The following is a 68,531-nucleotide window of genomic DNA, read 5'->3' on the forward strand; positions in this document are numbered from 1 at the left end:
GAACCCCGGCCCCTCAACCTGTGTCTGGATCCTTCATCCCATCTACAGGGGCCTGCACAATGACCCCCCATGTTCCACAGCGTCCAGGCATAAACTGGGTCCCCGGGGAGGGCAACCGACCCAGAAAGCTTCATGCCGGGTCAGATCTTTAAAGCCCGTGCCTCCCTTTGGGAGGGATGCGGGGGGTCATAAACTGGCTCCAGCTAAAAGCCCCTTCCTCTGCGGAGTGGAGCTGCCAGGGAAGAGACTGCTGGACTTTGGCTGCTGTGGGTTTTTTTTTTTTTTAAACAGGAATGAAGCCTGGCGCCGGCTGATGGTGCAACAGAGATTGCCTCCCCCGCCACGTGATGTGGGGAAACCAGTCACCAAGTGGGAGAGGAGAAGGCCAGTGGAGAAAGGGGGAAAGAGAGCGAGCGAGCGAGCAGGGAAAGGCTGGCAGGGCAGCGCTTGGCCTCTGAGCCAGGCGGGGGAGGGGGAAAGCCCCGCTTCCCAGTGGATCTCAAGGAGCTAGAGGTGAAAAGCCAAGCCAGGGGGTGCCCTAGCCCTCCGACATCCCCAAAGGTGGGTAGTTCTTTTCTTGTTACCTTTCCAGGAGTCTCAGCGTCAGATCTGCTCGTTTCTCGCAGCTACAGGGACCCAGATGCGGCGTGATCGCCTCTCAAGACCCTAGAAATCCGGAGCCAGCCTTGATTCTGTTTTTCAGGCTGTTACAAACGTTGTGATGAAAATCGCTCGCCCTCTTAGGGGCCTTTTCCCTGCTGTGGATTCGTTTCGGCTCCTGCCTCTTTGGCCATGACATGGAAACTGTCAAAGCCCCGTCACATATGGATTCCCCCCACCCCTCTAGGTTTCATTTGTTTCTGACACTGGGGAGGGGGCAGCCATCAGTAGATTTGGAGGATCGGGATAAAGGCCGATTGGGGTTGGACATTTTGACAAGCTCCCATTCTCCAGATTTATTCTCCCCTCCTCACGATTTCCAAAATTTCCTTCGTGTTAAGCTTGGGCCACCCTCGTTCATCTCCCTTGTCTCTCTCTGTCTTGCTGCTTATCTGCTCTTATCTAGGACTTATCTCTTTTGATTCTAAATTCACTCCTTGTGAGGTACGGAGAGTTGTTTTGGGGGGGACAGTGACCTGGTTTGGCAAACTGAAATAATATCAGAGAACTGATCCCCTTTCACTAAATCCATTTTTTTTCCAGTGTGTGGTATATTCGCCAGAACCCTAGCGGAAGGAAGAAGGCAAGGAGACATCAGACACAGACATACCATTTGATTATTCTTTTGGATACACTTTGTAATCTCTTTAGGAATATTTCACTTTCTACTAAAGATTAGCAAACTCCCAGGCTCTTCTGCTATTATTTGTGCCTGTCTCCTACCGCTTTAATCACACACAGAAATAAATGACACCACCAGAGAGGAAAGGAAATTAAAAAAAAAAAAAGCGACCCACAGGACAGCTCTGAAGATTCATTTTTTATCTATTTAGATCCAAAACTAGATCACAAAAAGAAGAAACCGCACTGCTTAATTTTACCGCCAGACTTTATGTCTCCAAAACGAATTCTTGATCTTCTTTTCAGCTAATTAATAACATGTGAAAAACAATATCAAATTCGGGCTCTTTTTACTGCCCGTAATAAAAATATGGGGGAGAGAACTAATTAATTGCCATTCAGCTTCGAGTGTATTCATTTTTCAATATGCCTTAAACGTATTGGTCGTCTTCCCCTCCCCCCCAAAAAACCCAATAACTAATTTCGATTGTATATTTGTTTGTAAAGGCCGGACAGTCTAGTTCACCAGTTTTCCAAGTTCTCCTTTGTTCAGGAGCATAAAGAATATTAGGAACTTCACGAAAGAAGTCGCGGCAGGTTCTGTTCTTCGGAAATCATTTTCAGAAATATCCACCCATCGGATCTGATTTTCTCCATTTTATCCCCCCCCCCCCCCAAAATACGGTGTCACTTAAACACCCCAACAACCCTGTATCATTTCCCCAGACACTGTAAAGAGGAGACGGCAACGATCCAGGATCCGTACACCATTTCAAGCAACCCAACTCCCAGCAAACCTGCCCTTAGCATCCGAATCATTATTGTGCTGAATAAAAGTGACTTTCCTTGCTGGAAATGAGGCTGGTGTAAAAGGGCCAGTCCTGTGACTTTTTGGAGGCGCAGAAACTTATGTTTTAAACTAGTTTTATGGTAAAGTAGAGAGCACAATCTCTGTGTCTCAGACCCCTTTCGAAACCAAGGCAATGCTGCTATTCTTCCGCTTTCATATTGATTTTTTGTTTTGTTTTTGCGGCAAAATCCAAAGGGGTGCGTTGGGGGAAAATAGCGTTTATTTGCTCGAGGGCTGGCAGGTCTCTGGCAGCGTTGAAATTACTCGAGCTCTCCAGCGACAGAGCGATTAAATATATTTCTTTCCGAGCCGTCAGAACTCCTAGCCGATTTGCGTTTTAAAATCCCAGGGCCTGAGCCAAAGCCTAGAGAAGGCTATGGAAAATCTTCGTATTCTTTTTTCGCTAGAGATTTTTTGTTTCCTTTTACAGCCGATGAGTTCTTAAGCAAAAGTCTCCCCAAGGAGCTGACCGGCAGTTTTGCCTGAGGATTGGGCCCTTTACTAGTAGATGCCTTTAAAAAGTCGTTTTCTTTTAATCTCGATTATTTATTGCCAAGTTATTCCGCAGCGCTTCCTATTAGCAGAGCGGTTGCTACGTCAATACGGAGAACGGTTTCTTTTGTTTAACACGGATTCTCCTGGAAACCAAACCGGATCATTTGCACTTAGATATAACCACTTATTTCATATTCCTACCGTCTCTCCCGCCCGCTCATGTCTGCAAATTCTTGGATTTATGCGCTCGTTTGCACTGCTTCTGTGTATGGGTGTATGTAGGTGTCTATGTATGTATGCGTGTGTGTGTTTGTATACATGCATGTGAATATGTGTGTCTATATATGTAAGTGTGTGCACGTGTTGTGTATGTATGCCTGTCTATATATGTCAGTGTCTGCATGTGTCTGTGTATGTCTCTATCCTCTGTGTGTGTGTGTCTGTGTGTGTGTCCATGTGTCTCTATCTCTGTGTATGTGTGTGCAGTCTCTGTGTGTCCATGTCTCTCTATCCTCTGGGGTCACGAGCGACCCCCCTCAAGTGTACGCTTCATTTAATTTCTCCCTTGACAGCTTCAGACTCCTGGTCGCCTGCAATCAGCCCCGCTGTGATTTCAGATCAAACACCGGGCTTGGTCACATTAACACCACAATAGGCCCAGTCGTACCTGAGCACAAAGGTTTTTTGCTCCAGGGGCTCCTGGAGGAGCCTTGGGGAATGCTCCGTCTCTCACCTTCCCTCCGTGACCCTCCTCCCCAGCTCTCTCTAACCTCCTTATCTCCGCAGGCTGGGTTTGTGCCCCCCCCCTCCTAACCAGCTTCTCCCCGCTGTGCTTTCTCCCTGCTAGGTGTGGGTGTGAGCCGGCCCGCAGGAGAGGGGAGGAGACTCCCAATGTTTAAACTCCCCAGCCCCGGTGGCTCTGGCTTGATGGATGGAGCCAAGGGGGAGCAGCTAAGGCGCTAGACCCGGCTCCTGCAGAGGACAGACAGCTCCGCCTGCGTGGAGAAGCCCGGCGTGGGAAGCCGGACCCCAGGGAGGACTGGGGCTTGCTGGACCGGACTGAGCACTGCATGGTCCCTGGACAGGAGTGGGCAATAACACCCCCCCCCCCCGCCCCAGCAATTGAGCGTTGCGCTGGAGCCAACGTGGTAACCTGCCGCCCACTCTGGATTGTGTCGGGGCCCGGCCTTGCTTCGCGCCGCGATGTATCAGAGCCTGGCCATGGCCGCGAACCACGGCCCCCCAGCCTACGAGGGGGCCGGCGGGTTCATGCACGGCGGGGCGGCCGCCTCCCCGGTTTACGTGCCCACCACCCGGGTCACCTCCATGCTCCCCAGCCTGCCCTACCTCCAGAGCGGCGGCTCCTCCCAGCAGGCCAGCCCGGCCTCCAGCCACTCCATCTGGACGCAGCCCGGCGCCGAGCCCGCCGCCTACAACCCCGGAGCCTCCCACCCGCCCGTCTCGCCCCGCTTCTCCTTCTCGCCCGGCGCCTCCCGGGAGGCCGCCCCGTACAGCGGCCCGCTGAGCCGGGAGCAGTACGGCCGGGGCTTCGGCGGCTCCTACTCCGGCCCCTACCCCGCCTACGTGAGCCCGGAGATGGGCACCACGTGGAGCGCCTCGCCCTTCGACAGCCCCATGCTGCACAACCTGCCCAACCGGGGCGCCGCGGGGGCCGCCCGGCACGCCAACCTCGGTAAGTGCCGCGCCGCGCCCAGCTGCCCCCCGAGAGCCAGGCTGCTAGCGGGGGGAAGAGGACTCGGACCTGCGCCGCCCGGTTTTGCGGGCTGCGATCCAGGGGGGGCTGGCCGGGCCACACCTCCCCCTCTGGCTGGCCTGCACCTCTCTGGAGAGACAGGGGTCCTGGGCGGATGGGGGTCGCGGGACTGCTGGGGGAGGTAGAGAAATGAGGTCCGAATTAGGAGCTGGCTGCTTAAGAAAACAAGGAGCGGCCCAAGGCCAACGCTTTCCGGCTTGGGTGCCCCAAGTTGTTGTTGTTACCTATTATTAAGTCCTGGTTATTCTGGCAGGGCCTGGAGACTAATCAAGAACAAGGCTCCAATGTGCTAGGGGCTGTACATACACAGTGTCTGCCCTGGAAAGTGTCTAAATAGACCGGACAGACACGGGAGGGAGAATGGGTATAACACCCCAGCAGAGTGAACCATGTCCAGTGGCCCATGGCATGGTAGTGCCGCATTTTTGGGGTGTGTGGGTGAGTTAGGAGGGGATAAGCTGAAGGAAAGGGAAAGGGGAGGGCCCCTTGAAGAAAGCGGGGTGAGGAAGATGCGGCCGGGGAGAAGAGGAAGGGAAAAGAGTTGTTACATTCAGATTTACTTTTCTACATAAGTGGAAGGTGATGAGCACCCAGCCAGCTTCCACTGGCTTCTATGCAGCTGCTGGGTCCTGAGTGCTTTTGAAAACGAAACCACCAATTTAGGTGCCTAATGTAGATTTAGGAGACTAACTTTAGGCCCCCGGTTTTGAAAAGCTTGGTGACGCCTGCTCACTTTTATTTAGGAGCCTAAATGCTGATTTAACATAAAGTGCACAGGTCTTAAAAAATCCACCTAAGAGGCAAACACTGTTGCCTCTTTATTTTATTTTGGAGAGAGAAGGGAGGGGAAAAAAGTGAATCTTCTGTGTAATCACAAGTGTATCATCTCTAAATCCAGTTTCCTCTCCATGTTCTCTCTACTGCCCTATTTGGGTTAGCCTCAGCTGAGGGTGGTGTAGTTTAAAAATAAAACAGTACTAGGAAAACGATTTGAATTCATGCACAATGTGCCTGTAGGTAATAGTGTTTAGCACGAATTTTCTTCCTAGTCTAGTGTGAATTTGTACAATGCTCTATTAAGATTTTTAAAAGCTTTTCACAAATAAAGGGAGTTATTGTTTGGGGACTGGGCATCTCAAGCTCTTGGAGCTTTTTGTTGCCGATACAAAAAAAAGTTTAAAAAGTGCCACCTGGTATTTTAAAGACAAAGCTTGCACCAGCCTTGTGGTGTTATCAGACAGTATTGTTAAGATGTGCAATACACAATGTCTGACATATTTCGATAATCTTTTAGACTGTTCCTAAAAAAATCCCATATCTTCCCCGTTGCCCACAAGTAGTGAGTTAATAATAATTTTAAATACCACAACAAAACCAAATCCAGGAATACCTGAAGGCTCTCTAAATTATTCCCTTCTCTGCATTTTTCAGCCCATCTTTCTTCTATGCATCTAACTTTCTGGGCCCAATCCTTACTTCTTAGTACTAAGCACCGAGCCTGCTATCACAGTAGTTCCATTGACTTCAAAGCAGCTGTCCCTAGCAGGAAACACCAAACTTGTTCGGGTATGTAGGTTACAAGCTTTGATTCTAAGCTCTTAGAGCGTGGGGTTGAATTGGTCTCTGGGCCTTTGTACGGTACCAATTATATTGTCCAGCCCACCAACCAAACATTAATGATCTTTTACATTTAGTGCTACAGGAAAGAATTTTAAGTTCAAGACCAAGGCCCCAATTCAGCAAATGGATCTGTGCCTGTAGACCGCCTTGCCTATGTAGTGCTGTAATTTACAAGGGGGTCTTCCTGGGTGGATCCAATTGCAGGATCAGGGCCTAAGCGAGTAAAAGATATTTGGGTTTTAAAATAAAAAGTACTAAGTACAAGTGACTTTTTATGTTAAAAAAAACCCCACTTTAAAATATGCACGCGAGCTGGGTATGAAAAATTTAAAAGATGTTTTATAACAGCCTGAAGTTCAACAATGATTGCTTTAAATGTAACCCCCAATCCAGTCATTTAGGGCAGTGATTCTCAATCTTTCCAGACTACTGTACCCCTTTCAGGAGTCTGATTTGTCTTGCGTACACCCAAATTTCACCTCACTTAAAAACTACTTGCTTACAAAATCAGACATAAAAATGGAAAAGTGTCACAGCCCACTGTTACTGACAAATGGCCTACTTTCTCATTTTTACCATATAATTATAAAATAAATCAACAGGAATATAAATATTGTACTTACATTTCAGTGTATAGTATATAGAGCAGTATAAACAAGCCATTGTCTGTAGGAAATTTTAGTTTGCACTGACTTCGCTCGTGCTTTTCATGCAGCTTGTTGTAAAACTAGGCAGATATCTAGATGAAGACCTCTGCATACCCAAGGGGTATACATACCCCTGGTTGAGAACCACTGATTTAGGGCTCAAACCTCCATCTTTGCTCAAGTTGAATTCCCACTGGATTCCATGGGAGTTTTGCCTGCAGGCCTTAGCCCTTAGTATTTAAATGGAACAAGGATCATTTCCAGCTGGGTGGCTTTTCTAACCTAAGGGGATACTTTGCGGAGACTGTACTTTTCTAGGTGTTGGTATGAAATGTGGAAAAGTTGTAGGAAGGCAGTTAACAAGCAAAGGGAGAGATTCATTACAAGAGGGGAACAGCTGGTTAGAAAGTCCAGGTGAAAGAAATGAAATTATTGCAGGAAATCAGAGTGATAGGCACATATGGAGGGGAAAAAATTCACTTTATGTAGTAAGAAGAAAAGGAGGACTTGTGGCACCTTAGAGACTAACCAATTTATTTGAGCATAAGCTTTTGTGAGCTACAGCTCACTTCATCCAATGTGAGCTGTAGCTCACAAAAGCTTATGCTCAAATAAATTGGTTAGTCTCTAAGGTGCCACAAGTCCTCCTTTTCTTTTTGCGAATACAGACTAACACGGCTGCTACTCTGAAACCTGACTTTATGTAGTGTGAAAGGAGATCAAGTCATGTTCAGTTGTCAGTAATAACATGAGTGAAATGCACACAGTCCAGTTCAACCATAGACTTTAGTGGGATGACTGGGTTCTGCTCTGTGTTTTTACAGTGCCTAACACAACAGAGCCCCTAACCCAGCTGGGGTCATTAGGTGCTGGCAGAATACTTGTATTTATTTGTTTAGTTATTTGCAAGGAGCTACACAAGATTGCCAAAGTGTAAACGAAACCATGAGCTGAATCCTGAAGTTTACATGTGCACGTCATTTCCATTACAGTCAGATTTGTGGGGAGAACAACACAGGCTTTATGACATTATGATACAGCGTGAGACCGAAACCAAAGAGCCTATATTTGTAGCATTGATTTTGAAAGCTGAACAATGGCAAGTTGGGTGTAAAAATCAATGACGGATTGGGTAAAATGAGTGGTTTAGGATCCTAGTTGGATTTAGGCTCAGGCACTTTTGAAAATGTTACCCAACATGGTCCCAAAGTGCCTAATTCACGACCTTGAAGGGTACCAACCTCAGAGCCTAAAGAGGGAGGATCAGGCCCATCCGAGACGGCCATGAACTTGATCCAAGCCTTGGTTTGATGAGGCTTTAATGAATTCCAGATTTAATGGTGCGTGAAAAGAACCCACTTTTAAGTCTGTTTTCATAGCCCTGTCAAAGCCAAAAGCCATCTCCTCCTTTTGAGCATCTGCTGCTGCTCTCTCCTCCGCAGACTCTGAAATTAGCACAGCCTTGCAACCTGCAGACTAGGAGCTGGGGGAAAGGGTTGTGGATTGGAGGAATCCACATCATTTAAAGTGAGGGAGACATCTACTGGAGTCAGGCCCCAAGATCCATGCAGAGAAAAGGAGAAACAAGGCCTGGAAGGTCTCAGATCTATGTAGCATGCAGGTCTCAGATCTATGTAGCATGCAACAGTTGTTTAAAAGTATGGACAATGGGTCAAATCCTTACCCTCTCTGCAACCTTATGGAGCCAGTTTTCCCTCTCATTTACACTGGCGCAATTCCTTTGGAATCAGTGGAGTCACTCTGGTGTAACTGAAAGGGGAGTATGATTGCACTTGGGCGTTACAGGGATTTGTCCGCTGGAGGGAACATTTATGTTCTTTTCATTGCAAACCAAAGCAGAAGTCTGGGAAGGGGGTTGTCTGAACGGGCAGATATTCAGCACAGCAGCAGCATCTGGAAAGATCAAAGCCCTGAGCAGAAACACAGCTTTGTAGGCAAATGTCTTCTCTGCAGCTGCTGTTTGAGATTTTGAACCAGATCCTAAGCTTTTCAGCAGGGACACTAAGATATTTGCCCTGTAGCATCTCCTGGGTGGTTTCCATGTGACTCATCAGCATTTGTCACAATCTTTTGCCACTGAAAGCACTGTAGTACAGTAACGTTCCCCACACCCCTTCTACAGAGGTGTCTGCTGTGTGTGTTACTGAACTCTAAGTACCCCAGCTTTACATGCAGAAACTGACTTATTAACTTACAGTGCAGACAGTGGAAAAAGGAAATGTATTTGAAATATGTTATTGGCCCGATTCTACAAGGTACATCTTGAAAGGTGTGGTGCATCCTCAACTCTCATTGATTTCCATGGGCTTGGGCCTTATACCTATATATGCATTCATTTATATTGTGTCTGTAATATACAGAATCCAACCCTCATCTTCCAAAATTAGAGCTCCGTCCTGCAACCCTCACTCATGTCCACACTCCTTACAGACAAGCTCCCATCGGCACTGCTTATGTGAAGAAATGATTATGCGCTACAGGGGTACAAAGCAAATTGGAAAATCCCATTGGAGTGAGTGGGCCTGCTTCATTGCTGTGGTATACCAGTTTTATGGTGGCATGACGCCATTGCCCTTAATGGACTTGCACTGTTGTGAAATTGGTACGACAGAGCCATGAACTGAGCCTAATAAAGGACAGAATTGGGCAAAGGGAGAGAAAGATTTAGCCCAGATATATAAATATTCTTTCGTCCCTAAAATCCCAGAACAGTGGTTTTTTACAAACTTTAAATAAGTCAGTAATACACTTGTTGTTATTATTTATTAATATATAGACCAAAATGGTGCATAACATGATACCATAACGTAGCCTACATTACAAGTTGTAATCAGTTGTTTGTGTAAACCGATAAAGGGTGAAGGGCATTAAATCTAATACTTTAGTTTAAAGGATAAAATTAGCTCGCTCTAGACACAGGTCTTTGTACAGATTACTTTAGTTACAATAATATTGAGAGGCCTTTGAAGAAATGGATCACTGGGACATGAATCTGTTTGTATTTTTATCATTTGTTTCCATCTTTTTGGGAAAAGAAGACAAAATCCTGTGATTGAGCTACTGTTAATTGCAGGCCGTTTATCGAAGGAAATGTCCCAGGCCTGATCCTGTATTCCTAGCGCACTCCCCGGTGATGGGGAGGAATCCTGGCTCTTTTGAAATCAATGGAGCCAGGATTTCGCCCGAAGTAAACAGGGACTGTTTGTCCAAGCAGGATCAGATCTTGCACTTGTGAGCTCTTCAGTCATGAAAGATAGTTTCTCTAAAAATACCCTGCTGTTTGCAGGTGCCTCCTCACAAACCTTTGATGCAGCTAATTTGACATTGATCTCCCAACACTTAGGGTACATCTTCACTAGGATAACGGGTATGTTCTTAGCTAACTTGGGGGCCAAGTTGCTGAGCCCTAACCCATGTGGGTGAGCACTTATTATACAAATGCAACTCATGAGCGTAAAGCTACATCTACACTACAGATCCCATACCTGCATAGTTCCCTAGTGTAGACGCAGCGTGCACCTACAGAAGGAGTTTTTGTGCCAGAATAGGAACACCGCCTGCTCAAACACAATTAGCAATGCCACTTGAAGCATTCTTCTGTTTGTATCACTGCATCTACACTGGGGATTTTGCCATCATAGCTATGTCACTAGGGGATGTGAGGTTTTCAGTTTTAAGTGTAGACCAGGCCTAAGTGACAACGGGGAGTAAGGGCTCCATAGTTTGGCCACTGGAATGGATAACATTCTATTCCAGGGTTGGATAAAACATATTAAAGATTGATCGCTGTAAAATTAAGAACCTTTTTTAAGTGGACACCAGTTCACATGAAAATGACAGATTTTTTTAAAAAAATCATCCTCTGTAAGGATAAGAAGAATATAATTATGGTCGTATTCACTGGTCCTGGTCCCGATTAGGACCCCATTGTGCTAGATACTGTAAAAACAGAGATGTTTCACACTGAAGAAATTAAATACATTAAATTAATCGCTCTGAAACCTGTCATTAAATAAATCAATTACTAAAATTGAAGCAATTAAATAAAAATCTTAACAGGCTCCAATGTAAGCAATCAGATCTGCTAGCACAGAGCCCTGCACCCGTGCAGGGTGCAGCGTCTGATTGCAGAAATAGGATTTTAGGGAGAAATAATCCTGCAGACTTCATGCAAGCAGAATTCCCACTGACTCCAAGAAAAGCTTTGCCTGCATACGGCAGCGGAATAATAGCTCATTTCATGGGACGGCACTTAGTTTAATCCCGAAGTCCCCTGCAATCCACACAAATCTGGTGTCCCTTGTCGTTTCATGCTGAGAGTGTGACATGAGAAAAGTAGGATTATTGCTCTGAGGTTAGAGTGTGTTAGTTGCACTGAAGGAAAGAAGTTCACAGCACTGTGTGGGTTCTGCGGGGATAATTTTTTTTTTGCGTCCTTCATTTTGGATCTTTGGACATTTTACATCCTACATTTGGGCTATGGAAGGTTGAGAAGTGTGTGTGGGCCTGGGCTTGTTCTTTCCTCTCTCACCCTGCTGAAAAACAAAATTAGGGATCTGTATTCCTTGTGCGCACAGTGAAATAGGCTGGAGACTGGGGTGCACTGAGCATACAGCACTGGGCTGCTAGACTAGTCGGTGTCACTCGCTACGCGGGGGTCAGTTTCGCCCTGGTAATCTCTTGTAGGGCGGTGCGTGTGTGCCGCTTGCATGCCTAAAGAACAAAGAAAATGTTTTGATTGCCGTATATTTTTTTAAAAGGGTCACAACGTTCAACTTAAATTGTGGAATTTTAAGACAATACAGAAACATACATCTCAAATTGTGATATTTAAAAAAAAAATTACGAAAAATATTTAATCACAGGTTGTGTGTGGGTTTTTTTTTTATATAGAAAACCTACATTTTGGAACTAAACTCCCTGCCAACGAGCCATTAAGCATTCAGCATGTTATTTCAGGCATAATGAAACTGACACGGCACTTTCTGTGAGCGAATTTTTATGGAGTGCTAAGGCAGTGTGGCGGCTGGTAGCTGTAAATTTGTCCAGCCTCAAATGACAAATTTAAAAATAATTATTTGTGATCCCATTTAACTAGATGTGTGTTGAAAATGGTTAGATCATGCAAGGTGCAATTGCTCTTAAATACTCTCTGAAATTCCCGATGTTGCCCCTAGAAATAGCACTGCGACTTCCATTTGTGCAGCGACACGGTGGAAAATTTTGAAGGCCCAGTGCATTGTAACAAAAGTGAATCAGCATTTACACACAGAGGAACAGCATTTCACGGGCTCCTTGGGTCCACTTAAATCAATGGGAATTTCTTGTAACCCGGGTAAGGAGTATCCGGCCCTTAGAGAAGCCATTCCTGAAACAGGACTGATTTACTGAACCTCTGACAGTTCCTTTGTATCTTAGATTTTGAAACAAGCAGTTCTTTCTGTTGTTATTATTCCTTTAAATACAGTTTGGCAGTGTTGGAATTCCTTGTGCATAGAACTCAGACACCAGGGCTTTTAATGGAAGCACACTCCAATAAAGATTTAGGCTGATATTTTCAAAGCGGGGCATCCAGCACCCGTATCCAGCTTTGACAATTCCAGTCTTCAGAACGTAAGAATTCTTTGTTTTTAAAGTGCTGTTTTAGGCAGCGTCTGAGGGCAGTGAAGACGTATTTTGCAGAAATTTGCACTGAGGTTTTTAAAGATGGTTGACTCTGCAGTGTAGTTCTGTATCCATTCACATAGGCTTGAGCTACACACAAAAGTCTAGGCAGAGATCTGCGTTAAAAGAAAATGGAACCAGCTTTGTTTGAGATGAAATGGTTCCCATTGAAATCAAAGAAGGGTTTGTTATGGACTAGAAGAGAAGCAGGATCAGGGCCATATAAGATAGTGGGGGGAGAGGGAACTGGGATGCAGAAGAAAACAATCCATTGCAAAATGAATGGAGACCTAAACTTAGTTGAGTCTCAGCACACAAATCCCAAGACTAAAGATAATGGAACTTTTGGTAATTTCTAATCAAGTTGATTGGTTGCCACATAGAGGGGTTTGGGGTGTTGGTTTTTTGGTGGGATATAATCAATATGTGATCAGGATGGTCCCTCCCCTTATTGGGACGAAGTGGATCTGATGTTGCTCTTTGTGGGGGTGGGAAAGTAAGTCTGTTTGTTAGAAAATCTTTTACAGAAAGGAACAGTTAAGGTTTCCCCTTTACACATAATGGCCAGACACGATCAGAGGTGGGGTCCAATATTCTGTCTCCACCAGGGGTCAGTGCCAGATGGTGCAATAGAATAAACTGCCCCTGATGAATCTTTCCTCCTAACCCCTAGCAATTAGAGGTTGGCGTCACCCCTGAAGCTCTCTAGGGAAGATCACACAACTGCTCGTAAAAAGCAATCGGTTGCTCTTTTACCTCATTCATCTCCCCCTTGCATTTGACCGGCACAAACCTCTTCTCTGATGTGTCTTATTAATTATTATTATTATTAGTGGTAGTAGTATTTGTTTTGCGGCAGCCCCTAGGAGCCCTAGTCATGGACCAGAACCCCACGGTGCTAGGTGCTGTACAAACATATACCAAAAGATGGTCCCTGGCCCAAAGAGCTTCCAATCTAAGTATAAGACAAGAGACGACAAATAGATACAGCCAGACTGATGGGGGAGCACAAGGAAGCAATGGGACAATATCATTATCTTATCTCAATCTTAACTCCCAGTGCACAGCTCTTCCTGCAGCTCATGTGTATCTCATGTGCTCATCACCTCTCCATGTATTTTCAAATATCATTTGAAATGGATCTCCCCCTTGACTGCCTCGTCACTTCCCTCCCCTATGCTGCTGCCAACTCTTTGTGAGATTTGATGATGTTTCTGAAAGCCCCAGCTCCTGGAGTCATGTTATTGTGTGAGACTCTCCAAGCTTTCACTGGGAAAAAAAATCAGTAAGTTTCTAGCTCTCCCGGAGGTGGAGGAAAGCTTGAAAACGAGCCCTAAACCCTCAAAACTCAAAAGACAAATTAAAAAGAACCCAACATTTATTATTATTTTTAAATGTCATGATTTTTAGGAGGCTGAGGTTATGATTTTTTGAATGTTCAGGGCTGGCAATTCTGAAAAAAAAACACTCTGAAAGAAGCCCCAAACCTTGAGCCCAGGGGCATGTAAGGTGCTAAATGTGTTCCTACTATGCAAGGAGCCAGTTCTGCCCCCACCTGTTTGGGGGGAGGCTCCCTCTGCACAGGAGGGATCGTGGATGCTCAGTGACGACATTCATAAGGGGAGCAGGGCCGAATGTGGGTACCGCTCCTCCCTATGCCCTGCAGCAGCTGCTGCAGCCTGGCTGCCTTGATACCCAGGTTGGTTAGTGTGGGGATTTTGCTCCAGCAAACCCATGCACAGAGCAGAGCCCTTCACTGTCGGCCTTGCCCGGGCGCTCAGCATTCGGCTCTTGCGCTCTGTGTTTTAAAAGATATGGGGCAGATCTTCAGACGCTGTCGGTTAGCTCCGCGCCAACGCACGTCAGGTTACTCTCATGGACAGAGTTATTGCACCACGGGAGGCTCAAATGGACAGAGGCCGCTCAAGACAATGGGATGCCCAGTCTGGCAGCCCGGCCAAATGTACGTAGCACCCGGGGTTGCAGCATTGCTCAGGTTTGGCCCAGCTGCCCCTGGCAGAATCTGCCACCCGAGGCAACCGCCTGCTTTGCCTTTGCTCCAGCCAGTGGAGCTAGGAAGATTTACACCTGCTGTGGATCCAGGGAAGCTATAGAGATGAATAGCAATTGAGGATCTGGCCCTAAAGCTTGGTGTGATTCCCTGAATGGTTATGGCCCCACGTGAATGGAAAAGTCAGTCCATTTGCCTGGCATTGAGAGCAGTCCCAATCTCCCACTCCCTCCGCAGTCAGCCCTCCCTGCTGAACTCCAGTCAGTGGGTGTTCTACCTGAGCCGGGATCAGACTCCACTCTCTGCTCTTTCAGTCATCCCCAGCCATTTACATTTCTGAGCCATCCAGTCAAACTTTGTCACCTCCAGTCAGGCCTAATCAATAGCGAGTGGGGAGCAGGTTAATTATAATCGCAGAATAAACGCCGAAGTCTCAAAGTTCACCGACTTTAGCAGCATTTCAAAACCAGAGAGGACAATGCCAAGAAACTTTCATTGATCCATCCAAGGCAGGTGTGGGAGTGTGAACCTGTCCGCAGTCCGATCTGATTCAAGACTACTCGATTTTGTTCCTTATCTCAAGCTATTTCCTATCTTATAATGTCTGTTATTTTAGATAAAAGTCCAATCAATTGGGTTAGAAAACCTGCAAGTTATATTTTCCTCTGATAAGTTTTGGTACCTGCAGGTCTGTCGGCTGGGTGCTTGTCAAGGTCTGAATTGACCTGTTCAGATATTTAATCAGTTACTGTGAAAATCTCTCTCTCTCTCTCTCTCTCTTCCCCACCCCGCTCCCAATGCAAGGGAGTGACCCAATGTTCAGAACAACAAATACTGCCGGAAAAGAGAATTATTAGAGGTCATCCAGTAAACAGGGAACAGGGGGCAAAAAGCACAAACCGGGCATATTTGGGATGATGAAAAGAATTAGAAAAAACAAAGATATATATATAGGCTAGAGACTGACCTGAGTTGTCCTGGGCTGTTTTCTGAATTCCTTCCTTTAAAGATATTCACCATTGTAACAGAAACTAGAATCCGGCTCAATAAGTGCATAATGATCCTGCAGGCCTGACATGGGTGCCTCGCTGAGGTCAGTAAGATTTTTCACTTGAGCAAGGATTCGTCAGCTGAGTAAGTGTTGCAGGGTTGGACCCTTAGAGAGATACCGTCAAGGGGTTGAAGCCCCAAGAGTGAGTTTCATAAAACAAACAACAAAGAAAGGTAAGCTCCATCCCAATGGTTTTAAGATCTTTGCATAGAAACTTTCCCCTGCAGGGGTTGGAAGCCAAACAGCAAGAGGGTCACTTGAGTGAAACTCATGAAAAAATCCCTGGCTAGCTGCATTGTCCAAGCTGAGCAGGAGACAAGAAAGGAAAGAAACGGCACAAACGGTGAAAAGGGAATTCAGTTTCCAGCAATGTAAGGGGTCATTAGTGACAGAAGCCAATCACTTTCTGTGTTTGGACAATACGATCTGCCTCACAAGAGCGTCATTTTGGTAATGGAATAATATAGAAAGAATACAACCGTTGTAATTCTGATTATTTATCAGATCTTTCATCCAGAGATTTCAGAGTGCTATTTTACACACATGAACCCTGATTTTGCAAAGTTTTAAAACACATGCTTATCTTTACGCATTGTGAATAATCCCATTAAACTAAATGGGCGAAATCAAGTCAATGGCAAAACTCCTATGGACTTCAGTGGGGCTAAAATTTCACCCCGGGGGGGTACTACCTATTGTGCATAAATCTAAGCACATGCTTAATTATGTCTTTGCAGGATCAGGGCCAACAGTTAAAAAGCCATTAAATATGTGTGGGTCCAACCAGTGGTTTGGGACCAGATCTGGCTTGCTTTACTCACGTGCGTAGTCCCAGTGATGTTCTAATAATGATGGTGAGATACTCCAGCCAGTTGCGTAGTAACTGGAGCCTGAGTCTGCTTGCCCTGATGGCGTCCACAGACACTGGGAGAAGCCCTTAGTACTGCCTGAAGACAGGGGTGCGTGTGCTGAGAGAGGGAGTAGGTCATATGATTACTTGGTTTACAGTCCCCAAAGGACTCTGTGTGCGACCCCTGTGCTGAATTCTAGAGGTAAGAGTGGAAGGAGTAATAGTCACAGCAGGGGAGAGCATAACATGTGTGGGGCACAATGGGCCTGGTTCTCACTTACTCTAGGGTCCCTTGATGCCACTCTGTCAGAGTAAAGGAGCCACACAGTGGGTGCAAACAGCCCTCTCTCCCCAACAATCCTCACCGGGCAGAAGGCCTCCCCTGCTCTCAGAGAGCTGGCACAAAGGCTGCCAGCTTGGGTGTGGGCAGACACCCCCACTAGCTGGGCTTGAGCTGGCATGTTAAGAATAGCACTGTGGCTGGCTTGGGCAGCAGCTCGGGCTCTCATGCCAACCTGGCCCCCAAGGTGCGAGCTTGGCTGGCTAGCCTGAGTCCATGCCGGAGCCGCAATGTCCACACTGCTCTTTTCAGTACCCTAGCTCGAGCGCGACTAGTCTAAGTCTGTCCATCCAATCTGGGAAGCTTGCTCTCAGTTGCCGTATAGATGTACCCAGGCAGTTAGAGCAGCCCTGAAGCTGCTCTGACTTACACTGGGACCAAGGCAGGTCCCTGCACAGTCCCAGAATACAGGGAGTGCAGAGGTAATTTTAAAGCCACCTTTCCCTCTTCCCTCCATCCCTGCCCAAGTGCAGGAACTGAGGAACTGAGCCTCAGGCCAGATATATTTAGAAGGGCCCTCAGCCATATAGATAACAGTGTGAATAGGGTCAGTGATAATATGCTAGGAGTTCCCGGCAAGGTCATTCCTGGGGGTTCCCCAACCCTTCAGCTCTATTGGCCTCACAAGTCCCTTCAATCTTTTCCTCCCCTCCTTTCTGTTTGTACTCGCCCATCTCTCTGAGGCCTGAAATGCCTGGAGGGGAGATAGCAGATCCTCCCTCTTCACCCCACCCCAGAGAGCAGAACTATCCAGCTAATCTAATCACAGATTGGCAACAGCCCTTTCCGGGGACACTGCAGAGTATGGCCCGTGAAGGCTGGGAGTCAGTGGGGCAGCCAAGGAAATCATTGGTGGTGCCCCGACTTTCTTTCTTTCTTTCTTTCCCTGACAGTTTTGACACACTTGCGGAGTGGTGTAGGACCTACCTCTTTACCTGGGTACTAATAGCCATGGGGTCTGAGCTCTTCTGTGATCTCTCCCATCTTTCTTTTGCCCCGTCCCCTTGCCCTGTCTGTGTCAGGAGTGGCTCTGTTCACAGCGCTATGTCTTGGTTTGGCCCCATGGACCACATCTCGCCCCGCATGACCACAGGAGCTGGTGCCTGGCTTATAGAATCAGGGCATTTAGGATGATACGGTCACAGACCGTACAGAGGAAAAACACCCAACAAGCCGAAGTTTGGTCTTGTGGTTAAGACACTGTGCTGGGACTCCGGAGGTCTGGATTTCTTTCCTGGACTGTGCTGCAGACTCCCTGTCTGACCTTGGGCAAGTCTCTTAACCTCTCTGTGCCTCAGTTCCTCATCTGTAGAGGTCGTGTGCCCGCTAATGATCCCTCAGGGCCACTGACAGCTGGCAGAGTTTAGAACAGCCGTTAGGCGGCTCTGGATTGCTCTGGGGATGAGGCTGGCACTGAACTGGTCCAGTGATCAAGGGGCTGTAAATGCCCCCATTGCGCATCCCTCCACAAAGCTGCACCCAGCACATCTGCTGACTGTGTAACTTGATACACAGGATGACTCGAGCAATAGTTTGACTGTGGGAAGGTGTGGAGGTCTCTTTGGCTAGGAGACAAATGTACAAAGGGTTGGCAACCTGTAGGAAGATGAAGGCTGTTTTTGCCCTCCGATCCCAACAGGGGGTGCGGTCGCCTGGTTGAGGGAGCGGGAGGAGCTAGCTAATCCCATTCTCCCTTTCTATTTCAAATGGAATGTGGATGCTCTTTTGTGCTGACTTATTCGTTACAATTTCCCATTCCTGGGTGCCTTTTTCAGGGTGAACTCCCGCTCCCCTTCCCCCCCACCCACCAGGCAGAGGGCTAGCACGGGGCCTACGCACCACTGAAATCCCACCTAAGCCTTCTAAACAGGACATAACCATGAGCAGTGCGTAGACCTTGAACTGGCTGTTAGCATCGGGGTGGATTTAATCCATAGCATCTTAATTCTTTTGTAAAGGAATAATGCATAGCACCCCTCACTCAGTGATCCCAGCTGCAAATGATTTGTCCAGGCTTGTTCCTGGGTCGAGGAACACAGCACCAGAGAGGATTAGAAATCCCACATTTCCTGGCCATCACTCTCTGTACCTCTCACTGCAGATTGGGGTCTTGGGCATTGTTTTGCTGTTTCACCCCGACTTTAAATCTCTGGACCAAATGACACTTAAGCCAAGGGGAACCTCTGACAGCCCGTTTCCATTTATAACATGGACATAATTCAGGGAGGAAAATGGTGCCAATGTTGTTTCCTGTCGGATGGAAGAAAACCATTTCTAGGAACATTGCTGTGAAGCTCACCCCTGCACTCTGATGTCATGGCTCTGACCCCATTTCCTGCGCAGGTCCTGGCAAAGCAGCAATCAGTTTAATCCAGGATTTGTTTGAAAAGCGTATAAACCGGCAAAAAACATGGTATTGGCTGCAAGAATCCTACATGTGTAACAGATTAAGGATCATCTATATAAATAATAAAGATGAAACTAAATCTATGAGCAGGTTCAGAAACGTCTAGAAAAGTGTTGTAGGTTACGTCTCCACTACCACTTATGTCGGTATAACTTATGTCGCTCAGGGGTGTGAATTAGCCAGCCCCCGAGTGATGTAAATTACACTAACCTAAGTGCCGGTGTGGACAGCGCTCTCCCGCCGACATAGCTTCTGCTGCTCATTGGGGGAGGATTAATTAAGTCAACAGGAGAGCTCTCTCCTGTCGGCTTAGAGTGGCTACACTAAAGAGCTTATAGCGGCATACCTGCATCGGTGCAGCTGCGCTGCTGTAAGATCGCTAGTGTAGACATGGCCTTAAGGGTAGGGTGTTCCCCAGGACATATAACTGGGGTTGTAAACGTGGAGAAGGATTGATACAGCAGTTACTTGTACACTTAGGACCGTATCTTTCACTGATGTAAATCAGCATCGCGCCATTGTCGGCGGTGTATTTATTTCAGAATCTGGCCCTTAGCTGCTTTCCATTTCCTGTCCAGGTAGAGCAAGAAACCTTCATCTGACCATAATTAGCCCTGGAGCCAAGCCGTGAAGTTCAGGTCCAGATCCAACACAGCCAAAGCTCATAAGGGTTTGGATCTGGTGACCCAGTGCAGGAACTAGGGACTATTCCAAAGTACTGACCTCTTAGGTTTGTAACCATGGTTGATTCCACGACAATGTTGCCAGCATTTACCCAGGACTGCAACTTATGCATGTAAGTAGTCTCACTGAGGGGGGCAGTGGGGCTATTCGCCCATGTCAAATTGCTCATCTGCGTTTGGCCGGGTCTGCACTAGAAAATAGAACCAGCACGGCTGTGTTGGCTAGGAATGTGAACAAATTAACCCCTCGCAAAAAGCGCCAGAGCAGACGCAGTCATACCAGCCAAAATAGTCCCTTTGCTGATACAGTTTATTCCATTTGGGGAACTGGTTTGAGCTAGACCGGCCACAGCACTCTTTTGCTGGTATAAACTGCGTCTCCACTCGGCAGATTTGCCAATATAGCCCTACCGGTTTATCATTCCTGGCAAGCGTAGGCAAGGCCTAAGTGTTAGCAGGAGCGACACCCAAAGTGGTAACACATGGTCCCTTCCTCCCCCACGCCTTCCCCAAGAGACCCTCCCAAAGAGCACTGCATTCAGAGGAAAGCACCCACGCGCCTTTGCCCCTGACATCGGCAGCTGTGCAGTTTTGCCCAGAATGCCCTGCTGGGAGCACAGCAGGTGTAGACGGGCCTGGTGGGGGAAATGCTGCGGGGCAGCCATGCCACCGCACGCATGAGCAAGGCGAACTGGTTGGACCACTATCACCAATATGGGACGTGGGAGAGCCATGCTCTGCAGGCAGGAGAGTGAGCTGCGATGAAGAACTCTGCTCCAGATCCGGGCAGGCAGGGACGTCCGGCTGGGTCGCCTTCAGGCTGGTGCCCTCGCCGCTGAGCTAACACGCAATTGCTGAAAGGGAGGGTTAAACCTTGAAAGTTGCTGCAAAATGGACTTGTCGTCCTCCAGCTTGCGCTTGCTGTAACCACTCTGGATACGGTGTTTTAAAAGAGCTCGAGTGTTTGGGGCATTCCACCCACTAATTGTCTCTTCACACTTCTCTGTCTACATGGATCCATCTCCACAGCATCTGAGCACATGGGCGGTGCCTCGGACAGGCTGGGGAGGCTGTGTCTCCCCAAACAGCCCGGCGTGGCCCCACCCATGCTCCTCCCCGAAGTCCCCTCCTGCTTGCCCTTCGCCCCAGCCCAGGTAGGCTGCTCTTTAGGGAGGCGTGCTGGGGCTAGGGTGGCCGGGACTTGGGGTGGCTGGGGCTACCCGTTGCTGGGGGATGGGGGTAGAGGCTGCCGGCCCTGCTCTTGGGGAGACTGGGGACACTGAGGCTGGGGGAGGGGGGCAATACGTCACCCTCCCACCCAGTGCTCCAGGGCGGGGGAGGGGGCGGGTTCTCGGGGGGCAGGGCTGGCTGGGGCCTAGCCTCCCGCAACCAGTGGTTCACCCACCGCCCATGTCTGAGCCCCTCACAGACATTAGTTTTCACAACACTGCTGCAAGACCAGAGGAGTGCTAGTATCCCCATATTACAGGAGCGGGGGGAAACTGAGTCACAGAGAGATTTAAATGACTTAACCCGTTAGCAGAAAGGCTCTGGTAGAACCAGACATTGAACTAATGTCTCCTGAATCCCAAACAATCCTGCCCTCTTTAGCACACCACCTTGCAAGTAGATTTCAATGATCTAATCCCCATCCCTTGATTGAGTGCTTCATCCTCCATTTTCTGTTGCGCTGTGGCAATGTCCAGTATTGAAAAGAAGTGTGTGTGTGTGTGTGTGTGTGTGTACCATTGCCCTGTGTGTGTGTGTTTGTGTGTTTGTGTGTGTGTGTGTACCATTGCCCTCTTCTGGATGTAATCAGTACTGCTCACATGTGTGTTTGCAGATAAAGGTCAGGTTGCAAAGATCTGTGCTTTGTGGAGCTGGGGATCCAAGTTTTAGGCCGTGAAGTTCAGCATAAGAACTGTGAAGCTTTAGGTAGCCACAGATTTGCTGTAGCATTTTGAAACTTGTGATACTGAGTGAAACAGTGATTTTAAAAAAGCCTCTTATAAAGTGATTTAATGTTAGAACCAGATCATAGTCTGAATATTTTATAAGCAAAGGTTCTTTTTCTCCTTATCAGACCGAATAAATCACATGCCAGAGTCTGGGTCAGACATATTTCCAACGCAAATGAGTGAAATGACAAAAAAACACAACATATTTTCAGGACAGCGGTTCAAACATTTTTTTAAAAATCATTTGTAACAAGGCCTTACACATGTGATTAAATCCCCAGATATTGACAGGGATTCTAATTGACAAGGAACACCACTCTGCAACTGGATCTGCTAGCTCAGATCCCAGGCAGGCCGACTGCAGAACGAGGACAATGTTCATGTTTGCTAACAATTTTTCAAAACAAAACAAATGGGGCAATAAATCCATGTGATATATTTATAACTATTCCCCTGCTATTCCGAGAACAGCACACAGGCCTGGGGATAACGTATGTTCCATTTATGCTCACAAAAGCATGATGCCCGGGTGTGAATTGTCAAAGTGCCATCGACTACACAAAGTAAATACATGGAAACAATGGAGAAAAATGTTACTTTCTTGAGTTGCTTTCAGTTCTAATCGCTTTAGGGGCACTTTTTCAGATGGAAATGGGATTTTCAAATTGACAGCGGCCCTTTAAAAATAAATCCTCGGGACATTTCTGTTGGTCATGAGTCTTGCTGAATCGTATTTTGTGGGTTGCCTGTGGCCCTTTAAATGTTAAAGAAAATAAAATCTAAACAGAAAAGAGTGGAGGAAGGAGGGTGGGAATGGAGTCTGATCAGCTGTGTTTTGCTGCCCTCATTCCTACTTAAAACAAAAATAATCCTACCACCATGTTCTACTTCCCAGCTCAGAGCTGTGCTGCGGCATTGCTAGAGCAAGTCTGCTTGTAACATTACAGAAACCCCCCTGCTTTCCTATCGGTGAATTCTCCAGCATTACAAGAACTCCCGGCTTTCCCACCTATCCTCTGGTGTGCTCCGCAGCTCAGCTCTGTAGCATTAGAGGGATGACTAATGCTTCCAACTTCTTGTGATTTTTATCATGTGACCCATGCTATTTGGTGTTTTTTCTTTAAGCCCCAGCTCCTGGAGTCATGTGATTACGTGAGACTCTCAGCTCTTATGTCAAGAAACAAAGTGAGTCTTGAGCCCTTGTGGTTGCAGTGAAAAGCTTGAAAACATGAACCCAAAGGTTCAGACACAAGAAGGCAAATATAAAGAACTCCAAATGTATTCGTTTTTTAAAAAAATAATCATGATTTTTAAGCTAATCATGATTTGTGGGGCATGGCTCATAATTTTTGAATGCGATCCTGGAGTTTGCCTGCTTTCCCAGCTGTCCCTGTGCTCTGCTCCCCAGCTCAGATCTCCTCTGCTATGTGGCGGGAGTCCCCTGCCTTTCTTAATTCCCATGCGGAGTATTCTGGGTCTGCTTTTAAAGCCAATGTGCACTTGTGCAAAGTGAGACTCCTCTAAGAGTCCATCTGGGATGCGTATACACGAGTGTGCCGCTCTCACCTCTTATCATAACAAATTGGTTTAGGAAAGGCAGTTTCTCAGGGGGAAGAACTGCTCTCACGCTCTGTTTAAAGCCGGTAAGTGCCCGGCTGGGCGTGACGGATGGTGTCTCCTTTGTGGAGGTGCTTCAGTGAACTGACAAGACACTTTTTTAGGGGGAAATGTTGATATTAAATTTCCCTCCATCTGTAAACAAAACTCCAGGGCTGTATTAATGGAAACCCATTTCCACTGGGCAAATCAAAGGGGGTGAAGATAACAGGCAGAAGGGGAGGGTAAGAGCTGTCAGAGTTGAATAAACTGCCTCAAGTATGTCCCATCCAAAATAATACAGTGAGGCTCTTTGTCCCCCTCTAGTGGCTGGCCCATGTATAGTAGCTTATAAATCTCCTACTGCGTTTGAGCTAATGGCCCTTTTCTCTCTCTCTTAGGTACTTGTATTACTACACTATCTGAGCACCTCACGATCTTTAACACAGTTATAGATGTGTTGTTATCTCCATTGTACTGATGGGGAAACTGATGAGTTACACAAAGACTAAGTCACTTGCCCAAGGTCACACAGGAAGTGTGTGGTGGAACACAGCATTGAATCCCAGGTCCTGGGCTAGTCTCACTAGCCACCCCTGGCTCTGGTTCTTTAGCTCACGCTTTTAGATCCAGAGATCTCCTGTTCAATCCCCAAAGACAACCCCTTCAAGGCCCAAAATGAAGGTTTTTTAAACTTAAAAGAAACAAAAGGATTGGTTTGGGAATGATTGTAACATTGGACAGAAATATGTAGCTTCCTGGATTATTATTTGTCTCTATTTCAAAGAAGTCCTTCCTTTAAACAGTAATAGTCCGCCACAATAAAATATACACCTGTGCAGTCACCCACCACCACTCAGGACCTCCCAGGGACCACTGACACCCCTGTCACTAGATGTGCATGGGACCTCCTGCCCAACCACTGCACTGAGTCCATTTTGCCTGGTGAGTAGCACCTTACTCTGAGCAGTGCTCTTGATATCGGTGGAACCACGTGCTGGTAAGGTACCGCTCTCTGAGACCATGGACCCTAAGTGAGCTGTATCTTAGCAATGACTTTTCCTTCTAAATCCACCCCCTCCCCGCCCAAAAAAAAAATTGAAAAAATGATGTTAGATCAGTGGTTTTCAGTCTGTGGTCCATGGACCCCTGCGGGTCTGCAGACTATGACTAAGATTTCCAAAAGAGTCTGCACCTCCATTTGAAATTTTTTAGGGGTCCGCAAACGAAAAAATGTTGAAAACCACGGAGATAGATTGTGGAAGCATGCATAGGCTCCAGCCGAGACTGGGGGCCCATTGCGTCACCCAGGTTAGCGAAAGACATTTCCCAGCCTGAGAACCGTGTAGTCTGGCTAAACAACAGCCAAGAGGGGAAAGACTCATCCAAGGTCATGCAGCAGCTCATTGTTCAAGCCAGGACCAGCCCCCAGGTCACCTGGTTCTTAGACCAGCTCCTTAACCACTAGACCATGCTGTTTCATGTTAAAATCTGCCCCGGCCCCGAGCAGTTTACACTCTCAAGACCGAGTGCTGAGGTACTGGGAGCCTCAGCACAGGGGCTGCGGGGTGCCCTCGACTCCTTGAGACCTTGATGGGAATTCAAAGTCCTCAGCACCAGTCAGGTTCAGGTCCAAGTCAGACCTAACACAATGGCCAAAGAGCAGGGGAAGGGGTACAGGTGTAATGGATGATGATGATGATGCAGTGGAGGTGCTGAGTCAGGGAGGCGGGTGGTGGAAGCAGTAAGTTCTGAGGGGAGAGGGAGGCCATTCCAGTCAGAGGCTTCTGCGTTTGTTTCCCACATAAATGGTGGCCTGAACCCTTTCCTGGCAAACGTAATTCCCTCCCAAGCTGCCACTTGCTGTGCCTGGCTCTGGGGAGGGCGTAAATCTCCACAGAGGGACCTGGTGTGAAGGGTAATAAAGAGGTCACATTATGGACCCATAAATCTTCGCCGTCCAGCGGCTCCGTGAAAGGGAAATTGTTGCCCTGAGTGTGACTGGAGGAGCCCTTCCCTCCGCTCCCATTGTTCTGGCTCCCTGCGGGAGCTGTTCAGGCAATTTGCTGCCTGAATAAATGTTTCCTTTCCAGGCTGCTAGTACAAGGTTGGGGGGAAGAATAAGTGTCAAAAGGGCTCATAATGACTGGATTTAAAGCCATGGAAGCACTTACTCAGGCGCCTTCCACAGGGAGCCTCCAGAGGCTGACGCTACTTAATCTTCGTTATTAATGAAAAGGGAAAACTGAACGAGCAGAACACTGGAAAAACCAAACCAGACCAAATCCGTGTGGCGCTGCGACCGTGGTGTCCTGGAGAACCTGGCCGTCCAGTCAGCGAGCACAGGCTTTTAGCATGGTGAATAGGCTTTTCTCTGGCACGCAGTAGTGTCTGAGCAGATCTCTCCAACGCCAATGGCTACCTCCTCACAAGCAGCCCCGCTAGGAGCGGAGGTATTATCCCCTTTGGGGAGGGGGCGGGCATTGAGGCAGAAAGAGATGAAGGCCCAACTCTTCACAGAGGGCTTCATATAGCTCGTCAGGCCAGAAGGGAGCATTACGATCATCGAATCTGACCTGCTGCAGAGCACAGAACAAAGGACTCCATCCAGCCTTTCCTCCAATGTTCCTGAGCAGAGCAAGAGGAGCACTGGGAGGAACTGAGAGCAGAGATGAGGGCGAGGGCCTGGAGGGGAAGGAGACAAAGCTTTGTTCAATGTGATAAGAACCGGGAAGCCAGTGAAGAGCTCCCATGGAGGGAAGGGGTAAGAAGGCTGGAGTCGTGAAGAAATTTGGTGCTCGTTCTTTTGTAGATTCATGGATTGTTATGGGCAGAAGGGTCCATTATGTTATCCAGCCTGTCCCCAGTACAACACAAGCCAGAGAACTCCCCACAGTCATTCCTGCATCAAGCTCAGCTGGATGTGGTTGAACTAGGCCTTGTTTATAAAGACATCCATTCTCTTGCCTTCTAATTCACCACTATAGAGACGATAAAGGGACAGTGCCAAAGACTAAACTACACATATCAGAGCTCAAGACTCCTGTTCTATTCAGTTTATATTGTGGGAAGAAGTCCTCCTAGGGAGCATTCCTGTTAAAAGGATTTCAGCAACATAAAGTATGCCCTGGAGAAGAAGGAGGAACATTCCTGATGAGGAACATTAGCAGTCTCTCCTCAGACAGGTCTGTAGTGCTGTATGAGATTGTGATGAGATTACACCTTGCAAACATCATCTTCAACTCCTGGCTCCGCATTTCCTCCATCATGGGCAGTGTGATCTTGTCACACTCACCTGGGAGATCAGCATGCTGGAGATATTATTGCTGATAGAGACATCTGCATGCCCCCAAAGCAGCTGGGTAATATTAATGGTCTGATTTTCAAAAGTAATGAACATCTGCAACTGCCTTTAAAGTCACTAGGAGCTATGGATGATCAGCATTCTGAGACACTGAAATGATGGATTTAGAGCTGAATGGGAAATGGTTTGGGATTTTTTCTCCCTGAGGAAGATTTAGATGAAAACAAAACATGTTTGTCAAAATTTTCAGTGGAAAATTTCAATTTTTCATCAAACTGAAAATCTCCAAAATGAACCTATTCAGCCAAAAATTGATGGAAACTGAAAATGTTTTGGTTTTCTGATGAGAAATTAAATTCTTTTGTGGCAAGCAGACAGGAGGGAATGAAAAACTCCAGTGGGGGGAAAAGAAAGGTGGAAAAACAGCTAGGCATGGGTTGAATGAGAAATGAATACAGAGAAGATGGGGACTAGGAAGGGAGAGAATCTAGTGAAAAGAAGTTTCCCAAGTTGTGCGTGACAACAGACCTCAGGCCGATAGTAATCAGGGACACTTGACTGTAGAGCTGGGTGGAAAATGTTGTTTTTTTTCCTCCAGAAAATTCTGACAAAAATTATTAAAAAATATTTGTTCTCAAAGATTTTAGCAGAAAATGTTGACTTTTTCTCAGAAAACCAAAACCCTGAAAATTTGGTTTTCAGCCAGTTCCTCCTTCTTCTCCCCCCCCCCCCCCCCCCCCCCGAGTTTTGGCTGAAAACAAACAAAAAAAGTCCTCAGACAAAATCTTTTTGACTTTTGGCCAAAAACTTTCAATTTTTTGATTAAAAATAATTAATAATTTCTAGGACAGCAGACACTTCCCACGCACATTTTCATTGTGTTGAAAACATAAGTTTTCCACTGGAAAAAGTTTTGAGTTTCAATTTTAGTCCAGCCCAATTTTACCAATTGTTTTTTTGGAGTGTGTTGAAAATGTATTACTGAAACTTGTTTTCAAAGCAAATTGGCCTTTTGACAAAATAAAACTTTGGGTGCAAATATTTTAATGTCTTTTGAAAATTTTGGGGCTTTCATTGAAACCCCCCCAAAAATCAGAGGACATTTTTTATATGTTCATTGAAATTTTTGATTTTGTTCAGATTTTTCACAGGAAGGACTCATTTCTTAACCAGCTGCGCTAGTGCCTTTCCTTTTCAAACGACACTTTTTGATCTGTGGTTTGGTTGAGACTCAAATAATTGTAAGGAGACAAGGAAGGCGTTATAATCACAATATTGCCAGCATGGGCAGGAATGGTGTCCCTAGCCTCTGTTTGCCAGAAGCTGGGAATGGGTGACAGGGACTGGATCACTTGATGATTACCTGTTCTGTTCATTCCCTCTGGGGCACTTGGCATTGGCCACTGTCGGCAGATAGGATACTGGGCTAGATGGACCTTTGGTCTGACCCAGGATGGCTGTTCTTATGTTCTGATGGCTACCCTGTGCATTCCAGAATCATGAGTCAGGCCTAGAAAATGATGAGATTGGCATATAAATCAGGATGGTTTTTAAAAAATAAAAGATGCCTCTTTTTCTCTGTCTTCTGGTTTCTGGGCCTTTACGTGCATTCGCTTCACAGTTTCAAGCTTTTCTGCACAAGCCTGTGGGTTAGAACCTTTCTGTTTTTTTTTTCCAAAGGACTGATGAGATTCTTAGCTAATAACATGTCTCCAGGAGTTGGGGATTGAAATAAAACACCAAATTTCACAAGACTCAACATGAAACTGCAAAATCCGTATGGCTCTCAAGCGTCCACGGCCTACTGAAATCCCCGGAACGACGTCTGTTGATCTTCATGTGCTTTGGATCAGGTCTTTACGGCAAAATCTCATTTGCCCCAGCGTCTTCAGTGTAGACGCTGCAGTGAAAGGAGTCGGGACACAAACGAATCCGCTGTGGGCGTGGAGTGGGAAACAGGTTCCCCTGATCAAAACTGTTTGTCTCAATGGGCTTGTCTCTGAGCTGTCTGTGGAGAGATCTGTTAGGGTCCCAGAGATCACGCCGCTATAACAAAGCCCGGGTCGCATGGCAAGGTCCCTAGGATCTGCGGTACAGTGTTGAACAGGCCACTTCTTCAGCAGCTTCTGTTTGGCATGGCCTAAGCCTAAACAGCTTCCAAAAATGTGCTTTTATCAACACTGGCCTGGCCGTTATGTATATTCTGTCCCCATACTGTGGTACACACCATGTAACGTGTTTCGGCCTGAGAAACCCAGGAAGGCTGACACCTCCAAGGGTGGCTGAGATGTGTGTTGCAAACCCAGGACACACTGAGCTGCACTGTTCCCCCCCCCCCCCCCCCCGTCTCCTTTGTAATGCTGCATCTGCATTCTACGGTAGTTTCTGTGTTTAGACTGAGAGCCAAGCAATCTTGTTCCTTCGGTTATAATCGGGGAAGTGAGTCTGCAGGAATGATTTTGTAACAACTCCCCCACCCCTTGTGTCGTCAGCTGGGGCTGCACCAAAGCAGTGTGAAAGAGGATAGTCCGCTCGCTAAAGGAGTAACTCCGCAAACTGACAGCGGTCGTAGGCTGTTATCCTCTGTCTGGGTTAACATCAGGGATGCGTTGCAGTCTCAGAGGTTTAGATATTTATGGCCCACAGATGCTCACATCAGGTGTTCTCATTTTACCAAGCCAAAGGGAATTGCGCTGAGTTTGTCCATGATTTCAATGGAATTGCACCTCTTTATGCTGAGGATGGGTTTGCACTGTTTCTTGTTATCTGAACATGTACCTCTCTAGTTCCCCTCTATGCCTGACCCAAGGACAGGGTGACCAGACGTCCCAATATTACCAGGACTGTCCTGATTAGGGGCTTTGTCTTATATGCAACTATGTCCCTCCATTCCCCCCAAAAAGTGCCCTGATTTTTCACACTTGCTATTTGTGACTCTATCCAAGGATGAGTTTCAGAGTAGACCTGGGTCTGTTAGACCCACTAGCTGCAAAGCCCGTCTTTTGAGCTCAAGCTGAATTTAACTCTGGAGAGCGCCGGTCAAATAGCAGCACATGGCCACTGGTGTAACCGCTGTAATCATGGTCCACTGTAGAGATTGAACTGGGGGGACTTCATTCTGGAGCTGAAAGCTTTGGTCTCTCGAGCTCGCACTAAAGAGCTCTGACAGATGCTGCTCCTCTGTGGATCAGGCCCAGAGCGGAAGGTGCAACACACGTAGCCCAGCACTGCAGGCTCATCCTGCGATCTGAAAATCAGGGTGTGATCCATCTCTTTCTCCATTATTAGAGCGATGATGTTTTGCATGAAGCATGTAACTGCCAAGGCAGAATAGAGTCCAGCTTACTCTCCCGTAGCTGTCTTAGGGCTGCAGTGCTTGAGGAAGAGTCTCTTTAGCATCTCCAAATTCCCAGGAACGTATTTTGTAAGCAGACATCATGGGCCAGATTTGTCCATGTGGGTACTTCTGTGAAACTGGCTAAAAAGCGCCCTGTGCACGGAATCATGTCGCCCTCTAGTGGCTCACCCCAGTCACGCTAGCAGCCTGCTCTTTTCTTGTCCCTGGAGAAGGTCTCCTTTACTCCAAGTGGTAGAGGCCTATTTTTCTATGCTGAGAGTCGCAGGATCGATTCCTGATGATGAGTGTGGTGTCAACAAACAGATAGTGTGTTACCTGGGCATCCGTTGTGCATGTGGATCTAGTGCTTGCATGCAGAGCTAGATGCTTGCTTGTGCAAGTGTCTTTCTGATTTACAAGTGACAGTGAGGACTTTGCACCCTCCATCGGTGCATGTTGTTTTCATGGGTAGCTTTGACGAGCCCAGTCTAGCATCCATGGAATTCTTTACATTGACTTCAGTGGGCTTCAGATCTGGGCCTGCATGAACAGCGTGGTTTTGATGAAAAGAGAGGGCCCCAGTTTGCACCTCAAAAGGTAGTTTTACAGCCCTCACCACTGTACTACTGTGGTTTTCAACCTGTGGTCTGTGGGCCCCTGGGGGTCCATAGACTGTGTCTTAAGATTTCCACACCTCCATTTGAAATGTTTTAGGGGTCTGCAAACGAAAAAAGGTTGAGAACCACTGGGCTAGCCTCTGAGAGCCTCATAATCATTAGAGGGTTTTATCCTCACAACACCCTGTGAGGTGGGGAAGTATTATCCTCATTTGATAGAAGAGGCACAGAGTAGATTAAGTAACTTGTCCAAGGTGCTAGAGAATACGTGTAGCAGAGGCAGGATTCCTGAATCCCAAGCCAGGGGCCTCGCCACTTGGTCAGCCTGCCTTTAATAAGACCTGCCTTTCCTAAGGAAAGTCGTAACACAACCTCTCTCCCCCCACACCACCCTGTTTTTCTGCTCTCTGCAGATAGCCAAGTACTGCTTGAGTATTTAGGACCAAGAGTGGAGAGTTTTAAAAATGTTTTATTTAACTCAACCTGTCCACCCTCTTTTCTTGTCTTGTTTACTGTCATGCCTGCAGAGTTCTTTGACGACTACTCTGAGGGGCGAGAATGCGTCAACTGCGGAGCCATGTCCACCCCACTCTGGAGGAGAGACGGCACGGGACACTACCTGTGCAACGCATGTGGGCTCTACCACAAGATGAACGGCATCAACCGACCGCTGATCAAACCCCAGAGGCGGCTGGTAAGGAAAGGCGTGTGCCGTTCGCCTGCAGCCTGCGCACAACTACACAATAGACTCCAGAACAGGAAACACTCACTCAATCCAAGCTGCCCAGAGGACCTGGGCACTCTGCAATGACGAGGCTTAGAATCCTAGGCAAAAGTTGGGAGATCATCTGGTGTCTCCCAGCAGCCTCGTGGGCCTCTCTCTGTGCCTCCAAAATAGCATCCTGGCTTCAGCTGAGTTGTCTGTGCCTGCAAAACTCTGTGATCTGTTGTACTGGCTGCATCGGCTCCTCAATGGAGGTCCCATGGCAAATGGTGCAAAGGACTGTGGGACACATGGGAGACCCGAAGTGCCTGCCTGCTGCTCACAGCTGAGCAGAAGGCCAGCCCTTGGGTTTACAGGGTTCTACACAAAATAACATCTACAGAGCTCTGCCCTTGACCCCCAGCTCCCTTTCCACCTCCAGCCTGGTCCCCTCCACCTCTCTCTACATTTCTGTTCACATTTATGTACATGTGATGCCCACCCCTTGGCTACTTCCTGCCTGCCTGTGACCTCCCTCAGCCTCTGGTGACCCCACCATCTCCATAGCCTCTGGTGGCTTCCTGTCTGAGCAAGCCAGGAGGTAGAACTGAAATGCTGGGGCTACATGCTGTACCATACATACATACATACATACAGCATACAAGCCTGTCTGTCGCTCTCCAGCATCTTCAGAGAGGCAGAAGGCAAAAATCATGCTACTGCCTGGATTTCTTTGGCTTTGCCTTCTGCGGATGACGCTCAGCTGGCCATAATCCGCTGGCTCTGGTGCCCTCTGCTGGCTAAAGTGCTTCATAGTGACGTGCTTCTGGTTTGTCCTCCCAAAGTCACTTGAGCTGTTCCGTGCTTTGCTAGGCCCTAGGCTGGCTTGAAAGAGCGCTAGGGTTTGTAAGGAACCGGTGCACTTTGAGCCTGGCAGAGGTGCTCGCTCAGCAGGCCTTTGGGGCACGTAACATCAGGAGCTGCTAGTTCCCCTCGGAAACTGACTCTTCTCCAGAGTCAACACAGCCTGAATTTGTTGCTGTTCTGGGCACACTTCAAAGCTCCCCAGTGTTTGGGGAGGGCTGAGATGGCTGGGATGGGGTTTCTTCCATGAATTTGTGTGTGGAAGGAGATTTTGAATTGCTTTGTAATAGGGTTTGGCCCCAAATCCCCATTTGCTGCTTCAATTCTGCCGTATATTTTTAAGAGAAGGCGAGGGAAGCTTAGCGCCTGGGGCAGGTGCCCAGTGTGTATGCCTAGGTAACCCATTGATGAGAGTTGTGGGTTCCTCGCTGGGCCCAGTCCACAGTGGCTATGTGTCTGGTACAGCCCATGGTTGCAGAGAGTGATGCTTTAGCTCAGGATGTCCTGGTTTCAATCCCTGGTCTTGGTGAAGATGGCGTACATATTCAGATAGATACGTTCACTACAAAAAGATGCGTGTTAAAAATCAACTGACTCTGTAAAGCCATTCCCTCGTCTCAGTGTGTGCCAGGTCAGACATTGCCACGTGATAACTGCTGATCTTTCCACAGTGCCTGCAGTGCTTGTGTTTTGAACCAGTGTAGAAACATCTCCCCATGTGTTTCCAGGATCTTCTCCCTAGCGTGCAGACACACACAGTGTTTACCTGCATTGCATGGTCTCTCCAAGGCTCTCACTCCACTGATGGATGTTAATGAACGAAGCCATGGTTTCCCAAAGGGTGTGGGGTCACATCCCAAAGGACTAGCGGGGCTGAGGTGCTCAGGAGATGTCTACAGTAAGGTGGGTGGGCCACTAGTGAGGTTGTAGGGAGAGAGGACTGATTTCTGAAGAGGAGCTCAGTGTTCCAAACCTTGGGAAAGACTGAATTAAACATCATCCCACCCTTGTGGGGTAGGTGTTCTTATCCCCATTTCACAGCTGGTGAAAACAAGCTAGAGAGAGAGGACATGATGACACCGCAAATCACTGGGAGATGTGGGACTGGAATCCAGATTCCTGACTCCTAACACTGTGCTGTCACCACTAGACTCGGGGGCACGGATCAGCGGTCACGTCACACTCCCCGTCAGTACATGGCCCGAGGCCGGGAAGCAAATGATCCAAGCCCTGGACCAAATTCAGTGATGAATCCTGGTCATGTGCCAACTGAGGCACGTTGTGCATACGCTAAGAAGATGGCTAGACCACATGCATGTACACGAGCTAACTAAGCTGCTTTGCTCTACAAAATTGGGTGGAAACTTCAGGCCAGTGGGCTTTCTTGTGTTTCAGTATTTCTCCCTTCAAGTACGACAAGAACGGTCTTTCTCATGTGGTTTCAGCACATCAGTTTCCAGTCTCCCCATGCTTCCCGTTAATCAGGAAGTGCAAAGGGCTGCACTAAAATCTGAAACAAACAAACCAATGCACACAGATTTTTCCCCCCATCCTCTAAAAAGCTGTGGGACAGGCTGGCTTTTATTGTACCTGTGCTGATCCCTTCGTTTCTAGATTGACTTGCTGGAGCAGCAGCAGTAGTTTGGATCTGGGTTTTGAACACCCTGCCGTCGGGGTGAGTTTGGATCCCAGTTTTGCTTCCGCCTATTAGGTCCCTGATCCAGGTTTCAGTTTAGAACGCCCACAAAGTCTGGGTGTGTTCGGCTACATAATTTTGTTCCAGGCCTACATATAGCAAAGGAAGCTCAGCGAGTGAAGCGCACAGCAGTTGTACTAGGTCAGTGCCAGGTTCCCCGACCTTCGTGCCACAATGCCAGTAAGTGCAAACAGGGAGGTAAACAAAGGGCGGCCATGTTGCCATCTGCAGAAAAGGCAAGACAAGGAAATGGCAGCCATATGGGCAAACCTGACAGGAACAGAAGATACCGTTTTGTGGGTTACAGACTCTGGGCAGTTAAAAATGAAGCAAGAGGGAGAAGCAGGGGCTGGTTTCATAGCATTTTACATGCTGACCATTTTGACTGACGCACTAGGGATTGAACTGGGGACTTCCAGAGTTAAATACACAAGTAGCAACACCTGGAGCTAAAGCTTCATAAGCAGGCCTCTAACAGCCACCTACCCTCTCTGGATCAGGCCCAGCAGGGGACCAGTTGCACATACTGACAGTTGCTTACATGTTTTCATCACAATTTCCAGAATGAGTCTTTCCTGAATTTTAAATATTGGTTGTTTTTTTTTTTTTTTTTTTTGAAGGAAAATATGATTGAAAACCTCACATGTGGAAGCCTCTGCTTTGATCATTTATTTGATGTCAAAAGAGGGTCAGGAGCTGTACAGGTTAGAAGGCAAGAGCCCAGCCCAGGAGAGCTTACATTATACACCACTGACATCAAGGGGTCTTTGCCATTGACTTTAGTGGCAGCAGGATCGTGATTTCCTCGCAGAAGAAATCCAGTCCAGGCAGCCCAGCAGGAGCCTCCGTCTTGTGTTTTGCCAGAGACTCTAAGTGGCAGACTGCTTCAGCACTGGTTTTTTTTTTTTCCCCGATTAAAAACAAAATCAAAGTCCATCCATTTGGCTCTCCTGAGCAACCCTACAATAATAAAGCAATGTGACCAGGTGGTGGATAGGCAGCAGGTTGGGGGGGAAGGAGAGTTACAGTTCCAGACAGAGTTATTATAAGGAACACAGTAATGATGGCAGGACATCTCAACAATGTCCCTTTAAACACACGCATCTAGGGATGGCCCCCCAAGCCAAACATCCAGGTCTAAACACCCTCTAATATGGGGGGTGGTTGCGTTAGGATCCAGATCTTTATTTCCCAGCTGGCCCCTCTTGCTGTGATGGAACAAACCAAACGCCTGGATCAAAAACGCCACCAAATTTCATAGCACTCAAAACCTGGCTCCAGATTTCATACCTTGGGCCCAGTTCCAGACTCGGCCTTTGTCAGGCGGAGTCTCACTTGAAGTTGGAAACAAATTAGATTTTCCTGCTTCGGCTTTGACCGTTGTCAAATCTCCCTTCACTTACAGAGAAGGCGCGAGTGTTGGGAGGAGGAGCCAGGAGCCCGTGGGTCTCTGCCCACTTGTGCCACTGACCCCGTTGGCTGGCTTGGCCCATCGTTGTCTGGCCAGAGCAGGAGGCAGTGCTTAATGTGCTGCCTCAGGACCATGGTGGGGACCTAACGGTGACCGAGAGTCACGGTTCTGGAGGCAGGCAGAAGGCGGGGGGCAAGCAGGGGCAACCCCTCCTCCCCCCCAAAAATCAGCAGGGGCACAGAACTCCTCTGGCTCCAGCGCTGGGGCAGGGAGAGCGAGCTCCTCCGGCTGCAGGGGACACAAAATGTGCCCCGCCTCCCCCCAAAGCCATCAAATTTTTATTCCTGCGTATGCCCCTGCACGGCTCACTCCAGGGGAGAAGTAAGCCATGCCAGCCCAGTACCTAGTGTATCTTGCTTCCCGCTCTGTGCCATCTCAGCTGGCTGGCATGTTGAGTGGAGCAAAGGCCCCACCCATTTTCCACTCCTGCCTGCCCACGCCCTGCCCACCTGCATGGGAGGTGAATTAGCAGCAGCTCCCTCCCGCCCTGCCCCGCTCATGCAGGGTCTGGTGATGTAGGTCTCCTACGCAGGGAAGTACTATATTCTGTCACGTCCCCTTTCTCACCCACAGGGCTGCACAACTGGGCTAATGGTTAAGCCTGGCGTGACTTTGGGCAGGTCACTTTACCCCGCTGTGCCTTGGTTTATAAATCTGTAAAATGGGTAAAAACCCACTGACCGTACTGCCAGGGGTGTTGTGACGCTGAATCCGTGTAATGTCTGTAACGTGCACTGAGATTCTTCGGTGCTAGTTACTGTCCATTGTACAAAATATTATTAGTACATCCGCAAACCCCTGCAACAGTTGCCATGCATCAGGGAAAGCTGGGTGGGGTCTGCTCCAACCTAGAAACCGCTTGTGCAAATGGTAACGCTAGCGACTTGTTGACATTGCTGTTGCTTTTGTCTCTTGTTGCAGTCCGCCTCCCGCCGCGTTGGGCTCTCTTGTGCCAACTGTCACACGACCACGACCACGCTGTGGCGCAGAAACGCTGAAGGCGAGCCAGTCTGTAACGCCTGCGGATTGTACATGAAGCTCCACGGGGTAATGACAATGAGACGCTGAGAACAAATAACCCGGGCCAGACGTGTAGTCAGGTTGCTTAATGCACGGCTGGAGGGCACTCAGCTAGCAGGGTGGGAGGGTGGTATGAGAACCTGTGTAAAATAGAATAGACTTGTGTGCCCGCTCTTTAGACTGCAGATGGACTGTTTACTCTCACAGGATGTGAGACAGGGTTAGTTCAAGTGGTGCCAGGTGGGAATCTGCTTTATCTTACACGGTCTTACTTTTTTCTTTTGGCTGATCTCCCCTCTACAACCCCAGTCTTTGGCCCCCCCAAAACATGAATCACACTCGCACTCACTGAAAATGATTTAGCAGGGTGATTTAGCACAGTGTAACTTACCCTGCCATTTACGCCCTCCAGATAAAGGCATAACACGATCCAACGGCTGGAAGGTGAAGCTGACAAATGCAGACTAAAAATGAAGGGCCAGTTTTTAACAGTGAGGGGAATCAGCCATTGGAACAACTTACCAAGGGTGGGGGTGGATTCGCCATCAATGTCAATCTTTAAAACCAAATTGGATGTTTTTCTCCAAAATACATACTCTTGTTCAAACAGGAATTAATTCGGGGAAGTCCTGTGGCCTGGGCTATGTGGGAGGTCAGCCTAGATGATCACAATGGTTCTCTCGAGCCTCAGAATCCGTGACTCTAAGAAAGCAGTATAATGTAATAACCCTTCTCTCGATCGTAGTCTTGTCATGGTGACAGGAATTGGCTATGTTTGAGAGGGTCCCACAACTGCTGGGACCAGCCTGATGGCTAATAAGCCTGAAAGAGTCTGTTTGAATGAGATCTGGGCAAGTCACACAGGCCCCATGGCCGATCTGAAGTTTAAGGTGTTACAAGCCAGTTCCACACTTGTGCTCCCCACTGAAGTCAGAAACAAACTCCCTTCACAAACTCACTACAGTGGTGTGGGATGAGGCTCTGTATTCCGAACGCCAGATGTGGACACAGATGTGTACAATGCCCAGGCAGTCCTAGTCGTGAACCACTGTGTATCCACCTCTCGCTCCCTGCTCCAGGTGAAGGCAAATTAGGGAAGATTGTCCCTGCTCTCTGTGGCCTAGATGGTCAGAGTGACCCCGTCTGACCTTAAAATCTGTGAATCTTCTCTGTGTCCAATGAGACACAGTGAAAACAAACAGCAAACCCTCACCGGCTGAACTGCAAACCCTAACAGCTCTTCCCATTGCTGATCACAGGGGTGGGGGTTTGTTGGTTTTAGACACAAATTCATTTATGCCGTTAATGATCTCCGTTCCCTGAGAGTGTATGCTGTAGTGTTCATTTACAGATGGGCCTAGGCCAAAGAGCAATGGCTGGGCTCTACTTAAAATTAGGGCTGTGAAAAGTTTTGTGCTCTGAGTGTCGTGGCTGGGTCAGCCTAACCCCGGTGTAGACACAACCAGGTCGATGGAAGAATTCTTCCATTGTCCTCGCTAAAGCCTCAGGAGAGGTGGATTAACTACACAGATGGAAACCCCCCTTCCGTCAATATAGGAGTCACCTTGTTACCCCCCTGCCTCCAGTGAGAGAGAGAGAGTTGTTTGTGCTTAGCGGGGTGTCAGAGGACACAGCCAGCCTGGTAGCTATGCAAACAACTTCCTCTGAGCTCTGCCAGCCCTTACTTTGCCTTGCAGGTTAACAATAGGTGCAGGCCAGTCCCCGAGCCCCTTTGAAGCATCCCCTGTTGTAGCCAGTCCCTTCTCCATTGAATGCCACAGAAATACCCAGTCTGCTGTGCCCAAGGAAACAGTGCACACACTAGCTTGTATGAGTCAACTCAGGATCAGCACCTAGCTTTGTGTGACAGCACTTAGATATCTTTAGAGTGAAATCAAGGATAAGTTTATTACCAAAGATTCAAGAGCTAGTGAGTGAGGAGAATGAAAACAAAAGGGTTCCGTATAAAACAAAATCACAACACGCTTTATAGAGACTAAGCTTAACTGGCTACCTCCTCTCTAAAGGAGTTTTATTTCTCCCAAAATCTGTTGCAGCATCTTCCAGCAAGGTGGGCAAAGATCCCGTTTTCATGAATGTAAAGACACTGTCCATTTACTTCCAAGGTGCAGGATGAAGGGGTGTCTTTTTGCCTTCTACTTATATCCCCAGAGTTCATTGTCTGTGCTCTGAGTCAGGATAAACCCTGTGGTTTATTCTCCTGTGTGCTGCTGTCCTCTTGACTGCACATCCCCATGTGCAGCGGTTGTGTTAGCTTACAATGCTTAATTTACATGCTGTGGCAGGGACAGGTGCATAAACATCTTGTGTCTAACAGAAAACCTGTTTGTCCAATCGGCCTTGACACAGACTTTAAAACCCATTTTCAGTATACACACCTGATTCCTTACAGCATATCTGATCATGCCTTTCACAACGATATTAGTGACCAGTAAAAAGAACGAGGAGTCCTTGTGGCACCTTAGAGCCTAACAAATTTATTTGGGCATAAGCTTTCGTGGGTTAAACTGTCAGATGCATCTGATGAATCATAGAATCATAGAATATAAGGGTTGGAAGGGACCCCAGAAGGTCATCTAGTCCAACCCCCTGCTCGAAGCAGGACCAAATCCCAGTTAAATCATCCCAGCCAGGGCTTTGTCAAGCCTGACCTTAAAAACCTCTAAGGAAGGAGATTCTACCACCTCCCTAGGTAACGCATTCCAGTGTTTCACCACCCTCTTAGTGAAAAAGTTTTTCCTAATATCCAATCTAAACCTCCCCCACTGGATGAAGTGGGTTTAACCCACGAAAGCTTATGCCCAAATAAATTTGTTAGTCTCTAAAGTGCCACAAGTACTCGTTCTTTTTGCTGATACAGACTAACACGGCTACCCCTCTGAAATTAATGACCAGTGTGACCCTGGTTTTCATTTAAGACCTCACCTGATAGTCTTTGGACAGAATGGATAGACCAGAATCAGAATTTTCTTGTAGCCCCCTTGCCTGTTGGAATTGAGGGGTTTTGGGGTCACAGATGTAACCAGCACCTGTGGCTGGAAGTCAAAGCCAGACAAATTCAAGTTAGAAATAAGGCATAATTTTTAACAGTGCGGGTGGTTAACCAATGGAACAAACTAGCAAGGGAAGTGGTAGAGTCTCCATCTCTTGAAGTCTTCAGAGGAAGCGTGGATACCTTTCCAGAAGGTATGTGCTAGGCTTGGTCTGCACTTAAAGCTTACACTGGCATAGCTATGTTGGTCAGTGTGTGAACTCACCCCCTTTCTTCCCCCCACTGTAGATGCAGGGATGCTGTCAGAAGAATACTTCTGTCAGCCAAGATAACTTTGTTCAGGGACGTGGTGTTCCTACCCTGGGAGAAAAACTTCTGTCAGCATATGCTGCATCTGAGCTATGTCAACATAGGCTCTGGAGTGTAGACATAGATTTAGTCATGATAAAATTCTCTGGCCTGAGTTATACAGGAGGTCTGAGTAGAGGATCTGATAATCCCTTCTGGCTTTATAGTTGGTGATTCAAAGCCTTGGATGCAAACACGCTATTATTTCCAAAAAATTCAGATCCAGATCTGGAGCCAAACTTTGCAGCCAGGGCTTGTCTCTACTCTCAGTTCAATCACTGCTGGTCAGTAACTTTTGGCTTCATGTCTTTTTAGTTAAATCTACTGATTACCTGAAATCCTAGGAGGCAGAGATGTAATCCCAGTACGTTAGGTTGTATTGCGTACATACTGAAAACAGTATGCTTTGCATTTGGGTTCCTAGGTCCCAAGGCCTTTAGCAATGAGAAAAGAGGGGATTCAAACGAGGAAACGTAAGCCGAAGAACCTTAACAAATCCAAGACACCAGCAGGTAAGCGTTAAACAAGATGTGTGTGTATGTCTGTGTGTGCGCGCGCGTAGGAGGAGCGATAGTATCAGAAACTCACCCTTTAGAACTAAATTAAGAATTCTGCCCTCTGAACCAGACATTCCCAGATTTAGCAAACAGGTAGCTGATCACTGTTGGATTGCTGTTTGGTGACCTATGTGAAATGAGTGCGCTTGGTCTGGTTCCCAGTGGACAGGCATCCCCATCATCACTGGTACTAATTAGCACCTGTAATGTCCTGGTGACACCCCTTCCAGGTTCCCAACCAGGGCTATGGAACAACCACAGAAGCCACTTTCCACAGAGAATCATTCGGAGGTTTTACACCAAGCCCTGTTTATGCTGACACAGGACTTTGGGAGATTTTCCATCCTGCCCTGCCAGGGATAAAGAGTACATGGAATGAGAGGCAGGAACACTGTAAGTGGGGGGACAAGGGTAATTTACCAAACGAGCAAATCTCCCAACATCCTTTTCTTCTTCTCTCCAAACCTGGTTAAGATTTTTGAAGGTCTCTCAATGGCAGCAAAACCCAGCCTACGAACAGAGTTCTCTTTCCCCAAACCACAAATGCTTTGCTATGTTTTTTGTACGTAAAGCTCCTCTGATGGGAAGCCTGGTTTAACTGCTGTTTTCTCCTAGGACCGTCCAGTAGTGAGAGTCTTACCCCCACCACCAGCTCCGCCAGTAACACCAACACCACCACCACCACCGAGGAAATGCGCCCCATAAAGACGGAACCGGGGCTTTCATCTCATTATGGGCACCCGAGCCCTATTTCTCAGGTAATGAAGCAGGAAAGGTCAAGAGATATGACAAAGGTGTGAACTTTAATATAGGTAACTTGAGGAGAAAAGACACCCTCAGAACCTTCTCTGAAGGCAAACGACAGCCATTTGCTCAACCCAAGGATCTGAAAGGTCACAGGGGGCGAAACTTGCAACACTAAGGGCATTTTTACGTTGGGAAATATACCAAAGCGGTGTAAGCTAAATCATAAACGGGACTGTAATTCTGGACTAGGAGTCCCCACACAGAGGCTTATGCTAATTATTCTGGACTAGTTATTTGCATAAATATCCAAGTGTAGATAAGCCCTTAGCTGTGCTGTTTGGTTTTGACCTGAAACCAGGCAAAATTTGGCAGTTTTGGCTTAGTTTCTTTATGAATTTGTGGGCTTGCTTAAACCTGAAGCTCAGTGCAGTGAGCACAAGTCCATGTAAAACAAAACTGAAAAAGCTGAGCTGAACCACCTGAGAATTAAAATCACCAGAATCACACAGCTCTACGCTATATGCCAGACTTGTAACAATAAGTTTATTTGCAGTATATTATTCAGCCACTAGATGTCTCTATGTGCCTTATACAGTTCCAGGCAGGCTGACGCCCCGGTGAACAAGACGGACAAATCTGGAACCTGATCTGTGTGGAAGCCTGTTTATTTGTAGCTGTTGTTTCTTGGTTAAGAAGATATTTGATTCCCTATATCATAACGAGACTAATATTCGAGACTGAGTTAGCTTAGCCACTGTTAAACTCATCCAAAGAACGCCAATGTTTAAATAAAAGGCTCAGTGTAATATTTGAGCATTCTGACCATAAAACCAATATTAAATAATAAATCAAATAATATTAAATCATCATAATAAAAATTCATATGCTTACGGGCTTTGCTGGATTGATCCAATGCTTGCAGTATCGAGCCCAGAGTAATGTAGCGCTGATTACACTCTGCATGAGCAAGCTATTAATCAAAGGGTAATTGGTGGTCAAATCTTATACCTCAGGGTATAAAATGGTCACCTGTAGAGTTCAGAAAAGAACTCAGTGCACTCTCTGCAGTGTTATAAATGGCGTGGGTTCAGAGGAAAAGGGAAACTGTCTTTCTCTGAAGCATCACAAATCAGGCATTGAAGCAGGATACCAGATACAGTGAACCGATGGTTTAATTCAACATTGCAAATCTCATGTCTCTGCATGTACATATTAATGTAACATTAGACCTGTGGAAAGTGAAATGCTTTCTCCTTGCTGTAATGTTGTTAGTCTGAAGCAATTAAAAAAAAAATCTTTTCACTTTTACATTGTTTGTAGGCATTCTCAGTCACCGCGATGTCTGGGCACGGATCTTCTATTCACCCTGCTATTTCAGCCCTGAAGCTTTCCCCACAGGGCTACCAATCAGCCATCAGCCAACCTCCACAGGCCAGCTCCAAACAGGACTCCTGGAATAGCCTGGTCTTAGCCGAAAGCCATGGAGACATCATAACTGCATAACCTCTTCCTCCTCCCATGAACTTCAGGCTCACCCACGTGAGATACAAAGACGCCACATAATAATCAAGCAAAAGTGTTTGCTTTTCCCCCCTCTCTCCTCGAGGGAAGTATGATGTAATTCTGGAAGAACAATTCCGTACGGTATTATAAAGAGGACTTCCAGGAACAGCTAATACTAAGTAAGCAGAGAAGACCCAGTTTCATCATAACAGTGGTTGATCTGAATCTTTCCCTTTAAACAGACCAGATTGTAACCACTTTCTATGAAACAGCCAGAAACAAAGACAGGACTCAGGTGTTTTTTAAACTTCTGGCTTTGACATCTCGGATAGTGATGGCACGGAGACACTTTCTTCTTCTCACCATCCATTCATTTCCTGACCAGGTCAGCCCAGGAGAAAATGCCATTGCCTTGTTATCGCCCAAAGGCAGAGAGTTGATGACCTTCCATTCAGCAAAGCTGGCTCCAGGACAATTTGTTACGTAGACTTAATTTGACACAACTTTGGCTGCTTTTGTGGATTTCAATACCATGATTTGGTTTAAGAAGAAAGAAGAACTCAGCTCACATATGTACCAAAACATCCAAAGCTTTGTTTTCATGTTACCAAGGAGTCAGAGAACCGAACCATTGTACTTATTTAACAGAAACGATTTTGTCTTTCCTAATTATGGGATCGTGTTTCCAAAAGGCTGGAGAAGGTCTCGCAGCCAGGCCTAATGCTTCAGTGAAAGTCTTTGCGAGTTGCGGTGGAAGAGACCCAGAGAGTTTATGAAAAACATGATGGAAAATGTTGGATTCTGCCCTTTGAGATAGCAAGGAGCCTGGCTCGAGGATCTCTAGAGCAGGGCAACACTGTGATTACCGCCGTGACATGGTGCTGCAATTGTGTATGATCCTGTGGCCTATCACAATTAATTATTCTACGTTCTTTTTGATGTTTTCCGTTGCCATTGATAAATCTGATTATCTTTTTTCCATGGCAGTATCTGCCTTTTAACCCAAACACAGACCTGTTTCCCTCCCCCACGTCCAACTAAAGCCAATTAGCAATTCAGCTTTCCTAAAGGCATCACTGTGGGCAGAAAGCGGCCTTGTGATCATCCACTGTGTAACTGAATATCATAGGCAGGGAAAAATCTAGTCGCCAGCTAAGCATGAGCACACAGCTGTGATATCCATGGGACAAGCTTAATTACATGTATTTTTTAAATATGAAGAGACTAGTATTATCTCCCCACAAGGCCCAGAAGAGTGGCTGCCCCATGGAGGGCCAGCCCTATTTGTGTAGGCAGAGAACTTCTTGGGGCCCTTTTGATCAACCAAACAGGTTTCCCGATCTCCTTCTCCCCCCCACCCCAATTCTCAGGCACCCATCTCTCCTTTTGTCTGCCCAACCTTTCTCTGTCTTCCTTAGAGTCAAAACTTGACTGTGTAAAGCACTAAAAGAAAATATAGAGAGGGGAGGGATTGTGCCCCTCAGATCCATATACGAAGGTGTCTGCGGTGTGTGAGTCTCTCCTGAACAGATGGGGTGGAGGAGGCCCCTAAGCTGTCGCCATGGAAACATTCCACATTTCCCTCCAACCCTGCAAAGGCCTCTCTGTAGGTCTGAAGTCAACACAGGGGTGAGTGGGTGAGAACGCGATGGTCAGAGATGGGGCTGTGGAGAGTCAAAGGGCTGTTTTGTCTCCCCACTGCAACTTCCCTGGGTGGTGGGATGCCCCTTTAAGGGGGTGTTGCCCCGGCAGGCCCAGCTGGGGAGATGTTAATGGAGCTGCGCAGACAGGGGCTGGGAGCGAGGGGTGCAGCGTTGCAATGGAAGCATGGACCCTTCCAGTACTCCTGGGATCTGAATAGATCCTTGGAGATCCAGAGGGTTTCTGGATGGGTTCCGCAGGCGGGAGGTAACTGCACCCCCTGGTGGCCGAACAATGTGGGGCAGGAGATCCTTGTGGTGTTTTACACCATAGGGTATCCTGCAGTAGGGGGGGCATGATCCAGCCAGTAATAAGGAACAATCCTGCATAGGCCCATGGGAATGGATTCCATGACCTGCTAGGTCTTTTCCATCTCTAACTTCTAAGATTCCCAGAATCTCTATCTCCATCACCCCTCAACCTCTTACCTTGCAAGGACCGATATCAAGGCTGGTCTTATTAACATCTTCATTAATGATGTAGAAGAGGCAGTACATGAGGTATTAATAAAATCTGCAGATGATACCAAATGATCTACAGATCATAGTAAGTTGTGAATGCTAGTGAGGAGAGAAAAACAATACAGACGGTACTAGGCCCATTGAAATACATGGGTGTTTTTCTGTTGACTTCAGTGGGCTTTGAATCAGGCCCGTAGCGAGGTTAAAAATGTGGTCAGAAAAGAACAACAGGGCATTCAGGCTGGAAAAATACAAGCTCATACAGCTGGGGGGAAAATAACACAAAAGACAATATGATTTTGAGAAAAGAAAAGGAGTACTTATGGCACCTTAGAGACTAACAAATTTATTTGAGCATAAGCTTTTGTGAGCTACAGCTCACTTCATCGGATGCATTCAGTGGAAAATACAGTGGGGAGATTTATATACATAGAGAACATGAAACAGTGGGTGTTACCATACACACTGTAATGAGAGTGATTACTTAAGGTGAGCTATTACCAGCAGGAGAGCTGGGGGGGCGGGGGAGGGGACCTTTTGTATTGATAATCAAGGTGGGCCATTTCCAGAAGTTGACAAGAACGTCTGAGGAACTGCTGGAAATGGCCCACCTTGATTATCACTACAAAAGGTTTCCCGCCCCCCCCCCCCCTTAAGTGATCACTCTCCTTACAGTAAAAAGAAAAGGAGGACTTGTGGCACCTTAGAGACTAACCAATTTATTTGAGCATGAGCTTTCGTGAGCTACAGCTCACTTCATCGGATGCAGTGTGTATGGTAACACCCATTGTTTCATGTTCTCTATGTATATAAATGTCCCCACTGTATTTTCCACTGAATGCATCCAATGAAGTGAGCTGTAGCTCACGAAAGCTTATGCTCAAATAAATTTGTTCGTCTCTAAGGTGCCACAAAGTCCTCCTTTTTGCGAATACAGACTAACACGGCTGCTACTCTGAAACCTGTCAATATAATTTTGAGATGAATGCACAGAGGCAGCAGATTGCTGACAGCATCTCCCTGGGCATGAGTGTGGTTCTTCTGGCTAGGCAGCTCCTTCTTTCACTGGATCCTTCAGCCAGCCTTCTCCCTGAGTAACAGCACCTCTTTAAATCTGGTGAACTCGCTGTCCACCTGTGTCTGAAACTGCCCTATACTTTCCTTTCCCTTAGAGAGATGCACACTCACACACACCTTGAACTTGACCTAAAGTAATGCCAACATCTGGGGACACTTCAAAGTAGGTTGGACAAAACGCTAGTAAATGTAGAAATTCAAGTATCGTACCTTGATGGGGATCCCGCAGGGCTAGATGATCTTCTAGCTGCTTGCCATCTCTGGAATCTAGGACCCAAAGCAAACAGAATGTTCCTTTCTCTCTGTGAGTCCATTCAGTGGTTTGCCCCTGCCCACCCTTCAGGCCTGGGGAGATATGGAGCTAGGGCTCTTCAATGCATAAGGGGGTTTTTGAGGGTCTTTGCACCACGAGACATAGCCACCTCTGAAGCAGGGAGCTTTGGAGGCCTGAGGAAAGCAGTTTTGCTACGTTTAGCAGAAAAATGAATTGTTTCAATATTCTTCATGTAGCCTTATTTCTCTCTCCGTTGTACACAGCAGAAGTACAGATGAGTCAAGAGACCTTCTTGTTCTACTGCTCTTTTAATTCATCCAACACTGCTCTCAGATATTTTAGATCCACAACCCTAGTCTACTTCCTACCCAATAGTGTTGTTATTAATCAAGTTTATTATGGTAGTGCCTAAGGAGCCACTGAGAATGGGGCCTCATTGTGCTAGGTGCTGCATAAACCCAGAGTAGCAGACAGTTCCTGCCCAAAGAGCTTACAATCTAAATAGCTGTTAGACATTAGCTAGAGACTAAGCTAATTATTATTCTTATTTATTATTTGTAGTATTTTAGCTCCTCAGAGCCCCAGTCATGGATAAGGACCTGGTTGTGCTAGGTGCTCGACAAACACAGGATGGGAAATGGACATATTAATTCAAACACAAGGCTTCCAAGCAATTAGTCTGCGAAGGCCAGCGGTGGGCTGAAAGTCAGTTGCAAGACCTAGGAGCATGTACAGATCCTTCTGCAGGTCAGAGACAGTTTAGAAGGGGGTGATGTTGAGAAAGGAGATCATGTTTATTAGGCTGATGAATTCTAGAAATGGGGGAGATCTGAGAAACCTCCTAAGACAGTGGCTCTCAAACTTTTTTACTGATGACCCCTTTCACATAGCAAGCCTCTGAGTGTGACCCCCCCTTATAAGTTAAAAACACTTTTAAATATATTTAACGCTATTTTAAATGCAGGAGGCAAAGCGGGGTTTGGGGTGGAGGCTGACAGCTCGCAACCTCCCCATGTAATAACCTTGCGACCCCCTGAAGGGTCCCGACCCCCAGTTTGAGAACCCCTGGCCTAAGAAGTATTATGAAGCGATGAGGTCTGAACACAACAGCCTTCGGGGGTTTGGTACAGCCCATTGTAAAGCGAGGGTCCATTTATAAATTTGGGGGGTTATATTTTAGCCACTCCCTTCTTTAGTTTGGAGGGGAGGGGCTTGGATCCGGGGGGAGGGGGGATTTGTTTTGGTTTCGGTTCTGGCCCATCTCTAATAAAATAAGATGAGCAGGTTACTGAAAGCTTATAAAGACAAGATTATTTATTATTTGTATTACAGTATGACCAGTGGCCTCAATCAGGGCCCCATTGTGTTAGGCGCTGTGCAAAAACAGAGCATTCTGTCCTGCCCTAAAGAGCTTAAAATTGAAGGCCCTGATCTTGCAAACACATAAGCACGTGCACAAATTCAGTCATGTGAGGAGTCCCATAAAAATCAGTTAGGTTCCTCACATGAGTAAATTTATACATGTATTTAAATATTTGCAGGATCAGGGTCTAAGCTGCAAATACCAGTAAAATCAGACCTCCGTTATGGGCCCTTTGGTAATATAGGGACATGCGGAGAAGGTAGCCATGGTGGATACTGGTGGGTTAGAAAGGTCATTTACCAGTACTGATTGTCTTTCATCTTTGTGAAAGTGCAATATCTTTAATCACTGATACATTTTTTGATCAGAAAAGATCTGTATTTAGATTGCAGTCTTACTGGCTGATTGGAACGTATCTGATCAGGAAGCATTAAGGAAATTTGAAGGGGAATTGTAATGCTGATCAACAATTCTTAATGTAACTCTGAAGCTGTGACTATGTTGTGGGGTTTTTTGTTTTTCTTTTTCCTTTGGTAAAGTTTGGTGCTTTCCAAACTCATCGGGAAGGTCCCATGAAAACAGACACTTATTTGTAAGGGTGGGGGGGGGAATGAACAAGCTGTAATTATTTAAAGATGTAAAAAAATATATATTATGAATTAGTATGGCTACCAATCCACATAACTTCTACACCTTTCGAACTAATGGAAATAAAACAATGGTAATAAAACTTATAATAATAAAGCTTCTTTCTTATGGGAATTTGCATGCTGAGTTCTTGCAATTAATTGATTGGACGTATGTATAAGTGTACAGTTTATGTAGAGTGTCAATGACCCATTAGCCTGAGCCTGGCATGTCTTGTGAAAAATAATAGCATGTGACCATGTAAGACTGCAACTTAATGCGTATGTACAAGGGGGTTGAATTATGGTTCTGACATTTCCTAACTGTTGGGTGCTTGACTTTGCAGCCTTAACGTTCTTTCAAATTTCTCTTCGTATACTATTGATTTAGTTTAGGCTGACCAGGAACTGCTTTAAATTAAACTGAAACAAACCACTTTTAAACCAAAGGACTTAACAAAGCTGCACACGTGTTCGAGCACCTGAGTAGTTTTGGGAACTCAATGGGCTACTCACATGCCCGAAGTGAAGCTTCTGTGTGAGTCATTTTGCAGGATCAGGGCCTTTTATTCTGGTGACACCAGGCCTGTGTAACCCCCAGCTTTTGGCTGGAGGCACAAGCTGCCAGACCTGTATTCTCCCCAGCTGAGCCTCAGGATTGTGATCAGCTGCTGCGGTGGGTGTGGCCAGTGTGTGAAATCCCACCCTTCCTTCGCCACCCAGCCAATTAGGCTGCCTCTCTACATTTAGCTCCTCCCCGCTCCAATGAAAGAGCCACTGATGGGCCGGAGCAGGGGCAGTGGTGAGCAGCTGGCAGGGAGAAGCAGATGGGCTGAGACATAGCTATGGTACTTCAGCTGCTGATCAAGGAGCCCAAACCAGTCTCTGAGGCACAGAGGAGGGCTGGGGGTTGGGAGAAGAAAGAGCAAGGGAACTGATGTATTGTTTGTTTCTTGACTTTAGCAAAGCTTTTGACACGGTCTCCCACAGTATTCTTGTCAGCAAGTTAAGGAAGTATGGGCTGGAAGAATGCACTATAAGGTGGGTAGAAAGCTGGCTAGATTGTCGGGCTCAACGGGTAGTGATCAATGGCTCCATGTCTAGTTGGCAGCTGGTATCAAGTGGAGTGCCCCAAGGGTCGGTCCTGGGGCCGGTTTTGTTCAATATCTTCATAAATGATCTGGAGGATGGTGTGGATTGCACTCTCAGCAAATTTGCGGATGATACTAAACTGGGAGGAGTGGTAGATACGCTGGAGGGGAGGGATAGGATACAGAAGGACCTAGACAAATTGGAGGATTGGGCCAAAAGAAATCTGATGAGGTTCAATAAGGGTAAGTGCAGGGTCCTGCACTTAGGACGGAAGAACCCAATGCACAGCTACAGACTAGGGACCGAATGGCTAGGCAGCAGTTCTGCGGAAAAGGACCTAGGGGTGACAGTGGACGAGAAGCTGGATATGAGTCAGCAGTGTGCCCTTGTTGCCAAGAAGGCCAATGGCATTTTGGGATGTATAAGTAGGGGCATAGCGAGCAGATCGAGGGACGTGATCGTTCCCCTCTATTCGACATTGGTGAGGCCTCATCTGGAGTACTGTGTCCAGTTTTGGGCCCCACACTTCAAGAAGGATGTGGATAAATTGGAGAGAGTCCAGCGAAGGGCAACAAAAATGATTAGGGGTCTGGAACACATGAGTTATGAGGAGAGGCTGAGGGAGCTGGGATTGTTTAGCCTGCAGAAGAGAAGAATGAGGGGGGATTTGATAGCTGCTTTCAACTACCTGAAAGGGGGTTCCAAAGAGGATGGTTCTAGACTGTTCTCAATGGTAGCAGATGACAGAACGAGGAGTAATGGTCTCAAGCTGCAGTGGGGGAGGTTTAGATTGGATATTAGGAAAAACTTTTTCACTAAGAGGGTGGTGAAACACTGGAATGCGTTACCTAGGGAGGTGGTAGAATCTCCTTCCTTAGAGGTTTTTAAGGTCAGGCTTGACAAAGCCCTGGCTGGGATGATTTAACTGGGAATTGGTCCTGCTTCGAGCAGGGGGTTGGACTAGATGACCTTCTGGGGTCCCTTCCAACCCTTATATTCTATGATTCTATGATGAGATGAGGAAGCTGGGGGAAGAGGAGGAGGAGCTGGGAGAGGATGAGGCAAGGGGAGAATGGACTGAGGGGACTGGGAGAAGGTGTGGGGAGGAGGAAGACTAAAGAACTGCTGGGGGTGAAGAATAGGGTGGAGTATGAGGATAGGTTGGAAAACAATGGAAGAGCAGGCTGGGATTAGGGTGGGAGGGGGGTGAAAAAGACGAAAGAGGAGGACAGGGGAGAAGAGAAGAGACTTGGACAAGGACTAAAGGACAGGGGCACAATTGGGATATGAAAGGGGAGTTGATGGGCTGGGTGTGGATCAGAAGGGAGGGCCTGGGATGGGAACGGAAGGAGGGAGAGTGAGTCCCGCACTGGGGAAGGAGAAGAGAGATGGAGAAGGGGGAGAGGTGATAGGATATGGGGGTGGGCTGATTTTTGTGTTCCAGATGGGTGATGGATTGAGGGGACTGTGCAGTAGGGTGCCCACTTGGGAGCTGGAAAATTTGCAGATGCTTTTTGCAAGGCCAGCATAGGCTGGGCTGCCACACAATTTCCCTGAAAGGGCCGGATCATCTAATGCACCCAGGAACTGATTTGTAAAGGTATTTAGGTGCCTAGTGGGATTTTCAAAAGCATCTAAGTGCCTAAAACTCATTGATTTCAATGGGGGTTAGGTGGCTAGATGCTTAAAAGAACCCACTGTTTTCATGCAGGACCAAGAGGGACATGCAGACAACATCTGTTTCGCCATCTTTTAAATGAGGCGAAAGGTATTTATTTCCTTTCTAAAGCATCTACTGATGAAACACCCTGTACAAGAGCCAGGTATTACTACATTTATTATCTGGACCGTTAGCTTTTCCCTTGTTTCTCCCCCGTTTTGTGTTGCTCTTCGTGGGAGCACAACGGCTTGAAACCAAAATGAAGGCTAATGCAATTGGCACAGACTCGGCAAAGGAGGGCACCCTCTGCTCTCCGAGAGCTGTCGCTGTATGTCAAACCCAACCTCAGCAACCGATTGAGAGGCACATCTGATCTTCTGCAGTGTGGCGCACTCTCAGCTCTCATTGATGTTGCAAGATTGGGCCCCCAGTGAGGCTCTGAGTGACCGAAGCAGGGGCAGTTCACAGGGTACAGCTCTGCAAACAAGGTTGTGTGTTTGCTTCCTTGCTGTCACTGTTGAGATGAGCTGCATGATCCATCCTTCTCATGCCAATGGGTTTGAAGAGGGAAACACAGACGAGTTTAGGAGGAAGGACTGGACGGCTCCAGGGGTCTGGGCATGGTATATAGGGCACTTCACGTCTAGTTCCCTGGCCTGAATGTATTGCCCGAAAGCCGTGACTGCTGAATGGTTGGTATCTCAGTGCAGTTCCTAAGTGTCCACATCACACACAAAAATACCACCCCAGCCGGCAACCAAATTCCTGGCTCTGAACATGCCTCAACTCTGGAGAGTCAGAGAGTTTAAGGCCAGACTGGACCACCAAATCATCTCGTGTGACCTCCTGTCTGTCACAGGCCACCCAGCCCCTGCCCACTAGAACCAACAACCAAAATGAGACCCAAGCATTTCAGCCCACAGCAGACGAGACTACAATGTGCCACAGGAAGAAAACAGGATGAACCAAGGTGCACCAGTGTCTGAGGACCTTGCAATGGCAGGGAGATGATTAAAATACACTCAGATAATCCTGGTAAGTAACCTGCAACTATTAGCTGCAGAGGAAGGCAAAAAAAAACCCCAAAACCACATGGTCACTGCAAGTCTGAGCTGGGGGAAAATTCCTAACCCCACATTTTGTGATCAGCTACAGCCTGAGCACGTGAGAAAGAATCAGCCAGCCAAGCCCCTGAGAGCGACTGCTCAGTACTACCTCAGAGCCCTGGCCCTTCCCGCCGAATCTCCAGTTGTGGCCAGTCCTGATGCTTCAGAGGAAGGCAATTTAAAAAAAAAAATACCCATAACCCAGAATACATTGAGGGGAAGGGGCTAATCCCTTCCTGATCCCTGCAGGTGGCCGGCTGAAACCCTGAAGCATGAGCATTTAGAAACATGAAATATAAACCAGAAGTGACCCCCCCACAAGCCTGATGAGCCCTGCCCCTTACCAGCACAAGCAGCCCTGTCATGCAATCACTCTCATAAATTTGTAGAACCTCACCCCTCTGATGGTTAGAAACTGTCTTTTAATTTCCAACCTGAATTTATTCATGGCCAGTTTATAGCCATTTGTTCTTGTGCCAACATTGTCCTTTAGCTTAAGTAGCTTTTCACCCTCCCTGGTGTTTACCCCCCTAATGTATTTGCAGAGAGCTGTCATATGCCTGCTCAGCCCTCTTTTTGCTAGACTTAACAAGCCAAGCTCTTCCAGTCTCCCCTCACAAGACCGGTTCTCCATTCCCTGATCATTTCAGTAGCCCTTCTCTGCACCTGTTCCAAGTTAAATTCATCTTTCTTAGCTTCTGGTCCAGAGCCAAACTTTATGACTGGCTTCTGTTCTGCAACTGGCTGCACCAAAACCACAAAGTGGAAGACCCCCCAAATCTGGGAGAGAGTCAGCCCAAACCCTGCAATTTGAGGACTAGTTAGAAAAAGAATTAGATAAATTCATGGAGAAGAGGTCCATCAATGGCTGTTAGCCAGGATGGGCAGGGATGGTGTCCCTAGCCTCTGTTTGCCAGAAGGTGGGAATGGGCGACAGGGGATGGATAACTTGAGGATTACCTGTTCTATTCATTCCCTGTGGGGCACCTGGCATTGGCCACTGTGGGACAACAGGATACTGGGCTAAATGGACCTTTGGTCTGACCCAGTATGGCCATTCTTATGTACCTCTAGAGTAGAGGAAAACTATATTAAGTGAGGACGGCTCCTTGGGACACTAACAAACCTTCCATTGTCATACCCTCCCGGAGAAAAAAATTCTATCAACATCTAGATGAGTTGATGTACCCCCTGGAAGACCTCTGCGTACCCCCAGGTGTGCGCATACCCCTGGTTGAGAACCACTACGCTAAGGCACCCAGAGGCTGGGTCCAGTCACAGCAGTCTGGAGAGCAGCGATTGGCTTAGAACTGTCAATAGGTGGGGAAATAATCCCATATAAAATGCACTGTTACAAACACTGCTGCTGATGATGATTTTTAGAGTTTGAATGCCCACCTTTCTCTCGGTGCCCCCCCTCATTTGGCACATTTGCACTGGACACGTCAGACTCTGGCATGTGATTTATTTGGTCTGTTACAAGACAAAACATACAGTATTTGCTTATAAACAATTCAGACCCTGATCTGGTTTTAACAATGTCACAATACGGGTTCTTTTTAAATCAGTGCTTTCCTTAGCATCTCGGGTTTCCAAATGCTACAGCAACGCTCTGACTACCCAGCACTGCACAGTTCTTCTGCTGCACACCATATCCATTCAGAGCCCCTTGCTCCCTCCAGCACAGATCCTTAGCCCTGGAGATTTCCCTGCAAATAACACCTCTGACACAGGTGAGCGATTCTGATTCCATCCAGCAGAGGGCAGTGGTGTGCGCACACAAACAAATTATTTTCGATATCGGACACTGGCAGCGTGCAAGGGTCAGCTAGACAAAGGTGTTTACCTAACTGCCTCTGAGGCACCTACAGCCAATATTTAGGTGCCAATGACATTCTCAAAACCACCGCCTACTCCCATAGGTGCCTCAGTTTCCACCCACGGGCATGTACAGAGGGTTCCCTGAAGCGTCTCAGAGCCTTCGCTAAAGCCAAAGCCCCAGGGCCCCCAAAGCAGGCCTCTCAAACCAGATGTTCCACCACTTAGCTTACCAGCGGGGCCCTGATCCCATAGGCTTCCCAGAGCACACCTAAGACCTGTCGCCAGACAGCAGGGGTGGGGTTGCCTATCTCAGCCCGTAGCCAGGTGGCACTTACCTGGGATGTGGGAGACTCAAATTCAAATCCCTATTCTTCTTATTTGGGAGCAGGGGTTTGAATACAGCTCTCCCACAACGGGAGTGAGAGCTTTAACCCCCAGGCAACTGCTTGTTGTGGGATGGGTCTCTCTCCATCTCCCCCGTTGGAGCTGTCACAGCTGCAGGTGCAGCGTGGGGGAGTTGGCGTTACCCCTGCCTATACTGCAAGCTCTCTGAGGTTCTTATCTGTGTCCCATTCCTGTAGTATCTGAGTGCCTCCCGCGCTAACATATTTCGCCTCAACACCGCTGGGAGGTGGAGACGTGCTATTATCCCCATTGACAGGCGGGGACATGAGGCCCAGACAGGCAAAAAGTGCCCTGCCCGAAGTCATCCAATGTTTGTGGCAGAGCGAGACCCAGGCTAGCGCCCTAATCATTGCTCCATCCCCCTTCCCTCCCACCAAGCTCTCCTGGGGGACATCTCCTGCTTCAGTAGCCCCCCGCCCCCACCACCCTCGGTGGTAGACTGGCCCACAGCATGGGAGGGCGGTGTGTGACCATATCCGTGTGTCACAAACGTATCCGTGACCAGCTCCTACTCAAGATTCCCCTGTTTATGCATCCCAGGATGACAATTAGCTCTTTTGGCCAGAGCATCACACTGGGATCTCATGTTCAACTGATTATCCACCATGAGACCCAAATGTTTTTCAGAGTCCCTGCTTCCCAGGATAGAATCCCCCATCCTGCAAGTATGGCCCACATTCTTTGTTCCTAGATTTAGCAATATTAAAATGCAGATGGTTTGCTTGTGCCCAGTGAATCAAGCGATCCAGATTACTCTAAATCAGTGATGTGTCCTTTTCATGATTTACCACTCCTCCAATTTTTGTGTCATCTGCAAACTTTATCAGTGATGATGTTGTGGTCTCTTCCAGGTCACTGATAAAAAAAATGTTAAATAGCATAGGGCAGAGGTTCTCAAACTTATCTGATCATGTCCCCTTCTTTGTGTCTGTAGTAGTTTACTCCCCACTCCGTCCCACCACACAAGTACATATACTGATATATACGACAGCAGTGCTTCCCTTGAATCAGTTTTGGCTTCTTTGTTTTTCACTGGAGTTGTTTTTTGTTTTTGTTTTTTTTGTTCAGCGAGTGAGCCAATGATTGATTACAATAGGGCAAAAGCAAAAGGTGCTTACAATGAAATGTGCACACTGCATTGTAGCAAACGGATTAACGTATAGATGGCAACGAGGCTGTATAATGTGAGGCAAGCTTAACAGAAATCTGTCAAAATGCAGAGCGCCATCTAGAGTCAAGCGCCATCTAGAGTCAAAGGCACAGCACCATCCGAGGACCTGATCTGTCTGGAGGAATCAGCTTTGCTAGTAATTCATTGCTGGGGGTAAAATGTGCGCAGTACGTTTTTTTCCCGTAAAGCTTCTCCCGCCTCCCCCCCACAATACATTCCGCATCCCCCAAGGGGGCCTGCCCTCCAGTTTGAGAACCTCTGGCATAAGGCTCTGTGACAGAGCACCCTGGTCATTGAGCTTGATGCAGCCTGGAGAAGGCTGAAGGTTCACTGGCTGGGGACCGACTGGCTAAGCAGCAGTTCTGCAGAAAAGGACCTGGGGTTTACAGTGGACGAGAAGCAGGTTATCAGTCAGCACTGTGCCCTTGTTGCCAAGAAGACTCATGGCATATTGGGCTGCATTAGTAGGAGTATTGCCAGCAGATCGAGGGAAGTGACTATTCCCTTCTGTTCGGCACTGATGAGGCCACACCTGGAGTATTGCGTCCAGTTTTGGTCCCTCCACTATAGAAGGTATGTGGACAAATTGGAGAGAGTCCAGCAGAGGGCAACGAAAATGATTAGGGGGCTGGGGCACATGACTTACAAGGAGAGGCTGAGGGAACTGGGGTTATTTAGTCTGCAGAAGAGAAGAGTGAGGCGGGATTTGATAGCAGCCTTCAACTACCTGCAGGGGGGTTCCAATGAGGATGGAGCTCGGCTGTTCTCAGTGGTGGCAGATAACAGAACAAGGAGCAATGGTCTGAAGTTGCAGTGGGGGAGGTCTAGGTTGGATATTAGGAAACACTATGTCCGTAGGAGGGTGGTGAAGCACTGGAATGGGTTACCTAGGGAGGTGGTGGAATCTCCATCCTTAGAGGTTTTTAAGGCCTGTCTTGGCAAAGCCCTGGCTGGGATGATTTAGTCGGTGTTGGTCCTGCTTTGAGCAGGGGGTTGGACTAGACGACCTCCTGAGGTCCCTTCCAACCCTAATCTTCTATGATTCTATGATTCTGCTGGAAGCAGGGAGGAGTTGCTCAGAGGGTGAGTGCTGCAGAGGCGAGAAGCTACGTAGAAGGCTCCTCCTGCAGTATATCTGTGTCATGGTCTGTTTGCTGAAGAACGGAGAAATAAGGGTACATGTGGTGAAAGGGATGTTCATGGCTGAGGACATGTTCTCAGGCATGTCCATGACTGAGGCGCCATGGAAACCAGCAAGACAATGCAACGCACAGGGTAGCTGAGGGAGCACCCTGTGACACTTGGGGTCTTGTCCGAGATCCTAACCCTCTTGGTTTGGAGAAGGAGCCTGGAGGGGTGACCTGAGCTAGGGCAGGGGGCTCTGGACGCAGTGGAGGAGATGCTGCACTGGCTAGTGGAGCAATGGGCAGAGATTCAGAGGACCCAGCAGGTGGAGAGAGGAGCTCTCCTGAATTGGCAGGCAGAGCAGCAGCAGATGCTACAGGAGTTTATTAAAGAGAGGTCTCAAACAGCAGTAGCTCCTGCAGCTGTTAATAATTTTCAGTGAGGGAACTGGAAACTGGGCAGTGGGCCAGGGACATAAAATGGCCCTGCGAGATGCCCCCAGTGCCTTTTTAGTGGGTGGCTGCCCATGCTGGATGGTACTTGGGTAGTTGGGTGCTACGACTGGCCCCTTATCTCACCTGCAAGGCTCAAACGGCCTATACGGCCCTGAGTGAACCCCAAACCAGAGACTGTGACCTCTGAAAGCCACTATTCTGGACAGGGTGGGCCTGTCAGCGGAGAGGTACCACCAGAAATGTAGAGCGGCTAGGTGGAATGGTGGAATGCATCTCAGGGTGTTCTCACGGAAGAGGTTAGACTGGGCCACTCAGTGGTTGAGGCCAGATTGGCAGAACGTAGAGACCTTGGTGGATTCAATTATCCTTGAGCAGTTTATGCAGAGCCTCCCGAAGGCTTCTAGGGTCTGGGTCTGGAGGCATCAGCCAGAGTCACTAGATGCTGCAGTAAAAGTAATGGAGGAGTATGTGGAAGTAGATTTCCCATGGAGAGAACTGCATCCCCCTACAAGCCAGGAAGGAGGAAAGAAGATTAAGGATCTTCCTTCATCAAAACCCAGGAAAGAGATGCAAGAGGCGAATACAAGTGCTCCAACTGCTGGCGCAGTAATTTGTTACCAGTGTGGGAGCAAAGGACACAAAAAGCAAGACTGCCTGTACATGGACTGCGGGTTCATGGAACTCTGTGGGTTGGCCGGAGTAAAAGGTGAGTCTGGGGTAAAGACAGTTCCCATCAGAATAGGCGAGAAAGCCACAAGGGGAGTCATAGACCCAGCAGCTGCGTATTCCTGAGTCTGAAGTACCTTGGTTAGGCCGCAGGGGCAACAGAAAGGGGTGATAATAACCCTCCATTGTGTGCTTGAATACTTGCTCCATGACTGTCATCCCACTGCCTGTCAACAACATGCCTGAGTTGTTTCCCTTTCACCACATGTACCCTTATTTCTCCGTTCTTCAGCAAACAGAACATGACACAGATATACTGCAGTAGGAAGAAGGATTCAGTGGCAAAGAGTGGGTGTGGTAAAGTCATTATCCTTTGTGTCATGATAGGGCCGGACCAGACTCCATTTCCCTTGAATAAGAAGGACAAAAGACGGAGGGGGAGACCCATGGTAAGACTGCTACAGTGACTCAGGAGTTCACATTTGTTACTGGGTGGGTGAAATGTAATGATAGAACATACCCCCCCCGAACGGGGGGGTCTGCCCTGCTTTTGTCAGTCTGCCCTGAAGCTGGGACTCACGGTGGTGAACCACACCTGACAGCGTGACAAGCAGAGACAACGACGTTTTCCCCCAGAGGATCCGTTGGGTCGCACCACGTTGCTGATCGAACCGGGGAGATGGCAGTTGGGTTCAGGCAGTTGGTCCAGCAGCAGGATCAGGGCCAGGGAGGGGTCTCTGCAGGGCGCAGAGCAGGGAGGGAGCTCGCCAGGATACACGCAGGTAACACAAGGTGATGGGATACAATAAGCGACAGCGGCGGTGCCAGGCACAGGGACCATCACAGCGACTGTGCCATCCCTACATGGAAACTGGGCTTCTGAGGGCTGGCACTGGGTCGTCAGAGCAGTTTATCGGTATAGGAGTCGGGAACAGCAGTGGGAATTGGGTAGAAGGACAGTGTGTCTGTATAGGGGCGGGAAAAAGCACAGGGTGATGGGGCAGTGCCTGGGGGGGGCAGTGCCTGGGCAGTGGGGGTGATGTCTGGTGGGGGTGGGGCAATGTTGGGCGTGGCTGTATGTGGCAGGGGTGGGGGGGCATGTCATGTGGGGAGGCAGTGACAGGCAGTGGGGCCAGGGCAGTGGGGCAGTTGGGATGTGGGGGGGGGTCCCTGTCTGGTGGGGGCAGTGTCAGGCAGAGGGGCTGGTGAGGACGTATTTGGCTGGGGGAGCGATGAGGCAGTTGGGGTGAGGGGGGTCAATGTCTGACGGGGGCAATGTGCGGCAGTGGGGGTGGGGCAGTTGGGATGTGTCGGGGGGTCCCTGTCTGGTGGGGGCAGCGTCAGGCAGTGGGGCCAGGGCAGTGTCTGGCAGGGCAGGCGCCGTCAGGCAGAGGGGCTGGTGAGGATGTATTTGGCTGGGGGCGCGAAGAGGCAGTTAGGGTGGGATGGGGTCAATGTCTGGCAGGGGGCAGTGTCGGGCGGGGGGTGCAATGGGTGCGGGGCAGTGTTTGGCAGGGAGCACAATGGGGCAGTTGGGGTCAATGGGGCAGTGTCAGGCAGTGGGGGCAGGGCAGTGGGGCAGTTAAGATGTGTGGGGGGGTCCCTGTCTGGTGGGGGCAGTGTCAGGCAGTGGGGGCAGGGCAGTGTCTGGCAGGGCAGGACGCGCTGCCCCTGGGGTGGGTTTTGCTCAGGCCGTTGGATGCCCCCTCCCCCACAGGGCCCCTGGGGGGCCGCACACAGGGCTGGACCCTACAGCCTCTCTGACTCCGAAATGAGCTGCAGCCCCTTTGAGCAGCCGGTAGAAATTCTATGCCCATGTCACTTGTCCCCAGGTGCGCGCGGCTGCCCATGGAGCGGGTGGGGAAGTGGCTGGGCCGCCCCCGGGAGCTCTACAACCTCCTGTGGTTTAAGATGGGCGGCGGCACGGCGGTGATGCCCCCGCTGGACCAGGTGAGCAGAGTGGGCGGGGTGTGGGCTGAGGGTGCTGGCCACGGGGCATCTCGTCTGACCCGTGAAACCAGTGTCCAGCCTTGATACTGTCTTGTTAACAAGTACATGCCTACAGATGTTTGGTGCTCCCAGCTAGCCCTATGGCAGTGTGCCGAACGCTATCTCCCTGAAGTGGAGGCCTTAGTGGGACTACTTGGGGCTCTTGCTGCTTGAGGGCAACACTATTGTTTCCAGACCAAAGTTTTATCGAATGTTTCCAGCTGAATGGAAAAGGTCTTGACATGTGCCAGCTGGCCAAGGCAAGACCCTGACCTGGAGTCTGTGGCGCAGTATTTATTGTGAGGTCAGAGTGAAGGGCACTGGATCAAGGTAAGACAATGGGTGGAGGGACACAAAGTTAATCTTCAGTCAGCAGTTAATTTCACATAGGCCCATGGTAACAGCTACTGAAGTCCAACCCTGCTCCTATTGAATTCTGTGCCAAAACTCCCACTGACTTCAGTGGGAACAGGTCACTTCTTTCTGGGGCAGGATCAGACTCAAGTCCTAGAGGTGAAAGACTCCGTCACCACTGTACTTATCCCATGAATCACCCGCAGTAAAGCTGGCTGTACTGGCTAAGACACCAATCCTGCGAGTCACCCTGACTGGATGCAGAGGTCTGCCTGGGCACCGTGAGTTGCTGGAGCAGTGGCGTATGTAGCCTGGCCGACACTACAAAGTTAGGGCCACCTAAGCCACCTTGCATTGACCTAGTTGGGCATGTGTCTACACTTAAATTTGTCTCCCACCAATGTAAGTGCCCCATTACAGTGACCCAGTAGCACCATCTCCCCGAGTGGCACTGAGCCAGGGTCGATATACCAATGTTGACAGAGCGTGAGTGTAGACATTGCATGACTTATGTCAACCCTAACAGCCCTCCAGCAGCTGTCCCACAATGCCAGACACTGACTGCTCTGGTCACAGTTGTGAACTCTACTGCCGTCAGGTCACAGAGACTGGAAGGCCCCCCTCTCCTTTAAAAAAAAAAGGAGGACTTGTGGCACCTTAGAGACTAACACATTTATTTGAGCATAAGCTACAGCTCACTTCATCGGATGCATCTAAGGTGCCGCAAGTCCTCCTTTTCTTTTTGCGGATACAGACTAACATGGCTGCTACTCTGAAACCTCTCCTTTAAAGTTACACGAATTTTTGAAATGCCTTTTCCTCATGGTCCAGCTCGGCAAGCACACCTAGCAGCTCTCCCTTGTTGCGTGCCGCTGCCCAGCTGACCGTGCCGGCTACACACTCCAGACGCGCTCTGGCTGGGAGTGGACAGGAGATACCGGATCTCCTGGGCCTGCGGGGAGAAGAGGCTGTGCAGACACAATTCCAGACCAGCCAGAGAAAGGTGGACATCTATGAGCATATTACACAGGGGATGCAGAAGAAGGGATACTGTCGTGTCTCCCACTGAATCAATTCTTCTTATGGCTCTGCAAATCCCAGAGGATCATGCCCCTTGTGCTTGTAACGCCTGTGACAAAAGTGCAGCGCTGTGCAGGCTCTATGCTTCGTCAGAGATGGCAGACCAGGAGAAGGGCAATGCGGGTTTGTGGGATTTTAAAAAAAGGGGGGGGAATTGTGCGATAGAGATGGCATTATGGAATGGAGACAGTGGCACACTGGGAAGTTGACCCCTTCCTCCCGTCACCCCTGGTTTCTGCTCCATCATGCACTGCCAACACTTCCCAAAGGACGGTGGGCTGGAGGTGGAGAGTTGCACACTGATATACCTACCCATGGCGCACTGCACTCACAAGTGCTCCTGGTGAGTATCCGCAGCGCCAACACAAGGAGCCAAGTATGTGTAACTCCTGGGTGTGGGGTCTGTTCCCTCTAGTGATTAGGGGTATAGAACGGCTGCTGTATGAGTCTGCTACGTCCCTAGGGCCATGTGGCTTTTAGCTCATGCAGTAGAGACCCGTGCATTTAGCTCCAGAGGTCCCAGGTTCAATCCCGCCTGCTGACAACCAGGGTTTGTTGGTGTTACATATGCACAACCACAAGCAATATACTAACTGCGGCAGCTGTACGCCGATGTAACTTGTGTCAGTCAAAGTTTGCCGTGTAGCTGTGGCCTAAGACCCAGGTCCTGCAAGTTGATCTATGTGGGTGTGATCAGTGAGTGACAATGGGGCTCAGTGCGAACAGATGTTGTCTGTTTTGCAGCCCAATGGGGCACACCAGTGTTGATCAGCTAGTAGGACTGAGGCATCACTTTGTGTTCCCAAGCTGGTGACTGCTAGCAGTCACTGTTCAGAAGGATGGTAAGTGCCATTTTGAATCAACTATTTTCACATTGATACCACATTAGTGAGGCAAGTCATTCCACTTGGAGAAAACACTTTCAAAATATGTCCCCCCTCTCCCTCCAAACAATCTCTATTACAGTTAGGGCTCATCATCTCCCCTGGGTTTAATTATCCCGTTTCCAGCTGAGATGAGATGGGGAATGGTCTGTCTAAAAATATGGATGGATATAGGGAATTCAATATGGAAAGATCCCTCTTGGTCTGAAAGTTTTTGTATTATAAAATTCTCTGTTGGTTCAATAAAAGATACTAAACCAACACTTTCACTTTATATCATGCTCCTGTCTGAAAATGTTTTACCTATTTAGCATTACAAGTGATACCAAAGAGTACTGTAACAGACAGAGATCAGAGGAAAACCCATTTATTCTGGGGGTTTCCTCCCTAGCTTTGCTCATTGCGTATGACAGCATTTCATATCGAGTTACTGTAACCCGCACACCTCCAGGGTGTGCTGCTCTGTCCAATCTAGTGGCACCAAGACCACTTAGAGAGAGATTATGAATCTGCTCTACAGCCTTAGCTAGCAGCCAGTTGGCTTTTAGCTCGTGCGGTAGAAGCTCATGCACTAACCTCCAGAGATCCCAGGTTCAATCCTGCCCACTGACAACCTGGGTTTGTTGATGTTACATTACTTTCAGCATTTCTCCTGCATTAGCCAATCAGTTTGCCCCTGTTTGTACTGTGCTTCCACATGAGGTTAGGGGAGTGAAAAATACAGGGAAAAGAAGGAAAATGTGAATGTGAAACCATAAAGCACCAGAGCCCAGGAAAGTGTAGTACATGGAACGAATTTAAACTTAAAAAATCAACTAGATTTCATAATGACTGTGTTCTTTTCTTAGCGATGCATGTTTATATTCCATAAAGCCTTGCAGTGCACTAGTGGACAGGCAAATAACTAGCCTATAGATTTTAAATCAATACTTACCATCTAGCAGTACAGAGAAGGTGCTATGCATTGAACATATGTATTGAGGTTGCAAGACATCCTGGTAGGTGACACTGGGGGGGGCATTTCACATAGAGTTAAGTCACGGGTTGCTCCAGGGTGCATGGAATTGATGAGAAGGGACTCTTCTTGGGGGTCCAGTATCAATGGTTGGGGTTCAGTGTCTCTGGGGCACACAGGGTTAGCAGATGGGTGCTCCCTCTAGGCCCCCCGGAGCTCTGCTAGGAGGCACAGCAGACCGTGCTGTTCCCCCTGTGGGAGGGTGGCCAAGGGCGGTGGGGTTTCCGGCGGGTGTTCCCCCTTGCCACTGGGCCGGCTCTGGAGGGGCAGCCGGCTTTTGCACCAAGGCTTCCCCTCTGGGATCTGCCTGGCCTTGCCCACTTCCAGCAGCCCGTGTCCCCTCTGCTCTGCCTACAGGATGCGCTCAGCGACAGACTCAAGATCTGCTACCGGTACCTGAACCAGACCAGCCGGAGCTTCGCTGCTGTCATCCAGGCCCTGGATGGGGAGCTGCGGTGAGTGCCCACAGCGGGGAGCTGGACATGAGGGAGTTCATAGGCATAGGCTGTGAGGCAGGGGCCAGTCACTCCCTCACCTTAACATCATAGGAAAGGGTTAATTAAGCAAGTTCCATGCAGTGGGAGCGGCTGGGGACATTGGACATGGGAAGGTCACTAGGGCAACTGTGCTGGCCAGGACAGGGTTAATGTAAATATATCCATACCAGGGGAGCACCTAGCTTAGCTGGTCCGTAGAGGGTTAACAAGTAGAGGGTTATGCAAGCAGCAAGAGCCCAGCAGAAGCACCTGGCTGAGTGGGAGGGGGGGGTGGTTAATCAAGTGTCCTGGCCATAAATAGGCATTGTCAGTGGGAGATAGGTACCTGACAAGCTTTGGAGCCTGGTGGCATTTTCAAAAGTGCCTATCTGCATCATTAGGAGCCTAAATTCCTTTGAAAATCTGGCCCCACGGTCTTCATGTTGGTAGAATTTTGAGATCTCGTCCTTTCACTCTGGGGTTTTATTCATAGATTGGAAGAAGAAAACAGCTTTCCTGTTTTTTCAACTCTGGCTTGGTTTCTCCTCTTTGAATGATCTAGTCCAAATGAAGAAAATACCCTCTCTGCACCTTCTAGCTAAACTGAAATCAAAAGTAACTAAGATTTGGTCTACACTAAAAAGTTAGGTCGACCCGGCAACATCACTCAGGGTTGTCAAAAATCCACCCCCTAGAGTGGTGTAGTTAAGCCGACCTAACCCCCAGTGTAGACCGCAGAAGAATTCTTCCTCAACCTAGCTACTGCCACTTGGGGAGGTGGATTACCTACCCTGACAGGAGAACCCCTCCTGTTGGCGTAGGTAGTGTCTACACTGAAGCAGTACAGCAAATGCTGCTGTGGCATTTCAGATTTAGACAAGCCCTAAGGCAAAATCTTTTCTGCACAATAGAAACTGATCGTACTTACTGAATACCATGATTCGCTCCATTGTAAAGACTGAACATAATATAGACACTGACTTATCTATTCCTTTTCTAATGGTTCTGAACATTCTGTTAGCTTTTCTGACTGCCACTGTGCATTGATCAGATGTTTTCAGAGAACTCCAAGAGCTCTTTCTTGAGTGGTAAGAGCTAATTAAGACACCATCATTTTGTATGTAGAGTTGGGATTATGTTTTCCAGTATGCATTACCTTGCATTAATCAAGAGTTAATTTCATCTGCCATTTTGTTACTCACTCACCCAGTTTTGTGAGAACCCTTTGTAATTCTTCTCAGCAATTTTGTATCATCTGCAAACTCTGCCCCTCACTGTTTACCCGCTTTTCCCCAGATCACTTATGAATATTTTGAACAGCACTGGTCCCTGTACAGATCCCTGGAGGACACTGCTATTTATCTCTCTCCATTCTGAAAACTGACCATTTATCCTATCCTTTGTTTCCTATCTTTTCACCAGTTACTGATCCATGAGAGGACCTTCCCTCTTATCCCATAACTGATTACTTTGCTTAAGAGCCTTTTGGTGAGGGACCTAGTCAAAGGATTTCTGAAAGTCTAAGAACACTATATCCACTGGATGACCCTTGTCCACATATTTGTTGATGCCCTGTGAAAGAATTCTAGTAGATTGGTGAGACACGATTTTCCTTTTACAAAAGCCATGTTGACTCTTCCCCAACAAATCGCATTCATCTATGTGTCTGATAATTCCATTCTTTACTATAGTTTCAACCAATTTGCCTGGTACTGAAGGTAGGCTTACCAGCTAGTAACTGCCAGGATCACCTCTGGAGCCCTTTAAATAAAATTGGTGTCACATTAGCTATCCACCAGTCATCTGGTACAGAAGCTGATTTAAGAGATAGGTTATGTACCACAGTTAGTAGTTCTGCAATTTCATATTTGAGTTCCTTCAGAACTCTTGAGTGAATACCATCTGCTCCTGGTGGCTAGTAACTGTTTAACTGATCAATTTGTTCCAAAACTTCCTCTACTGATACCTCAGTCTGGGACTGTTCCTCACATTTTCCACCTAAAAAGAATGGCTCAAGGTGTGGGAATCTCCCTCATATCCTCTGCAGTGAAGATCGATGCAAAGAATTAATTTAGCTTCTCTGCAATGGCCTGGTATTCCTTGAGTGCACCTTTAGCACCTTGATAGTCCAGTGTGTTCCACTGATTGTTTGGCAGGTTTCCTGCTTGTCATGTACTTAATTTTGTTTTTTATTAGTTTTTGAATGTTTTATTAGTTGCTCTTCAAATTCTTTTTTGGCTTGCCTAATTATACATTGACACTTGACATGCCAGAATTTATGCTCCTTTCTATTTTCCTCAGTCGGATTTGACCTCAGATTTTTAAAGAATGCCTTGTTGATTCGAACCTTCTTTTTTATTCTGGGACTTTTTTGATCCTTGTACTATTTTTTTAAAATTTGGGGTATATATTTAATTTGAGCCTCTATTATGATGTTTTTAAATGTTTCCATGCAGCTTGCAGGCATTTCACTCGTGACTGTTCCTTTTAATTTCTGTTTAACTAGCCTCCTCAGTTTTGTCCAGCTCCCCCTTTTGAAGTAAAATGCTAATGTGTTGGGCTTCTTTGGTATTTTCCCTCTCACAGGGATGTTAACTTTAATTATATTATGGTCACTATTACTGAGCGGTTCAGCTATATTCACTTCTTGGACCAATCCTGTGCTCCATTTAGGACTAAATCAAGAATTGCCTTTCCCCTTGTGGGTTCCAGGACTAGCTGCACCAAGAAGCAGTCATTAAAAATGTCTAGAAATTTTATCTCTGCATCCTGTCCTGAGGTGACATGTACCCAGTCAATATGGGGATAATTGAAATCCCCCATTATTGCTGGGATGTCTGTTTAATCCACCATTAATATTGAGTTTTCTATTTTTATAGCCTTTCTGATCTTTCTGAGCATTTCACAGTCACCATAACCAGTCTAGTCAGGTGGTCTGCAGAATATTCCTAATACACTCTTATTATTCAAGCATAGAGTTTCTATCCAGAGAGATTCTATGGTACAGTTTGATTCTTTAAAGATTTTTACTATACTTTGTTTCCTTTCACACATAGTGCCAATCCCCCACCAGCACAACCTACGCTGTCATTCCTATATATTTTGTACACTGGTATTACTGTGTGCCATTTTTTTCACAGTTCCACCAAGTTTCTGTGATTCTTATTATATCAATATCCTAATTTAATATCAGGCAGTCAAGTTCACCCGTCTTAGTATTCAGACTTCTTGCATTTGTATAAGAGCACTTTTAAAATCTGTCCCTTTTTAGTTGTTGGCCTTCATCTGATGTAATTGAACGGGACTCTTTTTCATTTGACTGTTTTTCTTCAGCTTCCACGTGTACTTTATCAACTTGTATCCTCTCCTATTTACTAGGTGTAATGGTGTGGCAGTCACTTCTCACGAGTGCCCCCTTCTGGTCAGGTGTGTCTGGAGTCTTTAAACAGTCCAGGCCCTGGTTTCAGGCTGTACCCGCAGGGCTTCCTAGCTGGAGACAATGGTTTTGCCCTTTCTCCAGCTGGGCCACTAAGTAGTTCAGAGCCCCTTCTGGGGGGTTCTCGCTGTCCAGTTGTAGGCCCGCCCACTGCTCCCACTGTCCCAACCCAGGAACCCTAAGAATAGCAGCCACATGCTGCCATGTCCCTTTAGCAAAACTGCCCTCAATTCCCTGGGCTACTTCCCCTTGGCCTCAGCCTTCACCAAAGCTTCAACCTTACCTGATGGGGTCTAAATTAGCTGTTACCACTCAACAAAGAGATCTTGGAGTCATTGTGGACAGTTCCCTGAAAATATCCACTCAATGTGCCACGGCAGTCAAAAAAGCGAACAGAATGTTGGGAATCATTAAGAAAGGGATAAATAAGAAGACAGAAAATATCCTATTGCCTCTATATAAATCCATGGTACGCCCACACCTTGAATACTGCGTGCAGATGTGGTCGCCCCATCTCAAAAAAGATATATTGGAATTGGAAAAGGTTCAGAGAAGGGCAACAAAAATGATTAGGGGTATAGAACGGTTGCCGTATGAGGAGAGATTAATAGGACTTTTCAGCTTGGAAAAGAGATGACAAAGGGGGATAGAGGTCTATAAAATCATGACTGGTGTGGAGAAAGTAAATAAGGAAGTGTTATTTACTCCTTCTCATGCCACAAGAACTAGGGGCCACCAAATGAAATTAATAGGCAGCAGGTTTAAAACAAACAAAAGGAAGTATTTTTTCACACAATGCACAGTCAACCTGTGGAACTCCTTGCCAGATGATGTTGTGAAGGCCAAGACTATAAAAGGGTTCAAAAAAGAAATAGATAAATTTGTGGAGGCTAGGTCCATCAGTGGCTATTAGCCACGATGGGAATGGTGTTCCTAGCCGCTGTTTGCCAAAAGCTGGGAATGGGTGACAGGGGATGGACCACTTGATGATTAGCTGTTCTGTTCATTCCCTCTGGGCACCTGGCACTGGCCACTGTCAGAAGACAGGATACTGGGCTACATGGATCTTTGGTCTGACCCAGTATGGCCATTCTTATGTTCTTATGACAGAATATAGCTGGACTTCAGCAAGGCTTTTGACACAGTCCCACAAAACATTCTGATAAATAAGATGGAGAAATGTGGGCTTGGCAGAACTACCATTAAATTGATACATAATTGGTTAAACAAACACAAAGAAAGAATAACTATTAATGGCATGATGTTGGATTGGAGGTAGGTCCCAAGTGGGGTTCCACAGAGATCTGTTCTGGGACTGATGTTGTTGAACATCTTTATTAATGACCTGGATGTAGGAATAGAGAGCGTACTGACCAAATTTGCAGATGACACAAAACTGGGTCAGGGGGTTGCCAACGCTTTGGAGGATAGAACTACAATTCAGTGGGATCTTGATAAATTGGAGAACTGGGCTATAGACAACAAAATGAAATTCAACAAAGACAAATGCAAGGTGCTACACTTACAAAAGCAAAACCAAATGCACAAATACACAAGAGGGATAACTGGCTTAGCAGCAGCACTGCTGAGAAGGATCTGGGAGTTGTGGTGGATCACAGCCTCAACATGAGTCAGCAATGTGATTCTGTTGCAAAAAAAGCAAATACATTTTAGGTTGCACTAACAGAGAAATAGGCAAGTTACAGGAGGTGATAGTACCACTCTACTCGGCACTGGTCAGACCTCAGCTGGAGTACTGTGTCCAGTTTTGGTCACCGCTATATAGAAAGGATGTAGAGAAACTGGAAAGGATCCAGAGGTGAGGGACAAAGATGATCAGAAGGATGGAATGCAAGCCATACGAGC

At 47.5% G+C, this 68,531-nt stretch overlaps 1 protein-coding gene across 1 annotated transcript; it reads left to right on the forward strand.

The window, feature by feature from the left end:
* The first annotated feature begins 357 nt into the window (after nucleotides 1–357).
* Nucleotides 358–48,048, forward strand: GATA4 (GATA binding protein 4). Its single transcript, XM_048845783.2, has 7 exons — nucleotides 358–561; nucleotides 3,474–4,319; nucleotides 31,034–31,200; nucleotides 36,162–36,287; nucleotides 40,046–40,133; nucleotides 40,794–40,936; nucleotides 42,246–48,048. Exons 2-7 carry the CDS (start codon nucleotides 3,830–3,832, stop codon nucleotides 42,426–42,428), a joined length of 1,197 nt encoding a protein of 398 aa, XP_048701740.1. The 5' UTR covers nucleotides 358–561; nucleotides 3,474–3,829; the 3' UTR covers nucleotides 42,429–48,048.
* Nucleotides 48,049–68,531: the final 20,483 nt, after the last annotated feature.

Source organism: Caretta caretta, chromosome 3 (genome assembly GCF_965140235.1).
Source record: "Caretta caretta isolate rCarCar2 chromosome 3, rCarCar1.hap1, whole genome shotgun sequence".
NCBI classification, from domain to species: Eukaryota; Metazoa; Chordata; order Testudines; family Cheloniidae; genus Caretta; species Caretta caretta.

Excerpts from the sequence above, each read along its gene's own strand:
- GATA4 (XM_048845783.2), top strand. The coding sequence starts at position 3,830 with ATGTATCAGAGCCTGGCCATGGCCGCGAACCACGGCCCCCCAGCCTAC. Across the intron at positions 4,320-31,033 it reads CGCCCGGCACGCCAACCTCG|AGTTCTTTGACGACTACTCT; the intron begins GTAAGTGCCGCG and ends TCATGCCTGCAG. Across the intron at positions 40,134-40,793 it reads CAAATCCAAGACACCAGCAG|GACCGTCCAGTAGTGAGAGT; the intron begins GTAAGCGTTAAA and ends GTTTTCTCCTAG.